The sequence below is a fragment of the Malania oleifera genome, chromosome 10 (genome assembly GCF_029873635.1).
Source record: "Malania oleifera isolate guangnan ecotype guangnan chromosome 10, ASM2987363v1, whole genome shotgun sequence".
Taxonomy (NCBI): domain Eukaryota; kingdom Viridiplantae; phylum Streptophyta; class Magnoliopsida; order Santalales; family Ximeniaceae; genus Malania; species Malania oleifera.
Genome location: NC_080426.1, coordinates 65,253,558 through 65,325,646, shown reverse-complemented (window position 1 = coordinate 65,325,646; position 72,089 = coordinate 65,253,558). Strand labels below are relative to the sequence as shown.

The window sequence follows — 72,089 nt, the reverse complement described above, 5'->3', positions numbered from 1 at the left end:
CTTTGATTAGCGTCTTTGAAACTCTGATTTGTTATTAAGATTTGACATAACTTGTTTCAAAGATATAGTTTGATTAGAACACTCTTGAGCATACTTGTTATCACATCTTGTTAAGAGTTGTTTGCACAAAGAAATCACTAAGCTTACATAACCTATACTATTGATGTACATGTGATTGATTACATTTAGTACATATCCGCTTTATTGAGAAGCATAATCACTGTATCGATTATATTATGAAAATACTGTTGTATTCCAAGTGTGGCCTGAGGGGGAAGTAATCCAACCCGATAAGGATTGTTTGTACAGGTTAGGGTCAGCCCTCTGAATTTGACTTAGGGTCTTCTCCGCCCCGCAAGGATAATTTGTAAAGGTTGAGGTTAGCCCTATGTTAATTTGACCTGGTTGTTTAGGTGTCGCTCCACCCATTAAGTGAGCTTATAGTGTGATCCTTGTGCGAGTGTCCCAAGGCGGGGACATAGGCAGGATTGACCAAACCCCGATATCATATTTGGTGTCAAGTTTATATTTCCTGTATTATATTCTGCTTTGTACTTGATTTAAATTTCCTACTGAATATACTGCATATCTAATTAGCACATAATTACTTTTTGGTTGACAAATATTGAAATTGTGGTGTATATTCTAAAAATTGTTTAATATATCATATATGCAATTTCATATACATTTAGACTACCCCTAGGTTGCATAATACTGCTATTGGATTAGTTGAACCTAGAAGGAAATTTTTTAATCTCCAATTCACCCCTCTCTTGGGATTGCACCAAAGCTAACAGATTCCATGATATCTTTTGTTGAGGAGATAAAAACAAGGTTTAAAAAGACAGATGCAAAACTAGATAACATTGAGACTCATTGTAACAACATGGAGTCACCATGAAGAATCTTGAAATGCAAATCAGGCAACTGGCCACAACCATAAATTCCTAACAAAGAGGAACTTTTCCTAGCAACACAGAGGTGAACCCAAAGGAACAATGCAAGGCCATCACACTCAGGAGTGGAAGGGAAATTGAGAAGTCACCAGCAAAGGAAACCATGTCCACACCTACAACTGAAAATAATGGCCAAAGCAAGAATAAAGGGGACGAAGAGGAGATTGTGGATCATACTCCAGGAGAGACTGACAAGCCATTTGAAATTTCATTTCCTAACAATCCTCCTATTCTCTCTACTCCACTTCCTTATCCTCAACGTTTTCAAAAGAAAAAATTAGATAAGCAATTTTCTAAGCTTTTGGATATTTTTAAGAAAATTCACATAAATATTCCTCTTGCAGATGTCTTGAAACAAATTTCAAACTATGTCAAATTCTTGAAGGACATCATTTCAAAGAAAAGAAGGTTGGAGGAGTTCGAAACAGTGAAGCTTACCGAGGAGTGCAGTGCTATTCTTCAACAGAAATTGCCTCAAACATTAAAAGATCCAAGGAGTTTCACTTTGTCTTGTACTATAGGAAATTCATTTTTTGATAAAGTTTTATATGATCTTGGTGCTAGCATTAATCTTATGTCAAACTCTGTTTGCAGGAAATTGGGACATGGAGAGATGAAACAAACAACCATTTCTTTGCAACTAGCAGACCGACCATCAAATATCCACATGGAATCATAGAAGACATATTGGTAAAGGTGGATAAATTTATTTTCCCTGCTGATTTTGTGGTGTTAGATATAGAGGAAGACCAAGAAGTTCCACTAATTCTTGGCCACTGGAAGGGCTTTAATTGATGTTCAAAAGGGTGAGTTAACATTGAGAGTGGACAAGGAAGAGGTTATGTTCAACATCTACCAAGACATGAGATTCCCAAAAGATCTAAGAACTTGCTTTCGGGTAGATGTCATTCAGCAATGTGTAGAAGAAGCCTTTCAAGAAGATGTACCAACTGATCACCTAGAATGATCCTTGCAGTAGATTACGACACAGCAACGTGTGGGGAGGCTAGAACCTATGGTAGTAAAGACGGATTTTATAATCTCTAGAGAAAAGATGCAGCAACCTATATCTCCACAGTTGAAGCAATTCCCTAAGCATCTTCGCTATGCGTTCTCAGGTGATTCGTGTAACGAGCTTCTTAATTTCCATATATATATTTTTTTTATAATACAATAAAACCAGTATAACACATCCAACAAATCATGATCAACCTGAACTAGTGGGTACCAGGGATATAACAGACATCCAAAACGGAAGCCTAAGCAGTAGGAAACATAAAATCATAATATCATAAATATAAAACCATCCATCTCAACACCAAAGTTACTACATCCATTGTATTTAGGTATACACATCCCTAAAAGAAAGTCCTAGGGACATTTCCCATAAAATCTATCTATCCCCACCAAAACTTACCCTTCAAAGAGGGCAGATCCATAGTACTATCTCAGTGAAATTTTATCCGCTCTCCTATTAGTGGCTCCAGAAATGTTCATGAAATTTGGGGGTGAAACACCTCTTAGTAAGGGAAATAAACTAATACTAGTGTGTGGCAACGTGAGTTTGTCCGTGCTATATATAAAAGCATATATATATATATATATATATATAAGCATATCAAGTAAATATGTCTGTATCATTTTTGGGAAAAACATGTATAAATATACCATGGCAGAACATACTGGATTTTCATAGCATAAATCATCTATATAGTAATAATACGAAGACAATCCTGGTAGGTTAGCTAGTTGTTGTCATGTATTACCCCTACATGACTAGGTTGTGTGGCCCGAAGGCGGGACCTGACAATGGTTGGTTGACCACTGCCAAGTCAAAAGTACACTCTGTAAGTCCGATGGGTCTGCCAAACCTGGTCCGTACACCAGGGGCGCTCACACTTTTTAAAACCACATCGACTATCCATCCTCAAGCTACTCCGTACAGCAGCGTTAACACAATATCGTGATGATCACGAACACATAGCAGCGGTACAGTGCAAGTGCTAGCCTAAACCAAGCCAACTAGGTTCGGATAACATATAGCATACAATGAAACTGTGATACATGGATATTTCATACCATTAATTACCAAATCAATATCATCATATCATTTTGCATATATAGGGATATCATGGAAATCATTGACCAATACGTCGGTATTTCATATTTTATCATAGCTCGGCCCATACGCCGGTAAATCATATCCATAGCTCGGCCCATACGCTGGAAAATCATATCCATAGCTTGGCCCGTATGCCTGAAAATCATAACCATAGCTCGGCCCGTACGCCGACAAATCATATCCATAGCTCGGCCCGTACGCCGGCAAAACATATCCATAGCTCAGCCTGTACGCCGGCAAAACATATAAAATTCTCGGCCCGTACGCCAGTTTTTCATTATAAAAATCCATATCTTTATCATATTCCCAGAAAACAGTATTTCATTATAAATTCTACTCATGCCACACGAAATAGGTTTCATACATATTTAAACATATCATCTTTTACAGCAATATTTCCCAAACATAAAGCATATATAAATATATTTATTTTCCTGAAATCAGATGTTGTAATAACATACATACATTTTAATAAAATAACTAACTTAATTTATCCCCTTACCTGATTCCTAAGAAACCCCTAAAATAAGCAGTCCCGCACCCGCAGGGTTCCCCGTTCAACACCCTGAAAACGAAATTTCCCATAACTAAACTTTAGTATTACTATGCGTACTATGCTTTCTACAACTGTCAAGAAGTCAAATATTAAGTAGAAAGCCTTACTCTGAATTTGGGATGGATTTCGAACTAGCCCCACCAACGATCTACTCCGGAAGATACGTAAAGAACCTCCCCAGGAGTGTCGTGGTGGCTTCAGATCGTCGAACTAGTGAGAATCCAGCCCGAGATCTTAGAGAGAAGGAAGGAGGGACGAAAATCTAGAGAGAGAAGGACTTTCTCGCATAATTTTTGCTAAAAAATCTGGTTTTAGAATACTTATACAGTGGCATTCGTCGACGAGCCACGTCATCTCGTCGACGAGGTCAAGAAGATAGTTAGTCGATGAACTCTCTCCTCGTCAAAAAAATTCAGAATTTCCCCAATCCTCTCTTGGTATTTTCTCGTCGAAGAACCACACCTTCATCGATGAGCCCAATATGCCACATCGTCGATGAATGCGCCCCCTTTTTAATTTCCTTTTCTCCCTTAATTTTATTATTTAAATATTATAAATTCTCTAAGTCACTACAATGCGTATGAAAATGTAAAAATCTACAAAGAGCAAATGAAGAAGTGGCATGACAAACTGATTCTTAGGCGTGAGTTTGCTCCAGGACAGCAGGTTCTACTCTTCAACTCATGATTAAAACTCTTCCTGGGCAAGTTAAGGTTAAGATGGATATGTCCTTATATAATTGAAAAAGTTTTCCCTTTTGGAGCAATAGACTTGAAGGACAAGACGAGGAATATATTCAGAGTTAATGATAAAATATTGAAGCACTACTATGGAGAACAAATGGAGAGGAACTATGCATTTATTCCTCTTAGAGATACTGGTTGATGAAGATTGAAAAGTCTGGCTGGAGACATTAAAACAAGCGCTTATGGGAGGTAACCCAAAGAGTTTTTTTTTTTTTGTTTATTTCTTTTATATTTATTACTTTATTTATTTATCTATTCACTTTTGAATAATTTAGATTTTTTATGCAGGTTTATTTGGCACTAGTATAGAGCTGAAAATTTAATTCTTCAACGAATTCACCAAGAAGCCAAGGAAGTTCCTTTCTCTTCTTCAATCTTTCTCATCTTTGAATAACATAAAAAAAAAAAAAAATGTATGAATATGGATGATTAGGCCATGATTGACACTGTCTTATACCCTTCATATACTTGCATATAACTTAGGAGTACACACTTAGGTCATTTATGTGTAGTTTCTTTCTATATGGCTAAACTAGGAATTGTAACTCCATGAAGGTTGATTGGTAGTTCATTTATGTTAATTTGGTTATATAAACTCTTGTATCTACTTGGTATCTCTTGAGGCTAAAACATTACACGTTCACATGACTTGTAGCACTTAGGGTTCCTTATGAGCACTAAGAAAGCACCCGTGGCGACTTTGACACCCTGTGAGGTAATGTTGAGCCATTTATCGTTCTTTTGAGTTTTTAACGTCAACTCAGAGTTCATGAAACTCAACTTTTCCTATTTTTTCTAGATATTCTTTGTACGCTAGTCTTGGTTTTTTAGTTGCTAGCCTAGAAGTGACACCTAGTGGGGAAATAGAAACCTAGGTCTTGTGGCCTACTTAAGATGTGAAGGCTGAGCCACCCCTAGAAATAGACTTATTTCATGGACTCTTGTTCAAGATTAATGCACATAGGTGGTATGAAAACAATGAAAGAAGTGTTATGATTGTCCTAACTGACCATGAAAAGAAAGAAATTGAAAAATGAGTAGAATAAAGAAAAAGAGAAATAGAAATACACCAGAATGAGGTGAAAGATTAATACCTACTCCACACAGCTACAACAAAATTCAGGGACACGGCACATGTTCTTCACATATGAAGACTCTACAATCGTCTAATACGTCATAGTATTCATGCATGGTTTGTGAACAAGTTGATCTAATGTGGTCTTGGTTGGATATGGTGAGTAGGTGAGAAGATGCTAGAGTGAAATACCCGACACCCGTAAATAGGCTGAATCCTTTTTAGACTAGTCCACTTCATACATTTAGCATTTTTTCCTTACAATATGTGGGATGTTTGATCATGACACTCCTCACATATAACGAGTGAACTCATCCTTTTTCAGTGTTTTTGAGGGTATACCAGTTAGGCCGAGTCAAAGCAATAGTTCTATAGGTGTCCATGGATATCCTGGGTGTAACGAGTCATACACATTACACACGCTTTGAGATTTCGCCTATTTATACTCAAATTTATATGGCTACATTAACTCTGAATTGTGCTTACTGGTTAATTTTATGTGAGTTTATTGTTCTTAATGGCTATATAATGATGATACTTGCATGAGTGACTTACTTTGGAGTTGCATGAATTGTGTATGAATGAACTTGTGTGTAATCTAGTGATATTCCTATATGTGAAAGGGTATTGTTGTGTTGCATGTGCATTCATTCACTAAAATTGGTATGACACCACCCTGGATTGCAGTCACGTTATTTGCTAGATAATAGCAAAACGTTAGTTAGGGGTGTGATTATGCGTCAAAGTTGCGTAATTAGGCATTTAAAATTCATGCATTAAATATCATAATTTTAATTAAATGTCCAATTACGTATAATATTTTGATCATTGAGTTCATTTGTTAATTTTAAGATAATTATCCTAATGCTATTGTGAATTTACGGATCTTCATGTTTTATTATTTTAGGATGCATTTTGGATCTTAAAGCTAAATTTAAAATGATAGTGAGTCGTGTACATGAACTGGGTACCATGCATGAAGTTGTGTACATCAAGCTGTAAGCCAAGCCACGTAGAAAATTTGGAGACTCGAGCAATGCATATGATAAGGAGACACCACATGCAACACACAAAGAAACCGTATTTGAAGAATGTTAAAGATGAATTTAACCATTCAAGGGAGTCGGACTTGTTGACTCTATGAGTCCAATCTGGTTTTGATAATGACAAATCACTTGGTATTTAATTTGTGCATTGAGATTGTAAACAGGAACAATATTTAGCATGCACGGAAGGCTAGAAAGTCATGGAAGTCATGAAGACTAAAGTATATACATCTAGGCAAATTCCATGGAACTAAAAGAGTTGAAGAATGAAGATGCAAGCGGCAAGTTCAAGATCATCATGAGAATGGATATTTTGAACTGAATGTATTTACATATTTTATATGATTTAATTTGAAGCTCAAAATATACCCTAGATTGACCTTAGGACTCATGCATCTCATGAACATCTTTAGGGGATATTTATGGACTTGGAGATTTTTTAAAACCCCAAAAAATATTTTATAAAAAAGCAAAGAAGGGGAGTAAAAATAGATTTTTGAAACTAAAAAGAAAAATCTAGAAAATATTCTGTTTAGAAGACCGAACTCCCTGACCAGAAGACTGAAGTGTCAACTTCAGAAGACTGAAGTGTACGCTCAGTCGTCTGAAGATTCAACTTCAGAAAACCGAAGTTTATGCTCAATCATCTGAAGAATTTCTTCAGAAGACCGAAGATTAAATTCAAATCGTCTGAAGAATTATTGGAGAAACACAGAAATAGGTAGAAGCACACTAAAAGACTAAACCCTAACTTCAGTCGTCTGAGCCCACAACTTCAGAATTCTGAACCCAAACTTCAGACGTCTGACCCTATGTCTAAGTTAATTTTTCGAAGCTCTAAGAAAATTCAGTCGTCTGAGCTCTTCACCTCAGTCGTCTGAACCTACAAGAAGATTAAAAATTTAATCTTTAATGAGATAACACGCGAGCTATTTCTACATCAAGTTGATCCAACGGCTAGAAATCATGCTAGCTTTGGTGCAATCCCAAAAGGGGGGTGAATTGGGTATTTAAAATTTATCACCTAGGTTAAATCAGATTAACAGTATTACTTAACCTAGGGTCTATCTATGCAAATGTAAACCCAATCATTCACAATATAACATACACGTGCAGTAAATAAATTGCGAAAATGTAAAGAACACGCATGATATGTTATCGGCGTTCGGCCAACTATGCCTACGTCCCCGCCTTGGCCACGCCAACACAAGGATTACCACTATAATGCTCACTTAATTGAGTGGAGTGGCATCCAATACAACCAAGTCAATTCAAGGGGCTGACCTCAACTGATACGCCTTAACAGGATGATGCACCTAACTTTCCTAACCGAGTCTAAGCCAATCTGAGACTATTCCACAAGGCTAGTCTCCCTCTGCAGGCCCGCGCCTAGAATACAATAGATTTCTCAATAAAATCAAATGGTATAGTGATTATGCTTTCATGTAAAGCAGATATGTACCCCAATACGCACAGTATAATCAATACACTACCAAGAGATAGGATTTGATAAGCTCAGTGTAGTTTGAGTGTCTACTCTCAAATAATTATATGAGCGATGTAATTAGTGCGTGAGAGTGCAAGTGATATGAACTTTGTATCACACAATATATTTAATCACAATGCACATGCAAAGATCACAAGCACACTTTAAATATCTCAACCAATATTTTTGTCAATATAAACCACAAGAGATATTCAAATGATGGTTTGTAAAAATATTTATTTGATCTTTGTGATAAAATGATAATCTCGACGAAAATGTATAGCAACAAAGATCTTCAGCACCCAAACAAATATCTCAAAATATTTCTCAAGGATAAACACAATAGATATTTGAAAAAAACGATTTGAAAAATATTTTTGCAACTAAAACACAATATGAACTCTTGAGTATTGCAATGAAAATGCAAAGCTCATAAGCTCTAAGAAATTTTTCTATGAAAGGCTTATTTACAAAGCCCTCTAGAAAAACTAGAAGCTTACTCTCTTAAAGAAATAAATTTCAATCAATACAAGCAAGAGAGAGTTTAAGCTTGGTGGGATGAACACAAGAGCACTCTTACTAAGTGGTATTTGCAATATGGACGAGTAAGAATCAGAGTATAAAGCTTGGATATGAAAAAATAGGCTTTTTGAGATTTAGAGGATATTTTCTAATTATTTTCTTAATCTCATACTAATTTTTGCAAATGAATGCCTATATATAGAGATAGGAAAAATTATACCCATTAGGACACGTAGGGTATTATTAATATTGTTTTAAACCAATTTAACCCTAATTAATCCCGTTTAAAAAGTTAACCGCGGCAAAAACTATGGGGCAACCCGAGAGCACCGGTCGACCAGGACAAGTTCAGTTGATCGAAGTTATTGAAGTTCGGTCGACCGGGCCAAAAATGAACTGTCGGGCCAGTCGACCGGACAAGTATGTCCAAGGCGATTTTTCTAAATTAGCACGGTTCGGTTGACTGAGACATTTTGAACTGAGAAGTTCGGTTGACCAAGTAGTTGGAGCATCTCCCGAGGACTCTCGATCAACCAGAGCATTGGAGTACATTTTGGGCTCGGTCGACCAAGTGGTCAAAAGTTGACTCCCTAGGGGGGTCGGTCGACCAGGTATAAATGAACTATATAAGTTCGGTCGACTGGGCTATGGTCAATCTTTTGACCCAGTCAGGGTTCGGTCGATCGAAAAGTAATGAACAGGGAAGTACAGTCGATCGAGCCATGGTCAAACTATTGACCCAACACCTATTCGGTCGACCAGGGGCATTTGTACTTGAGCAATACGGTTGACCAAACATGCAACTTAAGTGCATTTTGGTTCTTTTTAAGCATGCAAACACCTTAATCAAATGACCATTCATATATATGCATGTGTGAGTGTTATAGGGTAATTTCTAAGTCTTTTTGAAGATACCAAAAAAATTCGGTGTCGGTCGACCGAAAGGTGTTCCCTAAAGTTCATTTATGGTCTTGAGCTTATCCATCCTACCTTGCTAGTAAGGCATTAATTATTATTATTACAAACCATTTTACCTAATTACTATTATAGATCCGAATAAATGATTAATATAAATTACAACACAATCTTTAAGGTCTTTATCTTTCTTTAAGTCCATGTGCGTGCACCATATGATACTTCTTATTGGTCCTACACACAAACTCATTTATCATTAAATATCATAGTATTTGTCATAATCAAAACAGATATGACCATTAAGATCAACAATCTCCCCTTTTTTGATGATGACAAATACTTGCCTATTTCTCCCCCTTTTGGCAACAGCAAAAAGGGCCTAGATAAACAATTAAGCATATAGGCAAATAATCATCGATTACAGGAAATGTTTAGGAAAAGGTTTTTAGAAAATTCGGCAGCATAACGTTTGAAAATAGAACATTTCCCAAAAAATTTTGTATGCAAGTGACCTGATTGAGTAAAATATTTTCAAGATATCCACAAGTATGTACTCAAACAGTTCAGTATTCTCAAAACATGAAATAGAAGTTTAACTTTTAGTCATTTAAGAGATAGAATTACCATATATTGCAAAGTGAATGATAAAAATAACTTCAGCAATTTAGCACACAAACAACACAACTAGTCATTTAAATGATTTAAATGACATGAAAAACTGAGTTAGACCATACATATGCACAAGCCATTTCAATTGACACAAATCATAAGACCTGTGAAATATTTGAATCAAAGGACACACGACATATGATACCAAAAAGGAAGTTTGGGCATAAATACAATCTAACTAGTTTGCATGCAATTTTATGTGAAGGGTGAGTATATCTTCCAAATTTGGATTCGAAAGTGTGGAAAATTGTTTCCAAAGGAAACCATGTTCCTATGAAAGTAGTTGATAAGGTTAATGTACCCAAAACTAAAGATGAGTATACTGAAGAGGACTGGGAATCTGTGCAAATAAATGATACTACAATGAATCTGTTATTCAGTGTACTAGATGTAAATGAGTTTAATAGGGTAATGGCATGTAACTCTGCTAAAGAGATTTGGGAAAAATTAGAAGTTACATATGAGGGTACTAAGGAAGTGAAAGATAGTAAGATAGACATGCTCACTAATGAGTATGAAGCATTTAAAATGACTACTGATGAATCTTTTCAATCCATGTACACTAGATTCACACACATCACAAATTCTTTAAATGCTCTTGGTAAATCTTACCATACTTATGAGTTGATCAGGAAAATACTTAGAGGACTACCTTCAGTTTGGGAAGCTAAAGCTACTGCAATATCAGAAAGGAGAAATCTCAAGAAGATGTCAGTTGATGAACTAATTGGATCACTTATCACCTATGAGCTTGCAATAAATGAGAGGACGAATTAGCAAATTAAAGCAAAGAAAGTTACAGCACTTAAGGCATTATCTCACTGCTCCAGTGAGGGAAGTGATTCAGAATCGGATGATAACATGGCACTCATCATTAAGAAATTTGGAGAGTTCATAAGAAAGAACAAGAAATACACTAGAAAATTTAAGGGGTCAAAAGCAGAAAAAGGAGAGTCAAGCAGAAGGAAGCAAAAAGATGATCCTCCCATGTGTTATAACTATAGAGAATTTGGACACATCAAGCCGAATTATTCCTAGTTGAAGAAAGTGTTTAAGAAAAAGAATAAGAAGACTCTAAAAGTGGGCTGGGACACTCACAGTACCAGTAGCTCAGAATCTAAATCCAGTGATGACAAGATTGCAAATCTATGTCTGATGGCTCACGATGACCATGAAGTACAATCTTTTTGTTCTGCTTCATCTTACTATTCATGCAATTCCGAAAATGAAAATAGAATGCTTTCTTACGATGAATTGCATCAAGAATATGTGTATACCCTTAAAATGCTTGATAAAATAAAGAAGAAAAATTTTGGTTTGAAATTAAAATTGAAAGAATTTTCAAAGTTAGTTGAACGTCAAAATGAATCTCATGCATCTCTCATGAAAGACAAGGATTTGAAAATTGAGGAGTTAGAAAAGAATTTGAAAGATAAACCTAAGATTATTTGTAAATTTACTGAAGGTCAAAATAGTTTTGAAAAACTCCTATGAGCTCAAAGAAAATCTCTAGAGAAGGAAGGTCTTGGTTTTAATGGGAAGGAGAATCTAAAATAGAAACATCTCTACATGAGATATTTTCTAAGAGAGTCAAAATCGTATGTTCCAACTAAAGACTATCATAGAAATATTACATGTTTTAAATGTAAGAGGTTAGGTCACATAAAATTTGACTACCCCTTTCAAAAATAAAGACGTCAAACTTAAGAAAGTCTAGAAAGTCAAAGGAGAATCTAATACTAACCCCCATGGACCCAAAAAAATATGGGTACCAAAAGTAGTTATCTGATTATGTCCTGTAGATGTGCTTGAGATTGTCCTCCTCGAAGGACAAGTGGTATATGGATAGCGGATGCTTGCGACATATGACAGGAGATAAAGCTAAATTCGCATCTATCATATCCAAAGATGAAGGATTCGTTACATATGGGGATAACTCTAAAGGTAAAATCATTGGAGTTGGTAAAGTTGGTAAGGAACCGCCACTTGTCATTGATAATGTGTTGTTAGTTAATGGATTGAAACATAACTTATTGAGTATAAGTCAACTATGTGATAAATGTTATAAAGTCTCATTTGAACATGACAAATGCACTGTAGAGAACAAATCTAAAAACATAATATTGTTTACTGTTGATCGTCATGAAAATGTATACATCACTAGCCTTGATAACCTTGCTTCTCAACATGTTGCTTATTTCTTTGCTATAAATGAGATTAGTTGGATTTGGCATAGGAGACTATGACACGCAAACATGGACTTAATATCTAAACTTGTTAAGGAAGAATTAGTTAAGGGATTGCCTAAGACTAAATTCATGAAAGATAAAATCTATGATGCATGCCAACTAGGAAAACAAGCAAGAACGAGCTTTAAGAAGAAGAAAGTAATCTCTACTACTAGGCCACTTCAAATGCTACACTTAGCATAACAACCTGCTTAATTTCCATAGATTTTTTTATATTACAATAAAACCCATATAATAAATCCAGCAGATTATAATCCACCTAGACCTGTGGGTACTAGGGATATATCAGAAACACATAACGGAAGCCTAAGTAGCAGGAAACATACAATCATAATATCATAAATACAAAACCATCCATCACAATACCAGAGTTACTACATCCATTACATTTAAGTATATACATCCCAAAATAAAGACCTGGGGACATTTCCCACAAAATCCAACCGTCCCTGCCAAAACTTATCCTTCAGAGAGGGCAGATCAACAGTACTATATTAGCGGAACTTTACCTGCTCTCCTATTAGGGGCTCTTGAAATGTTTATGAAATTCGTGGTAAGACACCTCTCAGTAAGGGAAATAAATTAATACTAGTGTATGGCAACATGAGCATATCTGTGATATATATATAATCATGAACATAACCAGTAAAACTGTATATATATTTTTGGGAAAAACATGTATAATCACAACATGACAGAACATATTGTATTCTCATAGCATAACTCAACTTATATAATAATAATAATACAAAAACATTAATGGTAGGTTAGCTGGCTGTTGTCATGTATTACCCTTATATGACTAGGTTGTGTAGCCCAAAGGCGGGACCTGACAATGGTTGGCCAACCACTGCCAAGTCAAAAGTACAGTCTATGAGTCTAATGGATCTGCCAGACCTGGTCCATACACCAGGGGCACTCACACTTCCTAAAATCACATCGACCATCCAATCTCACACCACTCCATACAGCAGTGTTAACACAAATATCATGATAAATCATGAACACATAGCATCGGTACTGTGCAAGTGCTAGCCTAAACCAAACCGACTAGGTTCTGATAGCATATAACATATAATGAAACTGTGATACATGGATATTTCATACTGTTAATTGCCAAATCAATATCATCATGTCATTTTGCATATATACGTATATCATGAAAATCATCGGCCCGTACGCTGGTATTTCACATTTTACCATAACTTGGCCTGTACGCCGGTAAATCATACCCTTAGCTTAGCTCGTACGCTGGCAAATCATATCCATAACTCGGCTCGTACGCCAGCAAATCATATACATAGCACGGCTTGTACGCCGGTAAAACATATCCATAGCTCTGCCTGTACGCCGACAAACATATAAAACTCTCAGCCCGTACGCCGGTTTTTCATTATACAAAATCCATATCTTTTCCATATTCCTAGAAAACAGTATTTCATAATAATTTTCACTTATGCCACACAAAACAGGTTTTTTGTATATTTAACATACCATTATTTTCAGCAGTATTTCCTAAATATTAAACATATATAAATATATTTATTTTCTAGAAATTAGATGTTGTAATAACATACATACATTTTCATAAAATAACTAGCTTAGTTTATCCCCTTACCTGATTCCTGAAAAGCCCCTAAAAGAAATACTCCTGCACCTGTAGGGTTCCCCACTCAACACCCTGAAAACGACATTTTCCAAAACTAAAGTTCAGTATTTCTACACATACTATGCTTTCTACGACTGTCAAAAGTCCAATACTGAGTAGAAAGTCTTACTCGAAATCTGGGATGGTTTCCAACTCAACCCCACCGAAGATCCACTCCAACAGATTTGAAGAGAATTTTCTCAAGACCGTCATGGTAGCTTCGGATCATCGATCCAGCAAAGAATGAGCCCAAGAAGCTAGAGAGAAGTGAGGGGAATCGAAGGGAGGAGAGAGAGAGATTTTTGCGACCAAAATCCACCAAAAAATGATGTTTAGAACTACTTATACACTGTCCCTCCTCGACGATCCACGTCACCTCGTCGACAAGGTCATGAAGACAACTGGTCGACGAACTCTCTCCTCATTGACGAAATTCAGAATCACCTAAAACCTCTCTCGGTATTTTCTTGTCGACAAATCACACCCTTGTCGACGAGCCCAATATGCAACATCATCGACGAACGCTTGCTTTTGCCCTTTTTTAATTTCCTTTTCTCCCTTCCCTTTATTATTTAAATATTATAATTCCTCTAGGTCACACACTTAGATCTATTTGGTCCAAACCCAATTCAGAGTTTAGGAGGAAAATCATACGCATTCGTCATAGTTGATGATTATTCAAGATATACATGGGTACTATTTTTACGTCACAAAGATAAAGTGTAACAACCTGCTTAAATATATTCATATAATAAAACATAATTAATAACAAAGTCAACCCGAACCCATGGGTAGGGAGGACACCTGTCATACACAGCGGAACCTAGACAGCAGTAAATGTAAATCACACTCATTAACCATAAATTACATAATACTAGAGTCTACTACAACTCCAAAATACTGAGTTTATATACACTCTCCAAGACATCAAACTAAACCTAGGATCATACAACAAAAATCTCCTAATCCTAGATCAACACTTACCCTTCTAGCAGAGAAGCTCAACTCACTCAGCGGCGGCCCTAACCCGCCGGTCTCTCTCGGTTTCCTTAAAATCATTTAATGTTCGGGGGTGAGACACTTCTCAGTAGTAAGGGAAAATAAACTAAATACAGCTATGTGGCAAATATGAATACTTAATGATAATATAGATATACAGTACAATCTTTATACCAGAAAACATTCATCATTTAATAACTGCAAATCCATATACTTTCATATTTCTAATAACTCATACTAATCATAACTATCTGGTATAGATAATAATAATGAAAACATACCCAGGATGAATAGCTAGCTGATGTCATGTATTACCCCCCATGATGGGTTGTGCAGCCCGAAGGTGTAATCCGATAATGGCTGGCAGACCACTGCCGAGTAAAAAATTTCTGTAAGTATGATGGGCCCGCCACACCCTGGTCCAGACTACCAGGTGGATGTCTATAACTCTACACTAAAAGCCACATTGACTATCCATCCCCCACCCCCTCATGGGGTGGTTAGCACCAATATAAACATAGATATTTGATCTATAAGCCATAGTACCATGCTCCTGAAACTGAACTAAACTAATATCCGGGTTCTGATAACATATAATACATGATGTTGACCTTATAGGTCCCAGTTTTGATTATGACAAATATTCATTGTGTATAATGGGTGTTTGAGATTATGTGCAGAAACTTAACTTGTCAAGATCAAAATGCACGTAAAGCAAGTAAAGCTTGAAGACCAATTCATGTTCATAATTGTAATATATATTCAGTTGTATAATTGGTCTGTAATAGTAATTAGGGTCTTTGTTTTGTAATAAACACACACACATCACATGCATGATATAATACGTAAGCTCAAACCAAGTATAACCCAAATAACCTTAGGGTTTAGGTCGATCGACACCGGATTTTTTTGGTGTCTTCAAAAGGACCCAAAAATGACCCTAGGACACTCACCCTTGCACTCATAAATGTTAGGCACTTGATTAGGGTGTTTGTGATTCAAAACAAGACCGAAATGCACACTTTGTGCACTTTCGGTCGATCGACTTAGGAAGTTCATTCTACCCCGGTCGACCGAACCGGCCTGAGTCAACTAGTTAACCACAGCTCGGTCGACCAAACCACCTAGGAGTCAAACATTAGACTACCTGGTCGACTGGGCCAAAATTGCATACCAATTACCTGGTCGACCGAGGGTTCTTAGGAGAAATCCCAACAGTCTAGTCGATCGAATCACTTAGTTCAAAATGTCCTGGTTGATCGAACCTCAGTAAAATTGAAAAATCACCTCGGACATGCACTTTCGGTCAATCGAGTTCCAAGTTCAAAAATGTTCAAGTCGACTGAACCATATGAACTTCGATTGACCAAAAAGGTTTCTAGTTGACCGGACCTCTCGGGTTGCCCTGATTTTTTACCATAGTTAAAATATTTTAAACAGGGTTAAATTTGCTAAAATGTCATTAAACTTTCCAAATAATTCTCAGTAGGTCCCCAACGGTTATATTTCATGGGGTGTCTATAAATACCCCTTCATTTAGGATTATTAGCATAAGATTAGCATATTTGATTAGGGAAGATTCTCTGAAATTTCCAAAACCTATAATACTCATATCTAAGCCCCAACCACTCATACTTACCTTCTCTTATTGCCAAAAGTCATTTGTAAGTTGATTGAGTGATTGTCTTGAAAAGTTTGCTCTCCTTGGGTGTTTAATTGAAATGATTTTCTTGAAAGCCAAACCTAAGTGTTCTTAGGGGGCTTTGTTCATAAGTATATCCTAAGAAGACTTATCTAAGCTTCTGAATATTGCATTTGTGTTGCAATATCTTAGAAAGCTTGTATTTGTTTTTGGGTTGCAAAAATATTTTCAAAAACACACTCAAATATCTTGGGTGATTTATATTGACGTATTTGTGAGAAGATATTTGTGTTTGTGATATCAATCTTTGTTGAAATATTCATTGACCTACATATCATTTTCTGAAAACAAAGATTGAATATCTTTTGCAAACCAAGCATATACATTATCTGATATTTACATGCTTGAGACATCCTACTGATTGAAATATTTGAGACATGATATCTTTGTGTGAACTTATTGATTGAATATCATGAGATACAAAGATTGCTTGTTGATACTCTCACGCATTCATTACACTGATAGAAAATATATTTGAGAGCTGAAACATTAGACCACACTGAGCTTACATATTAAATCATATTGCGGTGTATGTGATTGCGCGTATATGGGTACACATCTACTTTACTTGAAAGCATAATCACTGTACCGTTTCATTTATTGAGCAAAAATGTTGTATTCCAGGCACGGGTCTGAAAAGGGAGACTAGCCCTGGAATAGTCCCGGATTGGCTTAGACCCAGTTAGGAAAGCTAGGTGCGCCATCCTATTAAGGCGTGTAGGTTGAGGTCAGCCCCTCTAATTGACCTGGTTAAAGTTGAGGTAAGCTCTATGGTAATTGACCTGGTTATAATCAGTGTCGCTCCACCCTTAAATAAGCTATTAGTGGAAACCTCGGGCTTGCAAGTTAGAGGAAGGGACGTAGACATAGTTGGTCGAACCCCGATAACATATCGTGTGTCTGTTTACATTTTCGCTCTTTATATTTACCGCACGTATATGTTATGGTATGAATGATGTGCATGATTTAAATTCCGCATATTTTATCGGCACGTTTGGAATTGTGTAGAAATACCTTAGGTTACCAAATCATATTGACTTCTGACTTAACCAAGGAGAAAAGTTTAAATTTCCAATTCACCCCCTATTGGGAATACACCAATTCTAACACATGATAATATAGCATTTAACATAAATGGATTGATAGCATTTTCTATAATTTCATAAATACGGCCTTATGCCAAACATTTCATAAATACGGCCTCGTGCCAAAATCATACGTAAAACACGACCTCACGCCGGCTATCAATCACAACCATGTGCTAAATATCTTATACATATCATTCTGAATAATAAATCAATTATCATGTATTTTCAACATCATTATGTACTCTATTATTTCATATTCCTAAAAACATGTTTTACTCATAAAATTGCCATATCATAATACGTTTCATGAAAAATAATATTCATGCCACACATAACTGAGTAAATTCGTACATTTCATTCTAAAATTACATTTCTTGTATCACAATAATATTTTCCCAAATATGCATTTTCTCAATAATATTCAAATATAATATATGATTCCCTAAAAATTAATTTACTGATAAATAATAATAATACGCATGGAAAATAACTACTTTAGTTTATTCCCTTTAAAAATAATATCCCCCTAAAAACCTACTCGTTTTGCACCCACAGGGTTCCTCGAGCAACACCCTGAAACCAACAACTCACAGAACTAAACTTCAATATTTTCACGTAAGTATCATTTCCTATAACTGTGGAAAGATCAAATTTGGCATAAAAAGTCTTACCTCAATCCATGGATGAATTTCAACTCGCTTCCACCAACGATCCGCTTTGGCAGATTTGGAGAGAACTTCCCCAGGAGCGTCGTGGTGGCCTCATATCATCGATCTAGAGAACGATGGAGCCGAAATCGAAGAGAGATGAGAGAGAAACTGAAGGGAGAGAGAAAGAGTGATTTTTCTTAATTTTCTACTTTTATATCCGAGTTTTGAGTTATTTATAGGGCTGGATTCATCGACGAGACACGCCACCTCGTCGACGAGTCTTGTAGAAAGTTCATTGACAAACCTGCACCTTCGTCGACGAATTTCAGATTTCCCCAAAATCCTCTATTGGTATCTTCTCGTCAACGAAACTTGTCTTCGTCGACGAGACCCTCTTGTACCCTCATCGACGAATCCCTCGTGTTCATTGACGAGGACTTGATAAATTTCCTTAGTTATTACTCACAAAGTGCAATGTCGTCGATGAAGTCTACTACTTCCTTTTGTTTCTATTTCCATTTCCCTCTCTCTTTATTATTTGAATACCATTATTCTTCGAGTCATTACATAAAGCGTGTGAACAATTCATAAATCTGTGTAAGAAAATTCAAAACGAAAAGGGTTATACTATTACTAAAATCCGAAGTGATAGGGGTAGAAAATTTAAAAATCAAAGCACGGAAGACTACTGAAATTCATTAGGAATAACTCATCATTTTTTGGCTCCTAGAACACCATAGCAAAATGGTGTAGTTGAAAGGAAGAATAGGTCTATACAAGAAATGGCTAGAACTATGCTTAACGAACATAAACTACCTAAGTACTTCTGGGCTGAGGCAGTAAATACGGTCTGCTATGTTCTAAATAGAGTTTTGATTAGACCATCCCTAAATAAGACTCCATATGAATTATGGAATGGCCATAGACCAAACATATCATATTTTCATGTCTTTGGCTGTAAATGTTTTGTGCTTAGAGACAATGAACATTTAGGAAAGTTTGATGTGAAATCATATGAAGGTATCTTCCTAGGGTATGCCTTAGATAGTAAAGCCTACAAAGTATATAACAAATGAATATAAATCGTTATAGAATCCGTTCGTGTAGTGTTTGATGAGTCAAATCCCTTCTCTAAAAGGACTGATGAAGATGAAATTGAGATAAATAAGGAATTTGAAAAATTATCCATTAAAGATGATTTAGGAAAGAAAAATGAAATTAAAGAACCATCCGCTAAAACTAATCAAATTGAAAATGAGGTTAATGAACTATCTAGAGAATGGAAGTACATAAAAAATCATCCCATTGATCAAATAATAGGTGAACCATTATATGGAGTAGCCACTCAATCCTCACTTAGGAAAATGATTAGTCATTTTGCCTTTCTATCTCAAGAAGAACCTAGGAATGTGAGTGAAGCAGTTAAGGATGAATCGTGGGTGATATCCATGCAAGAAGAGTTAAACCAGTTTAAGAGAAACAAAATATGGACATTAGTTCCTAGACTTGAGGATAAGACAATTATTGGAACAAAATGGATATATAAGAACAAGAAATATGAACATGGGATAGTTGTTAGAAATAAGGCTAGACTAGTCGCACAGGGATATAATCAGGAAGAAGGAATAGATTTTGAAGAAACCTTTGCACCTGTAGCTAGAATGGAAGCCATTCGAATGCTTTTGGCTTATGTTCTTTTAAGGATTTCAAGTTATATCAAATGGATGACAAAAGCGCATTTTTAAATGGCTACATAAGTGAAGAGGTATATATAGAACAACCCCCAGGCTTTGAAAACCATAAGAATCCAGATTATGTTTATAGACCGAAAAAAGCCTTGTACGGTTTAAAGCAAGCTCCTAAAGCTTGGTATGAGAGACTAAGCGGTTTTTCTACTGGACTATGGATTAATTAGAGGGAGGATAGACACAACACTTTTCATAAAGTCTAAGAAAGATGACTTGCTCCTAGTTCAAGTATATGTAGATGATATCATATTTGGAGCTACAAATAAAGACTGGTGCAATGAGTTTGCTACCACTATGCAAAATGAATTTGAGATGAGCATGATGGATGAACTATATTTCTTCCTAGGACTTCAGATCAAACAAGAGAAACATGGAATCTTTATAAATCAATCGAAGTACATTAGAGATCTGCTCAAAAAGTTTAATATGGAAGATGGAAAAATACTAGGAACACCTATGAGCTCTTCTTTGAAATTAGACAAAGATGAACAAGGTATACCGGTAGATGTCAAATTCTATCGTGGAATTAGCTTACTATATCTGACTGCCAGCAGACCTGACATAATGTTTAACGTATGTTTGTGCGCAAGAGTTCAAGTTGCACCAAAAGAGTCACATTTTCTAGTTGTCAAACGAATACTTAGATACCTGATAGGAACTGCGGAACTTGGGCTATGGTATCCTAAGTATACATATTTTGAGATTATCAGCTATTCAAATGTTGATTTTACTGGTAGCAAAGTGGATAGGAAGAGCACAAGTGGTACATGTCATTTCTTAGGACATTCGTTAGTCTCTTGGTTTTCCAAGAAGCATAATTCAATTGCTTTTTCCACAGCTGAGGCAGAATACGTAGCGGCAGGTAGTTGTTGTACTCAAACACTATACATGAAACAATAACTGATGGATTTTGGATTAAGTTATGACACAATTCCTATAAGATGCGACAATACGAGTGCAATAAACATCTCAAAGAATCCCATATTACATTCATGAACTAAACATATAGAAATAAGACATCATTTTCTTCGTGATCATGTGTAAAAAGGAGATGTGCCACTTGAGTTTGTATGCACGGATGAACAATGGCAGACATATTCACGAAACCACTTACGGAGGACAGGTTTATCCAAATTAGGCGTGAATTAGGCCTGATGCATAGTCGAGAGGTTGCCTAGAATTATATTAGATAACATAATTCAGGGGGAGCAACATTACTTAATATTCACAATTGGTTAAAAAAAAATTTTCAAATTCGGCTCCTTTGTTCCCATTTGGTATCACATTTGTTCACATTAAACTCATATCATGATAAGAGCATATTAACTTATACATGTTAATCCTCACATAATCATTGAACTTTAGTGACTGTGTTTGCTTATCCATGTATATGAAAATTGTAACACTGTGTATGTTTACGTTGCAATTTACATTCAACAACACAACTTTCTGCATTAGTAAGGGGGAGAAGTAAATGGAATTAACATAGGGAGACACATTTCACAGTACAATTTTTAAAAATCTGATGGTTAAATGAGTTTAAAACTTTAAGATTTAAGGAGGAGAAGAATATCAGGTTATGTTCACTCATGTATTATTATACACCTTTTTGTTGATGTCAAAAGGGAGAGAAGAATCAGGCTATAGCAAAAATGGGCAAAAATGGTTGGCAAAACTAATTGTGTATGAGCATGAACATATTTCATTTGTTGAATATTTATGCATTATTTGAGGGGGAGCCTTGTTAGGCGTAACCTATTCTATATTTTTGCTCGTGTATTTGTCATCATCAAGAAAGGGGAGATTGTTGACTCTATGAGTCTAATCCGATTTTGATAATGACAAATCACTTGGTATTTGATCTGTACATTGATATTGAGAACATAAACAATATTTAACATGCACGAAAGGATAGAAAGTCATGGAAGCCATGAAGACTAAAGTATATACATCATGGCAAAATCCATGGAACTAAAAGAGTAGAAGAATGAAGATGCAAGCAGCAAGTTCAAGATCGTCATGGGAATGGGTATTTAGAATTGAATGTATTTACATATTTCATATGATTTAATTTGAAGCTCAAAATATACCTTAGACTGACCTTGGGACTCATGCATCTTGTGAACATCTTTAGGGGATATTTATGGACTTAAAGATTTTTTAAAACTCCGGAAAATATTTTATAAAAGAGCAAAGAAAGGGAGCAAAAATATATTTTTGAAACTAAAAATAAAAATCCAAAAAATGTTTTATGCAGAAGACCAAACTCCCTGACCAGAAGACTGAAGTGTCAACTTCAGAAGACTGAAGTGTACGCTCAATCGTCTGAAGATTCATCTTCAAAAGACCGAAGTTTAAGCTCAGTCCTCTGAAGAATTTCTTCAGAAGACCGAAGATTAAGTTCAATCATCTGAAGAATTATTGGAGAAACACAGAAACAGGCAGAAGCACACTAGAAGACTGAACCCTGACTTTAGTCGTCTGAACCCGCAACTTCAGAAGTCTAAACCCAAACTTTAGACGTCTAACCCTATGTCCAGGTTAATTTTTCAAAACTCTAAAGAACTTCAGTCATCTGAGCTCTTCACCTCAGTCGTCTGAACTTACAGGAAGATTAAAAATTTAATCTTTAATGAGAGAACACGCGAGTTATTTCTACATCAAGTTGATCCAACGGTTAGAAATCATCCTAAGGGCAAGGTTACTTATATAATCAACATCTAAACCCTAGTGCCCCAAAGAGAAAGAACGTTTGGCATATGATTGAATATATTATAAGATTAGCACAACTTGGGAGAACACACTGCTGAAATTATTGCTTGGGATTTCAAAGCTTATACTTCAAATCCGAGCTAAGGCTATATTGATCTTCAAAAGGCATTCTAGCAATCGATGTGCATTCAACTTGGTATTGAAACTTGGTAAATCGATTTGCTTGTTAATATTCAATCTCAAAGAGCTTTCCATTTAAATCGATTTGCTTGTTAATATTTATTCTCAAAGAGCTTTTCATCTCAAAATCCATTATTGAATATTAGTTGAGAGATTGATCTTGAGTGTGCTTATATTAAATTTTTTTGACAAGATCACTACTTGAGAAAAGTTTTTCCATTGGTTAAACATTTTTTATTCAAGTATGTATTCAGTTAAAGACTTGATATTTTTGATATTACAAAACCACTTGATTAAATATCTATATATATATATATATATATATATTTGCATATTACAAAGATCATATTGTGTTTGGATATTTGGAAGAAAACTTATTGATCTAGATCTTTATAATATTCAAGACAGATTTTTTAATAAGACCACATTTGGTACTCGTGCATCTAGTAATTTGAACTAGAACCCTAATTTCTCCAAAGCATTTACTTATATCATTATTTTGGGAGACTTGATAAAAGGGAAATTGTGTAAAGCATATCATTCATATAACGATTACATCGTTACATACATACTGAGCTTCAAGTTTCATCATATGGATATGTGTTAGACTTTCAATTGTACTCATTAGCTTTGTTACAAGCACTATTGAGTTGTTTTGCAGAATTGAAATTCCATATTGTAATCACGGTTCGGGTTGTAGACCGGGTGAGGAGGAAGTTGTGCCTCTTGTAAGCAGCGGATGTAAGGGAAGCTCCGTCCTGGTTAAAGGAGCAGGGATTTAGTGAAATCCTTGAGTAGGTTGCTCAAGGTGAGGACGTAGGCCGGGTTGGCTAAACCTCATAAAAATTGTGTTTTCCTTCTCTCCTCCTTTACTCCTTTTATTTTCCATAACACATTTCATTATCTATCTTACATGTGTGTATGTTGAATAACCCCACACGCACTTGACAATTAATTGGGTAAAAAGAATTCATTGATATAATAATTTAAATCAGTCTCAAACCCCTGCTAGAAATTTGTTAAATATAGAAATAAGGATTAAGTGGTAAAAAATTTAAAGGTTTTTAAAAATACCCAATTCACCCCCCTTCTTGGGATTACACCTAAATTAATAGGGCTCCATGCTCGTGACGAGTTCTTCGGGTTGCTGGGCCTATGGATGTGCGCTGGACATCCATAACACAAAAAAAAAAAAAAAATTGGGGGGGGGGGGGGGGTGGCCGGGTTTGATTTGACCTGGCCATGTAAAATTGTGAGAAGAACCTGCAGGTGTATGTGCTTTAGAAGCTGGGCTCTGTGTGTGTGAGTTGTGAAACAAAATAATAAAGAAGGGGGTTGGGTTGTGATATGACCCAGCCATGCGAGGAGTTGAAGGTCACGCCTACGTGAGAGGTCAGCACTGGAAAGAGAAGGGCCGTATGAAGCAAATAAAAAAGAAAGGAAAGAAGAGCAGGAAAGAAAAAAAAAGTGTCTTTTAGGGTTTTTAACAAAAAGGTTTTCTTTTGGGAAAGGTGGGTAGTGCGCAGTAGGGAGACTGGGATTGAGAGTGATTTGATTTTTTATTTCTTCTTTTCTAGGAGGTTGCTGTGATGAGTTTGGAGAGGAGGTTGTGCGCACGAGAGTGGGGGATATATTTTTTGTTGTTGTTGTTTCTTCTGGAGGGCAGCAGCTGGAGCAGGGGGGTCCTTTTTTGGGAGTCTTTTGGGTGCTGCGTAGACACAACACCCGAACAACAAGGGTGGTTGGCGGTATGCTGAAAAATTAGTATCCTTTCGGGAACCGAAAAGCGGCGAACAACGGCGATGCTTGGGGTGTTCGTGGTGCGCGATGGTAGTGCTATGGGTGTTGTTTTGTCTTCTACTCTCCAAATAAAAGAAAGCATGATGAAATCGTTTATGTTTGATTTAATTTTTGGCATGAACTAATTTTTGTATTCTAGGATAATGATGTAAACCAGATTTAAACTATGCTTGCTCTTCGATGCTAATTTGAAGTAGTTTTCTTTTATGTTTGTCTGAGTTATTCTGCGCTTAATGTTTTTAATTAACTGATCATTAATTCAATGATGTTGGTCTTGTGATTTGCTACCAAAAAGGGGAATTATAGGATAGATCTTGGATAATTCAGCATAGGTGAATATAGAGATCGAAAGACTTTTATAAACTTACATAACATTAAAAATCAAGGGTCTTATTGCATTATTACATTATTAATTTGTATATTCTTAAGTTAAATAATAAATAAGAATAGGTTCTGATTGACTATCGAAAGAGACTTTTGGAAAAATTGGAGATTTGCTAACAAACAGAGAAAACAAAATCTAATTAGCTAGATGAGTAAGGCATAGTGAGAAACTAGGTGAAATTGGTTTCCTAGAAGTTTTCACCCTCATTAATTTGATACGTGGCAACTAGTTTTAATTTCCCTTGAATAGTTTATTTAAAGTAGCGTTATTTCAATTTCGCATTCTAAAATTATTAATCTTTCTAAATAAAATTAAGATTAGTATAATTTTGGTACTTGGTAAAATTAAGACACCAATCCCTAGGGGCGATACTCTTCACATCACTATATTATAAAACTACGATACTGTGCACTTGCAGTTTTGCACCGATTAGTAGCAAACAACTGGTCCTCCCCTACGCTAGCCTAATGCCTTTGATGGCATCTAGAATAAATAGGATGCTGTGAATGCCCCCTGATGGCCTCGATACCCCATCTTTTGTCGCTGGCCTGAGAAATTACCAGGCTGCTTCCATGAGCCCTAACTAGTGCTAGTCTGAAACCCCTGAGGCAAAAGCCTTTTGTTATGGTTTGCTGCTCTCTCCCCCTCCTAAATACTGGCCTCAACTGCCATGATCTTGTCCACCAGCTCAGAGAAACTCAGAGTCAACAACGCCACCACTTGAGCACGTATTCCCTGCCTTAAACCTCTCTTAAACATCCGAGCCTTCTTCGGCTCATTTGGGACCATGTACGGAGCAAAACGGGATAGCTCCACAAACCTGGCTACATACTGCTATACAGTTATGGGCCCCTAGGTCAGATGTAGGAACTTCTCTACTTTAGCCTCTCAGGTGGCAATATGGAAGTATCTGTTGAAGAAGACCTCCCTGAAATGACTCCATCTTTGCTGATCTCCACCACCTCTTCGCTTCCCCTACCAGTTTAAAAGTGGAAAACCACACCTTATGCTCCTCTATGCACTCCAACACACCCAGCAGCTCCTCTATATCCTGAACCTAATCTTCAGATGCAATTGGGTTCGCTCCTCCTGAAAATACCGGCGGATTCGTCCGGGTAAATTGATGAAAAGTGCAGCCCCTATCAGTCAGTAGCTGATCCTGCTTCCTGGAGTCCCTCCGAGTTTCCTTCCTAGCCTACCGTGCTATACTTCGCAGCACTGCTGAGGCATCAACATCGTCCTCACTGGAGGTATCCATATGATTATCCTGTCCAACCATCACATCCTTTCCCCTATGATCCATCTTGAAGATAGGATAGAAACAAGCTTAGAAACTCCTCATTTATCATAATGGAAGCAAGTATGAAATGAAGAAACTGCAAATATGTATGAATTCTTAGTTTAAAGATTCATTCTCGTAGTTCTATCATAAAACTGACAAGGCATCAATCTCCAAAATAACATTGACTCCACACACATACTCGATTGCCCTAACGTCCCAACCTAAATTTATGAACTCCAGTCTCTCAACCTTGAAACGAAACCATCGATGGATTTATCATGATTTTCCTGAATTCTTCATTGCAGGAAAAACACAAAAAACCATCAAAGGAACTCCTCTTCAAAGTTTCCAAACCAAAACCCAACCTAATCTATTCACTCTCATCCTTATCCTATCTCAACCTATACTCTGGTAATTATCAACCATCAAAGTCTATAGAACCTAGCAAACCTAAGCTCTGATACAAACTGTAACGCCCCAATCTGCCTCGTGGGGCCTGGGGTGCTACTTAAGTGACGTATGTGTTTTTGATACCATATTCAATATAAATGCAGCGAAAATAAGTTATAAATTCTCCAAACACAATACCAAAGTTCTAATTACTATTATACATAAATGTCTCTAAATATCCATATTACAACCCATAATACTATACAAAAAAAAAAAAAAAAAAAAACTCGGTCCATACACACTACATACAAAGACTTTACGACTAGCTCGACCTCTCTAGCCCTGCTAAAAACGATTCCTAGTGTTTCCTAAAAAGATAATTTGTATATTGGGGTAAGACACTTCTCAGTATGGAAGATTGAGTTAAAATCAGTGTGTGACCAACATGAATTTTGGTGTATACAGAAAATAACCAATTTTCCATTTAACCGAAAAGAGTATGTAAATATATATTCATTATACATCGTTAAAATAAAATGCCCTTTTCCCCACCCATAGTGTAAACCAGTTCAGTAAATATTTAATACCATTTACATAAATCAACAGATATTCATAAAAGACACTCCCTATGATTAACACCATTTACTTCCCCCATGGTACGGGTTGTGCGGCCCGAGGCTGGACTAAGCCTGGGTGATCAGCCCAAAACAAAGTCAAAATATCTCTCTGCAAGTCCATCTGCAGGCATCCACAACCAAGCTGCAGGCCCGATACCTTTACTTCATCCTCATGCAGACTATCGACTGAGACCACCTTACACTTCTATCCAAAACAGTGTGGGCGCACATGGTCTAATAATCAATCACTAGCAACGGTCCCCAGGATTCCTAAAGCATATCATGCAACTTAAGTAACTAAAAACTGTAGTTTAAATCATTTCGTTTTAAATTGCCATTAAATAAAAACCCAGCCCTTGACCGTCAAATAAACCCGGCTCACAGCCGTCAAATAAAACCTGGCCCTCGGCCATCATATAAAAGTCCACTCACAACCGTCATATCAAATCCCTGTATTATTCACAAGCAATTCCAGTATGTTTTACCAACAGTTCTAGTATATTTCACAATCATTCCCAAATTCGGTTACACAATAAACCATATAAATTTATTCACTTGCCACACAATTTCAATATTCAAATACGATCCAGGAGACAACCAAGAAAACATTGTATTTTTAGTTCGTAAGATAAATTAGATTTTCTACTGTTCATATTATTCAAAATACTGTACAATATATCCTAGGTTTGCAAAATCCCTGTTGAACGGTTGTTTTTCAAAATAATTTTTAAACTCATAAATAAATAAATATATAACAATTTAATCAGTTCATATTTAATAAAAATTATGGCTTAACTTAATCCTCTTACCTATTTACTGAGATATTTCCTATGAAGACCCTAAACCAAACCCATGGTGCCACGAAGCTCAAAAACCCTGAAACCACATTTTCCCAATTCCATCAGCTCAATCCCAAAATTATAATTTTCTTAATATTCCTAAGTTCACAAAATTCCCAATAACTATTTTAACATTTCCCAAGCCTATAAACTTCAAATAAATAATTAAATTCCCAAAAACAGTAAATTTTCTTAATTCCCTAAACCTTACCTAACTTTGGAGTTGTGCCTAGGAAACCCAAATTGAAAATCCACTCCGATTAAAATGACGACGATCCAAGCTAGGACCCCGTGGTGGTGTCTGATCGTTGATTTGGCTAACGATTTAAAGAAAAACTGAGGAAAGAAAAATAATTTATCTTACCTTAGGAGTGGTGCCTATGTCGCTCCTACAACAAATCCACTCAGGTAGAAATGTTGGTAGCGGAGAATGAAGCTAGTGGTATCTTTCGTTTTTCTATTGGTGCTCGTTTGACCGATGAGATCGAGGAGAGAGAGAGAAGACGGAGTAGAGAGGAGAGAGAGAGTGAACCGCCTGAGAGATGTAGAAAATTTTCAATTGAAATATGAAATCTCTCGAAGCTTAATGTTTTAGGAGTAAGTAATGTATATATATAATATATATATATATATATATATTATATTATATTATTAAATTAATAATAATAATTTATTTAATTTAATTTTTTTTGGAATTACTACATCCTCTTTGATTTTTACTTTGAAAACTATTAAAGTTAAGTTTGTGACTTTAGGTGAAATCTTATTTACTAATGTGTCCTAGTATGCATGCATTTACCGAACTCTTGTTTAGAAATCATGTAAGAAGCACACCTGCAAGAGTTACAAAATGTTCCTACTCACACAACCCTTATTACATATAATTTAACAATTAAGCTTCCATTGGTTGTGCTTGAATCCTTTCCGAGTGAGCGTCTATTTGATCTATCCTATTCAAACTTTTACTTGGTCCGATCTTTACCTTTGATTCAGTATTCCATGTATTCGTCATTAAAATGTGCAAAGATGAAATGTACAAGAAATAATACATAGAGGTTAATACATCAAAACATTTGAACACTGTTAGTCTACCCACCTAGGCTAACGAGGAGCGAGGGCGCTTTTCCTTGCTCTCATAGCCTAGCAAAGTTTGAAAAATTTTAAATTCAGAATGGGCGAGAAATTGAAAGGAAAAAAGCAATCGGCGGTGAAGGAACCACAACCGAGAAGAAGATGAAGGAAAGGATTTAGAGGTTGAAGAAGAAGAAGAAGAAATTTGAAAGGAAGATCAGCCAAACCGTGCATCCCCTTGACACGGTTTTCCTCCTCGAAAAGAACTGTGAACCCTCTTTCTTTCTATTCCTTCACCTTATTTTTTTCTCTTTTTCTTTTCTTTCTCTTTCGTGTATTTCTGTATAATATTACTATTAGAGTTACAGCCAACGCCAGCTTTATTCCCGTCGCCGAGTCTGCTGTTCAGGTTTTTTCATTCCCCTGTAATGCTCATTGCCTACTTCTGCTTCTGGACGGTGAAACAATATCATATTTTCCGTTCGCAACGAACGCTAATGTTCATCGTCCGCGCCCGAGTCCCACGCACTCCAAATCTTGCTGTCGCCGCGCGCCGCTTCTCTTCCTCTACGACCCCTCTCTCCTCTAAACTCAAGGAGCTCTACTCCTTCGAAGCCCCACCCTCTGTTTCCAACAACCCTAGCCATAACCCCGAAATCCCAGCACAAACCGTCAAGAAGAAGAAGCAGAAGCCTTTGTACCGTCCGCCGTCTTCGCTTGATCGGACAGGCCAGAAGCCGCTACACTCCGACCTGCCGTTCGATTTCCGGTACAGCTACACAGATAGCAGCCCGGCCGTGCGACCAATTGGGCTGCGCGAGCCCAAGTACTCGCCTTTCGGGCCCGGCTGGCTTGACCGGCCGTGGACGGGAGTATGCGCTCCGGCCGTGGACCCCACTTTGAGATCCGTGGCTGGGGCAGAGGATCCCAAGTTGGAGGAGAAGAGGAGGAAGATGAGGGAGAGGGTTCTTGGGGAGCCGCTTACGGCCGCCGAGAGGAAAAGTCTGGTGGAAAAGTGTCAGAGGCACAGGACTAAGAGACAGATTAATCTGGGTAAATAGTTTTTCCTTGGTGTACCTCTGATGTTTCTGGTGATGTCGGTGTCCGCTTTCAATGTGACTGTATGATTATCAACTTGGCTTTGAATTTTTGATTATAATAAGCTGCCTTTGGGTCTTTGGGATTTTTTTGCTTGTCAGTCTTGGTATGTATGCTTGTTTGTTAGATGTTTTTTTAGCAAACTGCCTATTTGGTTTTAATGAGTTTATTTGCTTGTCAATTTGACTACAAATTTCTATTTTGTTGCTTGGTGATATTAAAAACTGGAAATGGAGTGATAAAATGCTTATAAATGTGGAAATGGAGTTCTATGATTGTGGCTTTTTTTTATTCTTTTATTTATTTACCTTTTTATATCTGGTATGATAGAATGAAGATTTTTTAGTATATTTTACATCTTGATTTTGTTGAGAAACATGAGAAGGTGGCTTTAGGCTTTATTTGGCTGATTGGCTCTTGAAATGTTGTCAAATAGAAGTTAAAATTCTGAACCCTTAGGAACCTTATCCTCAAAACATAAAACCTAAATTTTTCAGTTGGTTTGGTTAGGCACCCAAGAAAGGGGGGGGGGGGGGGCGGGGGTGAATTGAGTAGTTTTCAGAACTTAAATCTGATTCAAATATTGTTGTTTATTTGTAATAATGAAAATTAGCTTGAACTCATGCAAGGCAAATAATCAAGATTAAATGATAGTTTAGCATAGTTTCACGAGGTGCATACTACACACCTTGCATGGTTTTAAATAACGGCTGTTACGTAGCGTAACGGCTGATACGTAATGGAAATCGAAGGCTTCAAAACTGATACGGGCCGATAATGTAGTTCGGAAAAAATTCACAGCCATAACGGCTATTACGGAGACGTAACGGCCGTTACCCCAACGTTACACTTCGTAACGGTCCGTTATGGATCGTTACATGGCCGATAGCTTGCAAATTCCCTAAAGGCTTTCTGCTGCAGGCTGCAACGCTGCTTTCCCCCTGTCCCCACCACCCATTTGCCATTCAATCTAAGTCTAACATTCAAAGAATAACTGGAAAGTAAAAAACTTACCTTGAAATTTTGTTGGCCGAAGTAATAAGAAGGCTTCACTTCTTCAAAGCCTGAGAATGAGTAGATCTACTCATCTTTGCAGCCTTCTAGGACTTAGGAATTGTAGACTTGCAGATGCTGCTGCTTGGCGAGTCATCGGTGACAGGTCTGTAGCAGCTCCGCCGCCTCTGTGAGTCGCCGATAGCCCGTCGGAAGCTTCCTTCGCCAGTCGTTGCACTCGCCACCAGCAAGCCCTTCAATTTCGGCTTTGGAGCTTGGAGTCATCGCTCATCGGCCGTTCGTGCTTCCCAGCCTTCGCTCCTTCGAGGCTTCATGGCTCCTCCGAGTCCCCTCCCCTCTCTCGGTCTCACTCAGACTCCCCAGCGTATGATACACTCAACACTTAACACCCACAACACTAAGTCTTATCATTATGTTTTTTTTTTAAAATTATATTTTATTGTAAATTATGTTTGTTAAATTGAATTAAAAAAAGAGTAATTTAATAGAGTAAAAAATTAGAAATCAATAATAATTATGTAAAATAAAATTTTCTTAATTTATAAATATTTTAATTGTCTTATATTTTTTGAAAGGTAATTATGAAAATCTAGTTTCATCACATATTTCCTGTTTATTAATATTTTTTAAGTTTTAAAACATCATTTTGACCTTAAATTTAAAATTAGGTAAAATAAATCTTTACGTGATCTATTTTTTGTTTTTAGTTATCAAATAAAGTAAAAATTGATAACTTAATAAAAAAAAATTTAACCTAATAGTTAATACATTAATAATTTTGATTTTTACTAATTAATATTGGAATTTGTAGAAAAATTTTATTTTAATCCATATACTGAGAAAATGCTTAAAAAGTTAAATAGTTAATTTGTACTGTATAGATCTCTATTAGTGATGCTGTGATGTATATGAAAGAAGAGCTAAAGTCTTTTTTTCCTTTAAAATTACAATGTTAATTTCTTATCGTTATAAATGAAAATAAAATCAAGTTATAAAAAATAATGAAAATATCTTTTTTAAAGATAAAGGAATATATTTTTTTGTAGTAAAATCTCTAATATTTTATAATTTTGTTTATTTAAATATAAAAATAATAAAAATTACTTATTATTTTAAATCAAATATTATATTTTATTTATACGTAATAAGTATTTAAAATTAGAAGGACTATTTAGTACTTATTATTTAATATTTACTAAATTACTAATTATATTATTCCTGTCATTTTTGTAGAATGGTTGTAACTTTGTATTTTCTCTATGTTTTGTGTAGAGATCATTAAATTAAGTCTATCAATACGTCACGTGATAGAGGAAATGAGAACTTACCTAGTGAGGATATTGGATGACATTTTGGTACTGCGGTGGACGGTAATAGACATGTTATTATGTGTAAGTTATGTGGGAAGATAATTAAAGGGGGCATTACACGCTTGAAACAACACTTGGCACATAAAAAGGGTCAAGTAGCTGGATGCTCAAATGTGCCCACACAAGTAAGAGAACAAATGATGAAACATCTACAACAGTATGCTGAGAAGAAAAGAGATAACAAAAAAGGTAAGAAGAAGCAGAAGCTTAAATTAGAGGAGATTTTGAGAATTTGAGCGATGAAGAAGACTTGAAAAAAGAAAGTATGAGATTTGCTTGACAAGAAAGCATACGATCACAGTAACAATGGGAAGTGAGACAAAGATTTCGAATAAGAACAACTGGAGGGGGTAATATTTATGAAGAGGGAGGTGGCTCTGGCAGTGGTGCTACCAGTGGCTTCAATAGAGCAGGAGCTCGATCTTATAGTGGTCGAGAAGTTGGAGGTAGTGGACGACAATGGATCAATCCTGATGCCCTTGAAGTTAGACTAAAGGCAATGGATCTTATTTTAGAAAGAAGCAAGAGTGCGAAACAACAAAAAATCAACACTAAGTTACTGAAAGGTTTAAGAAGTAAATTAGGTAAAGCAGTTGAAAAATTCCTAATTTATAATTGGATTCCAGCGAATGTAGCTGACTCTCCATTTATGCAGCCTATGCTTGATATTGCTATAGAGGTTGGAACGAGGGTGAAGGGTCCATCACCTTATGAGATATCTGAAATTTATTTGGAGTAAGAGTATCAAGAAATGAAAATTATATAGCTTTTTTTATTGGAATTTGGAAGGAGAGAGGTGTAACCCTTATGTGTGATGGTTGGTCAGGACCAATTAGAAAACATATTATAATTTTTTTAGTTTATTGAGATAGAGACACCGTGTTTCATAAATCAGTTGATGCCTCTGATGTGCTAAGCAGAATAGTTGAATATTATTTCAGGTAATTTTCTAATTTTAATTGTATATGCAAATAGTATTATGAACTTGCATGTTTTAAATTAAATAGTAGTAATTATTGAATCTATAATTTTATTTCAGATTGATGGACGAGGTGATTGAAGAAATTGGAGAGGAGAATGTTGTCTAAGCAGTGACTGATAATGAAGTTGCAATGAAGGTAGGAGGAAAATTATTAATGCAGAAGAAACCCAATCTCTATTGGACAACATGTGCAGCTCATTGCATAGACTTTATTCTTGAAAATATTGGTAAGAAAAATAACGTGAAGAAGGTTTTAGAAGATGTATGAACAATAACCTCATTTATTTACAATCACACATGGACAGTGAATTTTATGAAGAAATTCACAAATAATAGAGTCACTTCGCCCTGCCATCACTCAATTTGCCACAAATTTCATTACTTTGGAGATTATTGTCGGGCATAAACAAGCATTAAAGGAAATGTTTACATTTGATGCTTGGAAAAATTCAAGGTTTGGGATGGCAAAATTAGGCCTAGCATATGATTCAAAGAAAATTATCTTAGGCAAAAAGTTTTGGCAAAAGACCTCTGATATAATTAAAGTGCAAGAACCTTTAGTGAAAGTTCTTAAATTGGTTGATGGTGATGAAAAACCAACCATAGGTTTCATATACGAGACAATTGATAGGGTGAAGTTGGCCATTAAAAAAGATTGCCGGTTTTACAAGGATTATTGGAAAATTATTGACAATTGGTGGAGTTTTCAGTTGCACCAAGATTTGCATGCTGCTGGCAAGTGTAAATCAAATACAATTTCTTATTATTTTAACTTTTAAATTATGCATAGTTGCATTACAAAAATATTGATTAATACGTTTCTAAATTTAATTGTAGGATATTTTTTGAATCCACAATTTCTTTATAGTGCCCCACCCTCCTGAAGTTGTTAGAGAAGTCATGGATAGGCTTAGAAAAGTGATAACCAAGTTGGTACCCGATATAGATACTCAAATTTGGTCTATTAATCAAGTAAGTATTGGTTCCATTAAATTGAATAATGAATTGTTCTAGTATTCTGTAATACTTTCAAGAATAATTATTAATACATATAATTAATTAATTATATTTCACAATCATCCTTTTTTAGTTGTTGCTATATCGAGATAGGTAGGAGACTTTTGGAATCCTGTTGGCTCAAAGGGCAATGAAACAAACAAATCCTGGTAAATATAGGCTATATAGCTAAATAATGGATGAATGACAATTTTCTCTCTTTATGTTCAAATTTGACTTTTGAAATATACGCTATATTGACATAAAACTCTTTTTAATTATTCATACAGCTGAATGGTGGATTCATTATGGCTTGTGTGCTCCTGAGTTCCAAAGAATAGCAATTAGAGTTCTTAGCCAGACCACATTAGCTTCGAATTGTGAGCATAATTGGAGCACCTTTAGCCTTATCCATATGAAAATAAGAAATAAATTAAAGTACATGAGACTACAAAAACTTTTTTTCGTACATTACAACATGAGGTTAAAGTTAAGACATACAATGAGAAGAAGCCAACAAGAAATTGAAGAAGGTTTCAATCCTATCAATTTGGACTACATTTTCGAAAAAGATGATCCTTTAAGTCAATGGTTAGAGGAGAGAGAGACACCACTACTCGACGATCAGGACAATTCAAATTGGTTAAATGAAGAAGTTGGTGGTACTACAGAAGGAGGTGATCAACCACCAATAAACGCGCATGATGATTCAAGTTCAAGCCCTGAACGTACACAAAGTGACGACAATCTTGGTTTGAGCCCCACCAAGTGATGATGATGGTAATAGTGGTGCTGGAGCTAGGGTTGGGGGGGTGGTAGTGGTGGTGGTGGAGGCGGCGGTGTAAAATATAATTATGGATATGACACAGAGACATCATTTGTAAGGGATATACATCCTTCTGATCCTTATAGACTACATGGCATACCCCCAGGAGAAGGAGTGCTCGTGGTGACCCTAGTGATTTTGTTGAAGATTCATATGGTGTGGTTCGTAGTTTTGGCGACTTTGGTTTAGATGGTTCATCATCATAATCATATGGATCTTATCTAGCGCATGGTTTTAAATCACGGTAGCGGGTAGCGTAACGTAACGGTAACGGGTGTAACGGGAAGCAGGAGTAGCGGATGTTACATAACGGGAAGCGGGTGTAACGGCCGTGAATTTTTTTGGAGCACGCACAACCTTGTGCATATTAGCGTACTTGCATGTTTTAAGCTTTTAGCCAACCTTAGAAAGGGTTTTAGTGTATTTTGGACCCTTTAGTTCGAGTAACTAAGTTATTTGGTAAGGGCAACAAGTTTACACATCATTGATAGAAAATTACATGTGTGCGAGTATTTGTACTTCTCATTGTTCTTATCTGTGATAAATTCTTATGTGTGCTAAATGAATTAATAAAATAAAATACATTATACACTCCATTAATCTATTAGACACATAAGACATACGAATAATATAAATATAAAATAGCTAGAAAAGAAAGAAGGTTGAAGTTGAAAAATAAAGAACATAAATATCACATTACTAATATTACTAAAAAAAAAATTTCCCTAACAAGTTAATATTTTGAAATTGTTAATTAATGCATCTATTGTGAGTATTTAAAGAAATTGTAAATTTTGTATCATTGTCATCCTCATTATAATCTTTTCCCCCTCTTGCCACTTGGTAAGAATGATATATGAAAGAGAGAGAGAAAAAGTGATAAGAAAAAGTAAAAAATAAAATATTTTTTTGGTGTAACAGCCCTGTAGCGGTTACGTAACGGCCGTAGCGGCCTTTACGTAACGGTTGCGGTCCGTAACGGTCGCTACGGCCGTGATTTTTCTTCCCACCGATTTCGCGGTGTGTAATGGTATCGGTAACCTAAAAAACCTTTACGTAATGGCGTTACGTAACGGTCGCGGCCTTTATTTAAAACCATGATCTAGCGTATCCACATTATGCATATCGTGACTCACATTTTTATCCTAGTGGATCAGGAATCTCAGGATCTAGTGAGTCTTTTTCTACACACTACCCAGAGCCAGCCCTAGCTCAACTTATGGACATTATTCAGGATATGGTCAAAGAGGAGATTATGCACCCCCTATATCAGTTGGATTTTCACCACCAGTACATTTTCAAGAGCAACAACGAAATGACGCAAACTTAGGTTTATTCAACTATGTATTTCCACAAGAATGGGGAGATAATTTCCAATCCCAATCTCAAGATACAGATGCAAATTATTAAGACGTCATTCTTTTTGGTGGTGACATGTTATGTTATAAATTCGTAATATTGTATTAATGTATTTTCAACTATTTATTGATATTTGATATTAATCACTTTTTAAATTCATGTATGTGTAATGTGTATATTGAGTATTGAGTCTATTGATTCATTTTTAGTAACTTTATGACTTTAATCAATTGATTCTTACATTTCTACATCTTTTTACTCATTAAAGTAATGTAAATTATAAAAAAATATGTTTTTTTTTTTTTTTTTTATAAACAGTGCACTAAAATTAATATAAAAATCATAATGCCTATTAAAAAGCATTTGTAGGTTGAATGAAAGCCTTCAACATTCATTAAAAATCATGTATTAATGGATTTCATGATTATTTTTCGATTTTGGCATGGTTGTGCATGCGTGAAAAAAATTCATAACCGTTACGCCCGCTTCCCGTTACGTAATACCTGCGTCTCTTGCAACCCGCGACCGTTACGCGACGTTACCCGCGACCGTGATTTCGAACCATGACACCTTGTAAAGGGGCCATACAACAACACTAACTAGAACACTCTTGTTTAACTAGTTAACCTAAGATTATTGTGATTTACATTTACCACAAGAACACATTCAATGTTGAATGTAAAGTACGTGGAAGCAGTAAGCAATTCATGAAAACAAATGCCAAGCAAGGGGTAGTATTGAAATAATGCAATTTATTGACACCTCCTCCGTAAGCAATGTGTGTTTAGCAAAGGAAGCAAGTAGGCTAAACACGTTTACAAGAGCTAGTGAGTTTTACAAGATTGAATGGTTCTCACCTCCCCTTAAAGAGTTTTGTATGCTATTTTAGCTCTAACACTAGGAAACATCAAATTGTCTGAGGAGTCATATTCCCCTTTTTTCACTAAGTCTTATACTTTCTCAAAGCATAAAAGTTATACTACCATTTATATGATGGTAACCCATCCTGTGCACACAAGTGAGCGGTCACAAGCAAGCTTAATGTCCCGAACAAGTTAGGCTCAAGACATTTTTCCCCCACTTATGCGGTCGACGTCCATGAAGATTTTGATGTTAGGTACTCTTCAACTTTGTCCACGAACAATTGCAAGTCTTCCACTAAAATTTAGCTGATTTCTTTGTCTCCAAAGCCTTTCCACTTTACTAGGAACTTGTGCCACTTCTATCTTGATGATGTGAACTCTCTTTGTAAGGATGATTTCAACTTCTCTTTGTCAAGTTGCGCTACCTATAATGGTGCTCTAGTTGTTTGACTTTGGCTTTCATCTTTAGTGTCAACATTGAATTGCTTGAGGCAGCTGACGTGAAACACATAATGCACTTTCTTCCAAACTGGAGAATCAAATCAATTGTGTAAAAGGCCTTCCCAACTTTACCCACGATGGGGATTGTTCCTTTATATTTGCAACGTATTCTCTTATCTTGACCTTGTAGTGACGTGTATTGTTCAAGATGGAGCTTAGTAAGCATCAAATCACCCACATTAAAGTGTAATAGTCTTCCCTCCTAATTGGCCCACTTCTTCATCTGCTTGGAAGCTTTCTCCAGGTAGGCTTGAGCAATTTTTGCATTCTGTCTCCATTTTGTGGTGAAGATCTATGCTTTTGGACTCTTTCCTCTGTACGACTTGTCCTCTATGTGAGGTAACAACAACTGCTGCTAGAACTGCAAACAAACCAAGTTGCTCATGAGCGGCTCGAGAGGTTGGTTCGATAAGAGTTTTTTTATTATCTTAATTAGTGATTCCCAAGCCCAATTTTTAGGCTTGTTTGCTAAACGAGTTGAGCATGAGTGTAGACGAGTTCGGTTTGTTTTGGCTCGTGAACAGCTCCACTGGGCTCAATAATGGGGCTCAATTCCAGTTTTGACCCCATTAAAATTTTTAGTTACTGCTCATTTATTTAAATTCTTAATTTAGCCATTGCTTCATTCACAAAATTTAAGTACTTATTTTTATTTATTTATTTATAGTTCCCCTTAAATATTGAATTTTTACACTACCAATTTTCAGCTCTTATTAGAATTAATTATTAATTAAAATTACAAATGTGTGAAGTAGCAGAAGGGGGGGAAGGGTGAGATTTTATAGAGATGGGGAGGCTCTCCCTCTTAGAATTTTCGATTTGGTATAACATGCTCAAGGTAGGTTGCAGATGGCACCTTGCAGGCCAGTCTCCACTTTCCATCCCATTCTAGTCCCACATCGAAAACTCTTTGAACTTTCAACATTTCTACTTATAGAGATTCTCTCAGTCCTTCCCCCATCCCATAGTTGAGATGCACATGCTCCCGGTCCCAAATGGAAGAGTCCTTCGCTTTTTGAATTAAAATTATAATTGTTTAGTATGTGGTATAACTAAGCCAAGCCTGAGTTGAGCTTGAGCTAGTAATTTAGGCTCCGAGCTAAGCTTGTGCCCAGCTTTCTATTCCAAGCTGAGCTTGAACATGCTTAAGCTTGGCTTGACTCAACTTGGCTCGTTTGCAGCCCTAGTTGCTGGCCTGTAACAAGTTCAAAATGACTTTTGTTGGTACTGAGCTCTTTTGGATGTTGAAACAGAACTGAGTCACATTGAGTAGCTGCACCCAATTCTTTTGATATGGGGTGATGAAATGGTGCAAGTCCTCTAGCAGCTTGTTGAGTGTCTCCATCTGCCCACTTGAAGAGATGTCAAGCTGTAACTCAAGGATATTGAAAATTTTTGCTCAAAAGTTGTGGTGAATCTTGAGTCTCAGTCACTGAAAATGTCTTGGGAAACTTGCCAATACTTTACAATATGTTTTAAAAATAGTTGTGCTGTCTCCTCGACCGAACAATACTTTGGTGCAGGTAAGAAAGTACTGTGCTTTGGAAACTTGTCTATAACCAAAATTATAGACGTTGCATCTGTCACTCTGGGCTGGGTGGTGATGAAGTCAAGTGAGACGCTTTCCCATAGTTTGTTTGGTACTTGAAGGGGCTCCAGCAGCCCTGCAGTTTTCTTCTGCTCCACCTTGTCTTGCTGGCAAGCGAGACAAGTTTGGGTATACTCATCTTCGTCATCATGCATGTGTGGCCAGTTATACCTTTGCTTAATGAGTTTATTTGTTTGTCAATTTGGCTATGAAGTTTTCTACTTTATGGCTTGGTAATATAAAAATCGGAAGTGGAGTGATCAAATGCTTATAAATGTGGAAATGGAGTTGTATGCTTTTGCAATGTTTTCAATAAGTTGAGCATTTTGATTTTTCTGTGAATCTTTTGATTTTGGTATATCTGGTCTGTATTGTGAATTTTTTGAGTATATAATGTATTTTGTTGTGATAATTAGTTTAATTTAATTAGTTACCTTTTATTGCGTCGTGATTTTGTGGAGAAACATGATTAAGTGACTTTAGGCTTTATTTGCCTGTCTAGCTCCTAACATGTTGCCCAACAGAAGTTAAAATTGTGAACCCTTAGGGGCCTTATCCTTGCACGAAAAAGGAACCCGAGTTTTTCTATATTTATGACCTTAGGAAAATAGACTAGTCTAGTTGGTTGAGCCTAGTATGCCTTATGGATTATATTTCGGTGAACTTTATGGATTAGTTGAATTGGATTTGTTAAATTTATGAGAAAAGAAGTGTCACTTTGTGACTCAAAATGGTGTTCCATTCTCCTTGCCGGCATTCAATAATGGAGTCGTCATGTGGTAATGGTGTCAAATCAAGATTATTTGTGATCGGTTGGTCATGGGTTTGAGTCCAAGGAAACAGCCTCTCTGCATAAAAGCAGGGTAAGGCTGCGTGCACTGTGACGACCCTCCCCCTACCCTCACAAAGCGGAGAGCCTTGTGGCCTAGGGACGCATTTTGGATTTACTGCAGTTTGGAAAATTTTCTTTAAATCTTTTGTGGATGGACATCTTTGGCTTTTTGATTGGAGGAAATAGCATCATTTGATGCATATGTGAAATTTAGACTAATCAAGATTTCTTACACTCAAAAGATCTTATTTCCATGGCTCAAATCTAAATATGTATATTGATTATTGAAGAAAATAGTTGAGCCTGTAATCTTTTTGGCTCCACTAGGCTAAGGAAAAGCAGATCCCTAAAATCATATTGCAAATTATTACGGCGTATTGTGGTTTTAAATAATCATTGTTTGGTAATGGATTTTTGAGGTCTCGATCCTGTTTCATCTTGCATTAGCAGGGAAAAAATTGACTGAATCGGCCATTATGGAGGCATAACTGGCCGTAATGGCCATTACATTTCTGTTACAGACTGTTACATCAGTAATACTGCCGACAGCTTATCTCCTCCAAAACTTCTCATTTTTCATAATTATTTCTCAGTATTATGTGTTTTTTCCTCCCTCATGAGTTGTTCGACCTAGATGTACAGATTTGAAGCTTTCGAAACAACAGTAAACCCATGGCAGCTTGTGTGTAAGCTGTGAGTCTGAATTTATTTTCATTTTTTGCTGGAATTTGAGATTGTTAGGGGCTATTTATGCTCAATTTGAGTTAGAAATTGAGTGCCAAGGAGGAAGCACTTCAATTTTACATAAAAAACAATAATTTTGGAAGGATTTCAAAGATTGGTGCTCGCACTCGGATAGTCAGGCGCTCTTTGATAGGGTTTTTATTTTATGTTGCTTTGGTCTATGCATTAAGCTTAAAGTTCAATTGATCTTGTGATCTACAATATATATATTTTTATTATGTTATTAACAATTAATCTTTAATTTAAAAATTAGATTTTGTTTTATGTTTTATAGATAATTAATAGTATATACTATTTGATTATTCATATTTAGTAATTAAAATAAAAAAGGTTATTTATTCAATTTAGTTGTCAACTTGTTTATTTATTTATTAGAAATTAACTTAACTTTTGTTTATTACTGTGTTAGTTTCTTAAATAACTTAATTGTTAGTACTTAGTTATTGAACATTGAAAATTAAATTTGATAAGAACAAAAAGTAATGTGCATTATGTAACTATTAAAATTCATTTTTTAACTAAAATAATACAATTCATTTATTATTTATTATTTATTTTTAACTGTTTACTAAATACTTAAATAGTTAAACTGTTTAAGACTAAGTAGTTAGTATAATATATTTAGTAGTTAGTAGTCCCTAACCTTTTTGTCGTGTGAGAAGAAATGACATGAAGAACTGCATAGTGAGGACATTGGTTGGCGTTTTGCCACTCTTATGGAGCGTATTAGAATGTCATGGTGTGTAAATTGTGTGAAAAACAATTAAAGGTGGTATTATGCAGTTGAAACAACACTTGGCACATGAAAAAGGTCAAATTTCTGGGTGTGCAACTGTGTCATCAATGGCGGATCTAGAAATTGCAGTGAGGAGGGGCCAAAGTATATGCATAAAAAATATATTGGGATTTTTTAATATGTTTTTCTATTTCCGTTAATTTTTAACTAAATTATCTATTCTATTAACAGTCAAGAATTTTTTAAAAACAGTTTTATTAGCTAGAATCATGAGTAAATGAATCCCAATAACAATAAAAAAACTATATATCACCATGAGTGCTTTTTAATACTCTAGGTGCTGATAAAAATCAAGCTTAAATATTGTTTCCCAAAACTTCCCTTTTGAAATCTTCATGATAAAATTAACATATTTTTATGATGAATATTTTTTCAGTTTTATTTCTCTACCCTATGTGTGGAGAGGTCTTGGATTTGGATAAGATGTATAATATATATATATATATATATATAAATATAATTGTATTGAAATTTGTCCAAATCCATCCAAATCTAATTCTAAGGTCCAAAATTCATGCTCCCAAATGCAATATATAAGATTTTTCTTTTAAGAATTACCGTTATATCTGCATGTGTACCTGTTCTATATATTGGTATTAGTGCTTTTTAACTTTTAGCCCATTCAAATTTCAATTTAGATTTTTATACCATTAGATAAGAAATTTTACATTTTGTATTTGCGTTTAGCTTGATTTTAATACTTTTAACATGTTCCCACTAAAATTTATCTTTTTTATTTATACAAGACAAAGATAAATGTAGTTGTCAATTTTTTAAACTATGGTATAAGAAATTTAGATGCATGCCATTTACACTTTAAAGTAAAATCAAAAAATATATTTTTGGTATAAAAATAAAACAAAACAATGGTAGTTATATTTTTATTATCTATATGATTTAATGTTTCATGTGATGTAAGTATTTTTTTTTTTTTCAGAGGTATGATGGAAGCAATATGTATATATATATATATTTTAAAAATTGGATGTAGTTTGTGGTTGCTAAGTTAATGAATTGGGTTTTTTGGCATATAATGGGAGTGGATTTCCCATAGAGAATGTGTCATTCTTACCGTCCAGTAGCAGGAGGGCAAACATGCATGTAGTAACTGTTGGTAAGTTAAAAGGGCAAAAGGTGTGAAAAAAACAAAATTATAGGGAGCTTTGGGTGGGGGGGAGGGGGGAGCTACCCCCCCTCCCCTTGCATCTGTCCGTGTGACATCATAGGTGGGGAATAGATGATGAAGCATCTACAACAATATGCTCAGAAGAACAGAGATAAGCCGAAAAAAAGAAGAAGAGAAGAATTGAATGCTCAAAATAGGGGAGATTGGGGTTGCGTCACATGGGACGTGTTGGGGGTTTGGATTGGGTGGCCTTATAAGGTGGGTTTGATTGAGTTATTCAGTTTGGGCCATACTATTCTAATTGGTAAGCCTGTTAGTTCATTTGGGCCTTGACTAAATGGGCCAAAATATGAAAATACGATCATCCTTAGCCTGCCGCTTACTACGGACAGAAAATCACAGAAAAACCTGGAATGAAATAAAAGAATTGGCAAAAATGAGTGGTTTTAGGGCAGATAAGCTGCTGGCAACATTGACATAACGATCTTCAATGGCCCATTATGGTCATAAAGTAAACACAACAGCCATTATGGCTTGTTATGCCTCTGTAATGGCTGATTTGGAAATTGTTTTTTCCCACTGCTAATGTAGTCCTAAACAGGATTAGAACATTGACATTAGTTTTGTAATGGTTGTCATGCTACATAATAGCCATTATGTAAAACCATGGTTACTTGATGCAAATATGTACATGGACAGTTCAAAGACACATCTGACCTTTTACTCTTTACATCACCCACTTCAGCGCACCCAATCCTGCTTCTGCTTCTGTTTCTGCGTTGTCTATGTATGGTGCAGACAGTAAAACTGGTAGATTCCTTTGTTCTTACATCTATTGTATTCATGGTAGTTTTAGTGATTTAACTGTGAGAAACCCACTATTTGAGGAACTCTTTGTTGCTGCATGGTATTTTTTTGGTGGAATAAGAGCCATAGTTTATGCCATGGTGAATTTGCAGTCAGCCATCGTATTTAAAGTCATTCAATTGGAGCTTAAATTGTTGATTGTGTTGATCAAATTTTTTTGGGTGGAAGATTGTTCTGAGAATTGCTTGGGTGAAATTGCGTTAGATTTCTGGATGGAAATCGTCCTGATTTTTTGCAAACAATGAACCCTAGTCTCTTTCACTGATTTTTTCCTTATCACATGCTGTTGATGTGTTATTTTGTAGGGAGAGATGGTTTAACTCACAACATGCTGAATGATATTCATAATCACTGGAAACATGCTGAAGCAGTTAGGATAAAGTGTCTAGGTCTCCCCACTGTTGACATGAAAAATGTTTGCACTCAGCTTGAGGTATCTTTTTCCTTCTGATCTAGCTACAGTTCTTGACCGTGTTTCCTTCTGAAGTTATGGAAAAAGATGCGAAGCATTGAGTCATTTTGCTTTGAAAGGAAGCATTTGTGCTTCATCTTTCTTAATGTGTGTATTGTTTGTCTTCTTATGAGATTCCCATTATGATCTGGCGTACCTTACATCAGCAATTTTTTGTTTTCAACACATCTTGTTTTACTTTGTTGTTATTTTTTTTAGCAGTTATAAATTTAGATATTGTATATTAAGTATATAACTGACTCCAATATTCACACTTGTGCCTTAGCAGAATTTTTTTGATAAGCATATTGTTTTTTTTTTTCCAGGATAAAACAAGTGGCAAAATTATACATAGGCATGGTGGTCTGCTTGTATTGTATAGAGGCAGGAATTATAATCCCAAGAACAGGCCTGTGATTCCGCTAATGCTGTGGAAGCCCCATGAACCTATATTCCCAAGGCTGATTAAAACAACAATAGTGGGCCTCAGCATTGATGAAACAAAGGAGATGAGAAAGAAAGGGCTAGTCGTTCCTGCTTTAACCAAGCTTGGTAATCTTATCTATTGTTCTGTCGTTTTCTATTGCCTTTACTTTGTGCGTTCTCTAACTTCTTAGTTGCAACTGCAGCCAAAAATGGTTATTATGGTAGTCTCGTACCTATGGTTCGAGATGCTTTTCTTACAGAAGAGCTGGTCCGAATAGATTGCCAGGGTCTTGAACGGAGTGACTACAAGAAAATAGGCTGCAAACTTAGGGTAAAATGCTTAAATCTCCCAAAAGTTTCTTATATCCATTATTATATACCATGTATTGGATCATCTGATTGGTAACATATGTTGAAATGAAGAGGAAAGAAAGGCTTTGTTTCATTTGTCTACAAAAAGAAGTCACGAATCTGTGTGCTTGCTCTTTGACGGGTCTGAATTTTTCATGCAGGTTTTTTCCTTTCTTTTTTCTTTTTTATTTTTTCTTTTTCTTTTTCTTTTTTTGAATAGAAATGCAGGTTTTTGATTTACATTTTCAAGAGAAGTTAGTTTTAAAAAAAAAAAAATTGTTTATTGCATTTTTTTTCCTTAGAAAATGCTCTGTTTGTATTTATGTATAAACTAGTAAAGTTTCACGTGATTGCATGTGAATAATATTGAGTAAAATATTTAACAATTCTTAATAAAGTTTAGATATATTTTTAGAACAAATTAATAATATATTGCCATAATTCAGTTTAGAAATAAAGTATGAATATTCAAAGTTATTTGTAAAAAATTATCTATAATTTTTAAGCTGTAAAACATAGACATGAAACAGTATCATGAAATTTTTCATTCTTTTTATTTCATAATTTTTTTTTTCAATATATGACTCTTCTAATGAAAATTTTAATAAGTTTGATGCAATTTCTAAATTGTGGCTTGTTACCTAAAAATCTTATAATCGATGATGTTTTTTGTTTACTTAATGATCAATTAATGAGTTTTTTAAATTTCAAATAAAAATTTAAAATTTATTATTTGGAAGATAATTCTAGGCCTATAATTTTGTTCTAAAATTTATCTTTTAGATGGTATATTCTTATTTATCCAAGTGATGTTAGACACTTCACAATAATTTAAGACGTCAGAGAAATTTACGTATTTCATTTTTTATATACCTTTCATTCAGCATCTACAATACCATTATGTTTATTTTTTAATCAAATGAATTTCTTGGATTCAAATCTTGACCTATTTAAAATAAAGTTTAAATGTAAATTTATCTAATTTTTATTGAGTTTAGCTTTTTTAGAAATGCTTTGTTTGAATTTAAAAAAATAATAATATATCTATTAAAAAACTAAAAAAATAAGGATATATTTTTTTTCAAGCATAATGTTTTACACACTTCAATATATAGTATGGATATAGATAATATCTTTGTATTATTTTATTACTATTTGTACTTCTTGTACAACAAATGTGAAAGGATGGGGACTTAGGCTTTTAGTTGCTCCCTCTTTAGTGAAAAGGCAAGTAGTGGGTTGAGTGCTTGAGCTCTTTTCTGATGCAAATTCAACATGACTTGGCCCCAATCTTCTGATAGTGCAGCTTTCTTCTCTTTATACATAAAAGCACGTGGTAGATATGTGATAATAATTGATTATATCCAGCTGATAGTTTAATTTGTACATCATTATTCAGGCCCAGCAGGTCATCTTTTGTTCATCTAGGTTAAAATGCTTATTTTTGACATCTATAGCTCATTCTGTCAAGCGTCGTAGATTTTTAGGGTTTTTAAGAAACAAGAACTTCAAATAGCTTCAGGCTTTAAGCTATTTCTTGTTTCAGATCAAGTGGTCCTTTCCTTTTCCAGCAGTATTTATTGGCTTTTGAGTTCCCACTGACCAGGGGCTGGGAGAGCCAAAAGAAGATATTTCTGAATCATGTGCTTTTCTTTGCTGGTACTGTAATTTATTGCAAATTATAATATAGTTTTTCTAAGTTATGCAATTGGATCTTTTACTCAATGGTCAATGCAATTTTGGAGAATGGTAAAATTTTTGCCCTTATATTTTCATATGCATTATGTTATAAGATTCTGCTTCCTTGTTTACTTCCCCTTAAATTGTGCTGAATAGTTCTCATAATCCTGCTTCCTATTTATTATTATTTGAGCATTCCTGGCTCAGATCATGCATTATGAAATTGCTGCTGCTTTCCTAGAGCTTGAAATTTTTATTATTGGATGAGATAAAACCCCAAGCTAGACAGCGACACATAAATCATCAATTGAGCGAGAGACCTATGATTGAGGTTAGGTCTTCCATTTTACCCAATTATTCAAGAGCAGCAATTGCAGATTGCGGTGGTGGGCTCCTGTACTTGGATGAGGAGAATCTATTTGAAAATTTAGTTCTCGCGAAGATTAGGCATAAGGGAGAGTTCCCCAAAACTGTCTTTCTCTTAGATGAGTGATTTTAGGTAAAAAGCAGTACTCATCAATGATGGGGATCAACATGCACCTCGAGTATCTTTTGTGGATATTGGGACATGTGGATGACTTTCCGAAGTCCACCATTGATGTGAATTTTATTTGCGGCAATTGAAACTTCTCTTAGAAGCTAGCTTGGAAAGAGGATGACAGCTTGCAAGTCAAAGAGTCTTGGTTTTTCAAGAAGCATGACAACTTGCAAATCAAAGAGTCTTGGGTTTTCAAGAAACATTTATTTCATTTTAAGTTCCTAGACTCCACTATCATAATTATTCTAGTTCCTAGGCACCTGTTTCCTATGACAAACTATTTCCTAGGAACCTCATTACCTATGTTTTAAATGTTTTATTTTACTTTTGTATTTTCTTTAATCTTTTAAGAAGCCATGTGCAAGTCATGTGCATGTAAGGCTATAAATATGCCATCACTTGTATTGTAATAGGTATCTTGCATTATCAATTGAAAAAAAGAAGCTTTTGCTTGAACTTGTGAATCTTTTTCCTCTCCTTGTGAGTGAGTAGTGTGAGGCTACGTTCCGTCTCCCTAGAGATTGCGTGGTGAGAGACCACGACAACATCAACGTCATCATCAACACTACACACCCACTCCTCTTTCATAGCTCACAGCCACAACCACCTCAAGTTTCATTCTTGTTTCAAGATTCCTAAGGATCAACAAGCTTGTTCGTCGTGCGGTCGAGTACTCGTGTGTCTTGGTGTTTGACATTCCAAACCTTTTGGTAAGCTTGTTTCAATTCCTTGTTTGTGACTATCTAAAACAGCCCCTAAAAGTACCTTGTAAGCCTTGACACTCTACCCGAAGCCTTGATTGAAAAACCTTGTTCATTCTCTTTAAAATCTTCCTAGATTTTCAACATGAACATGCTTGCAAATACCATGCTAAGGGATATTTGATTTGCACGTTAGGACTTGTGATCTAAAACTTCTAATATATCCTCTTTTAAAGTGAATTTGATTACTTGAATGAAATGATCAACTAAGGGCTTTGAACCAAATCATATATGTTTTCAAAATCTCAACAACTTGTGATCTTTAGAATATGTTTGTGATGTTCATGCTTGGTTAATTCATTCTTCTCATTGATTGTGATATTGTGTGTTTGCTACAAAGAGGGTCAACCGTAGGGCTAGGGCTACTTAGAACCGTCCTACATCAATCAAGGTCTAAAGGCCTGCCTCAAATGAGGTGAATGTAAGTGCTGAAATGGTATCAAAAAATGTTAAAGCATTCCAGGCAGATGTCTCTTGGCTGATCTAAGTCTGAAAAGTTTGTTGCTTGAAAATGTCCTTCCAGCTGAGAAAGTAGAATAATTTCTGGTGATCTCCATAAAAGGGAGGCACGTGACTAGTTCTCAAGTACAAGCGCAGATAGAATTGACAATGCGACCATCAATGAAAGGTCAAATCAGTGCCAAGAGGATAAGGAAGGAACAGAAGATCCTATTTCGATTTCAAATGCTGTGCTGGCCCAGATAAGAAGTAAAAGTTAAGATGAATGGAACAATTAGCTTTTGGCCTAACCATTTACCTGGAGCACGTTACATCTTGGTTCGTGGTACAGGTATGGAATGGGGTACACTAGTTAAGAGTTATGCAGTTCTTGGGGGATATACTTAGTCGGTATGCCATTTCAGATCATGATATGCATGAACCACTTATTTGGTCGATTTTTTGGTGTACTATGTGGGATTGCAGTACATTTGAATTATTTACTTAGGATGGAGTCTAGAATTTAGAAAAAAACAAATTGCATCATAGATAATCAAAGTTATAAGAATAACTATAGCGCTTCACTTTATATTTTCATAAAAAATCACTCTGTTGCTTCAACAGTCTGAAAAGTAATTGAAAAGGACGTTGTACATCCAAAATTAAAATTTCTTTTTTAGTACCAATATAGTAAAATATAAAAAAAATATTATTAAACTAAAATTTACATTTTTTTTTTTTTTTGAAAATTTCATTTTTTAAAACAAAATTTCAATGAGAGAAATTTAATTACATTACTATTATTCTTACTCTCTATTATCAATAGAATCAATTCTAACAAACAACTCACGCTCATATTCCAGAAATATTACCCAATTAAATTATATAAATTAAAAATGAAAAAACAATTAATTAGTAATTATTTCTTTTTAATGTAATAAATACACAAAAAATTAAAATTCATAATTACTGTTTGTACTCAAATGGAACTCTTGGTCACTCAAAACAGCTCTCTTTCTCTCTTCCCACCCCCCCCTGCTTGTTTGAACTCGCCACCATTGCTGAAGCAGGAGTCCTCCTGTCTCTGTTGTCAGCTTTGCAGCAGCGGGGAACCCTCTTCTCTCTCTAGTCTGCTTTGCATCAGCAGGAAGCCCGTCTCTCTCTCTCCTTGCTGGCTTTGTAGCCCCAAGAAGTTCTCTTCTCTCTTTCTTAGTGATAGGCTTCACAGTAGCAGTAAATATTTATGCATGATTTTGAAATTTTTGAATATTTTGTATGGTTTTTTATTTTAAAATGGTTAACAAATATGGGCTCCACATTTTGGGAATTTGGATCCTGAATCCCAACGAATTGGGATGCTATAGGCTGTCATGGGCCGAACACTCATCCTTGTGAAGGGACATGTGGCACTAGCTATGGCACTCTTGCTTAACTAATCAACGAAAAGTATATTGCGGTTTATCACAAGAACACATTCACAACCATCAAATGCAAAATAAGCGGAAACAAAAAACAATCATGTAGGAAAATGAGAATCACAAGTAAATTGTAAAGCAACACAGTTCACAACTAACACCTTCGTGGGCAACGTGTGTTTAGCGAGGGATGCAAGTAGGCTAAATACATTTACAAATGCTAGTGAATTTTACATTGACTGATGAACATTCACCCTCCCCTAAAGAGCTTTCAATGCTATTCTAACTGACTGAGGAGTCATATTCCATTTTACACAGAATTGACACACTCAGTGAATAGAACCTATATTGCTATTTACTTAATGGTTATTCCATGCACAAAATACAAGCGATGAAGGCAAGCATAATGCCTTGAACAAGCTTGGTTGGTGACATTGTCCCGATTATATGTGCGATCCGAATCACGGCTCCCTAAGGAAGGGGGCTTGCGACCTACTACCTCCTATTTGGTTTGCGGAATTAGTCATGGAATGTAATCAAATCACAAGAATGGAATCGCATTCCTGCGTTTGATTTTCGGAATTCAGAATGGAGTCATACTTCGGCCAGAAAACGATTCCTGCAAATGAGGGAATCACGATTCCAGTCTAGTTAGGTTGGAATCAATCTTTATTCCATGTAATCAGACTCATTTTATAATTTTTAGAGGTTATTTGTCCTTTAGTATTATTATTACTATTGAGTGTGTTAGTATGTTAGTGAGAGTTAGTGAGGGTATTATTGTCATTAGAATGTATTTAATTTGTATTATAAGAGGGAGAGACCTATCTTCAATTAAGGTCTTTCATTTTAATAAAAAATCTTAACATGGTATCAGAGTGTGATCCAACCTAAACCCTATTCCCCTTAGCTGTCGCCAGAAAACACCATTCCTGTGGCCGTCCTTCCCAAATCCACCTCCATCCCATATTATTTCACAAACCAACCATACACCCATAAATAGACCCCCTTGACGACTCACCCCACAAAATCCCATCGCTGGAGGACCCATCACGCACCCCCACGCATTGGAGCGTGAGTGAAGTTCCGGCCACTTTTTTCTTTTTCCTTTCCTTTGCCATGCTTTGATTCCTTCTCTAGACTATATTATCAATTTGTTAGGCCAGTTTTTTGCTACAAAATTCAATCTTTTTTGACAATACACTTGCAACATTTAGTTAATTTCATTTCAAGGTTTGTGAAGGCTTCTTTGTGAGTTTTTTGGAGCCGTGGCAATGTTCATATGTTCAGTTGCGAGGTTGTCGTAGTGCTGTGTTTTTCGATGAGATGTTCACCTCATCTGTGGTTGTGTCGGTGTTTCACATGGTTTGTGAAACATAGTTTGTGATTGCCCCGATTAGTTTTGATTGTTGTTCTTCTTCTTCTCCCCCCCTTTTTTTTTTGGGTGTTGCTGATTTGTGAGTGCTGAGATGGAATCTATGAATCCCAAAAATTTATTTCCTACATTGCTGCCACAATAAACGACTCGAAAGTTGGATGGAAAGAACTATGTTCAATGGTCCAAGGCTGTTTGCACTTATTTATCAGGATTAGGGAAATTTGACCACTCTTTTCAATCTAATCCTTCAGATGAGAAGTGAAAAGACGTGTGGGTTCAAGAAGATGCCTTGATTGTTTTTTTGAGAGGACAGCCTTTGCGACATAGGCTGATTCTAGTTCTCTGCCAAACAACTACAAAAGTTATCGAGGTGGTTCAAGTAGTTGTAGTGGTAGAGACAGACAAGGTAGAGGTACTCCTTGCAAGTGCACTCATTGTGGACGGGACGGAGTAAGCAAACTATTGAGCAATGTTGGGATCTTCAGGACATACCTTCACGTGTTGCCAATGCAACCACCATTGGGCAGCCAATCTAGCCACCACCGACTCCTCACCTTTGGGGTCAAGTGGGGGGCATTGTATTGTATCCATGTCAGAGGAAAAGTATTTCAAGTTCCAATAGTATCAAGCATCACAACAAGCTTCACTTCCCATTGCATCTCTTGCCCAAACAGGTAATCACATAGTATGTTTGTCATCCAGTACTTCTTGTCCTAGTCCTTGGGTCATAGAATTTGTTGCCCCTAATCATATACCAGGTATACCTAGCTTTTTGTCCACTCTTCAATATCCTGCAAATTTACCTTGTATTACTCTTGCTGATGGATCAACTACTGCAGTCAAGGGAATTGGGACTTTAAAGCCCACTCTTCTATTTCTCTTCCTTCGGTTTTATATATTTCCAAATTTCCTTTCAATCTTATGTCCGTTAGAAAAATTACTAGATTAATGAATTTGTTTAGTGACATTCTTCCCTGATTTTGTGGTTATTCAGGATTTCAAGATGAGGAAGACGGTTAGCGGAGGGCGTGAAGCTGGTGGACTCTATCACTTTGAGCCACTATATCCTTCAACCGCTTGCATTGCACCTACCACACCTTTCCAAATTCATTGTCGCCTGAGTCATCCTTCATTGGAAAAGTTAAAATGTCTTGTTCCTAGTTTGAGTTCTGTGTCTAGTCTCGATTGTGAGCCTTGTCAGTTGGGAAAACACTATCGTGTTTCTTTCGCTTCCTAAGTCAATAAACGGGCTGCAAGCCCTTTTATGTTAGTTCATTTAGATGTCTGAGATTCTAGTAGGGTTGCGTTCAAGTTGGGTTTTTGATACTTTGTAACCTTTGTAGATGATTATTCAAGAATGACTTGGTTATATTTAATAAAAGATCATTCTGAGTTATTTCATGTATTTTGTGCCTTTTTTTTTGAAATGAAGACTCAATTTGGTTTGCCAATTCAAATACTTCAAAGTGGTAACGCTAAAGAGTTTTAGTGCACAATTCACTGCTTATAATGATGACTCTGTTTGGTATTGTTCATCAATCATCCTATGCCCACACTCCTAAAAAAAATGGGGTTGCATAGCGAAAAAATAGACATCTTCTTGAAATCACTTGCACCTTACTTTATCAGCAACATGTACCTATAGTGTTTTGGAGTGATGCTGTACTTACTGCTTGTTATCCGATCAACAGAATGCCATCCTCTGCTCCTAGTGGTAAAATTCCCTAGTCCATTTTCTTTCCTAATTCACCTTTATTTCCTTTTCGTCCTCATATATTTGGGCGTGTCCTTTGTTCATCAACTAACTCTTGGGGTGGATAAGTTGGATCCTTGTGCTATAAAATGTCTTTCTGGGCTACTCATATACTCAAAAGGGATATAGTTGTTATAGTCCTATGCTACATCGCTTCTTTGTTTCTATCAATGTTACCTTCTTTGAGTCTACGCCTTACTACACCCAATCATTGAGCGCTTCTGAACTCAATGAGTCTCTTCCTTGCCCAACCATTCATTTGAGTTTCCATGTAGTTCAAGTCCTTCTCATTGTCTTGATCATGCTAATTTGTAGGTGTATTCATGACAGCGACTCTAAGGAAGAGAGTCCCCTCTAGCTTCTACTACCACGCCTTTGTTTTCCTTGCCTAATGATCATACTTCTTATGATGTTTATCCGCCTATCTCTGTTTGGAAAGGTAAACACATGTACTCAACATCCTATTTCCAACTATGTTTCTTATGACTCCCTATCACCTTCCTATTATTGTTTTGTTATTGCTGTATCATCTATTACCCTTCCTAAATCTGTTTCGAAAGCCTTACATTTTGTGTGAAGGGATGCTATGGTTGAAGAGATGTACACTTTACATGACAATGGAACTTAGGACTTGGTACCTCTTTCTCCTGACAAGTTTGTGATTGGTTGTCACTAGGTTTACACTGTGAAAGTCAACCCTGATGGTTCTGTGGCTCGTCTGAAGGTCCGTCTTGTTGCTAAGGGAGACACTCAGTTGTATGGTTTGGATTATTTTGATACTTATTCTTTACCAAAATTATATTAGTTCGTCTATTCATCTCCTTGGCTACTACTTATCACTGGCCTCTGCATCAGTTAGAAGTGAAAAATGCCTTCTTGCATGGTGAGCTTGAGGAGGAGGTTTATATGGAGCAACCACTTGGGTTTGTTGCTCAGGCAAAGTCAGGCTTAGTGTGTTGGCTCAAGAAGACTTTATATGGTTTTAAACAGTCTCCCAGAGCATGGGTTGGTTGTTTCAGTGCTGTAGTACTTGAGTTTGTATTCGACTATGTGCTGTGGATCATTCCATGTTTCATCGTCATACTTCGTCTAGTAGGATCCTTCTTGTTGTTTTTGTGGATGATATTGTTATTACAGGTGATGATGATAAAGGTATTTAGAGTCTCAAACTTTTTCTATAGACTAAGTTTCATACCAAAAATTTGGGACTGTTGAAATACTTCTTGGGTATAGAAGTATCTAGATCTCGTATCGGAACTGTTTTGTTATAAAGGAAGTATGTTCTTGAACTATTGGATGAAACTGGTTTATTAGGATCTAAATCGGTTGATACACCCATGGATCCTAATAGCAAGTTAATGCTGGATATAGGTGATTTGCTACCTAATCCTGGACAATACTGGAGACTTGTTGGAAAGTTGAATTATTTCACAGTCACTTGGCCGGATATATCTTTTGCAGTCAGCGTTGTGAGTCAATTTCTAGATTCTCCAAACACAAGCCATTGGGACATAGTAATTCGCGCTTCTTGAGATATCTCAAAGGTGCACCTGAGAGAAGCCTTTTATATAGTGATTAGGGTCACACTTATATCCATGGATATACAGATGCAGATTGGGCTAGATCGTCTTCCGATTGGGTATCCACCACCGGGTACTGTATCTTGGTTGGTGGTAATTTGGTTTCTTCGAAGAGCAAGAAACAAACTGTGGTGGCAAGGTCAAGTGTTGAATCTAAATATAGAGCTATGACTCACACTGCTAGTGAACTTGTTTGGTTGAAGAACATGTTGGAAGAATTGGGTTTTTTTGCATTCTCAGCCTATAAAGTTGATGTGTGACAATTCATATTGCCTCCAACCCGATTTTCATAAGCGGATGAAGCACATTATAGTTGATTGCCACTTTGTTTGGGAGAAACTTATGCAAAATCTCATTACAACTAATTCGTTTACCAAAGCTTTTTTTGGGGGGGGGGGGGGGGTGCTAGTGTTAAATTCATTTGTAATAAGTTAGGAGTATATGACATTTATGCTCCAGCTTGAGGGGGAGTGTCAGAGGTTATTTTTGTGCTTAAGCATTATTATGATTTAGTGTGTTAGTAGTTGAGAAAATATTGTGCTCTAGGGGTAGATTTTTGCTGAGAATTTCAAAGGGTAGGGAAGCCTCAGGTTGGTGGAGTTTTTGCAGATTGTTGAAAGGGGACAAAGAATGCTTGAAAAGGAACCATCAAAAATTCCTGGCCATGTTGTGTAGACAGTGGGGTTCAACTAATATAGAGAGCAGAGAAATGGAATGGCTAATGTGAAGATTGTAAATCTTGGAGCTAAGAATGATCGGAAAAAAGGATTACTCCAACAAATCTTGTTGGACAAATGAGAAAGGTAAGACCATGGTTTTAAATAACAGACGCGACCGTACCGTTACGTAACAGTTTTTTGGGTTACCGATACCGTTACACACCGCGAAATAGGTGGGAAGAAAAATCACGGCCGTAGCAGCCATTACAGACCGCGACCGTTACGTAAAGGCCACTACGGCCGTTACGTAACCGCTATAGGACCGTTACACCAAAAAAATTATTTTACTTTTACTTTTTCTTCTCACTTTTTCCCCCTCTTTCATAAATCATACTGAATATACCATGTGGTGAGAGGGGGAAAAGATTATAATGAGAATGACATTGATACAAAATTTACTATTTCTTTAAATACTCACAATAGATGCATTAATTAACAATTTGAAAATACTAACTTGTTAGGAAAATATTTTATTTTGATAATATTTGTAATGTGATATTTATGTTCTACAGTTTTCAACTTCAACCTTCTTTCTTTTCTAGATATTTTATATTTGTATTATTTGTACGTCTTATGTGTCTAATAGATTATGGAGTGTATAATGTATTTTGTTCTTTTAATTAATTTAGCACACATAAGAATTTATCACAGATAAGAACAATGAGAAGTATAAATACACACACGTAATTTTTCTATTAGTGGTGGTTTAAAACAAATGTAAGCTTGTCTCCCTTACCAAATAACTTACTTAGTCGAACTAAAGAATTTAAAATACACTAAAACTCTTTGTAAAAAGGGCTAAAAGCTTAAAACATACAAGTACACTAATATGCACAAGGTTGTGCGTGCTTCAAAAAAATTCTAGGCCATTACACCCGCTTCCCGTTATGTAACATCCACTACTCCCGCTTCCCGTTACACCCGTTACCGTTACTACTTGCAACTGCGATTTAAAACCATGGGTAAGACTCTGTTTTTGGAAAGAGAAAAATTAAGGGAGAAAGGTTAAAGCTCTGCACCTAAAATGACTGGTTTGATTAGAAGGCCAAAAATTGTGAAAGTGAATGAACAGATTTATGTCACTCGTTTTGGGCCAAGAGGTCTTGTATTGAAGCCTGTTTTCCTGGCAGGCCCAAAAAAGTCTAAGTGGGCTAGACTAGTAGGCCTAGGCTGGGTGGAGAAGGAAAAGTCTAGTTCGAGTAAGAATCCAGGGGGTAAAAATGATTCTAACTTGCTGAAGGCACAAGTGATTGACAAGTTGGAACATTGTAGTCATTCGCCAATCAAGGGGGTTTCTCTGATATGATCGCATGAAAAAGTAAAACTTGCTGTTAACCTCTCATTTCAAGGAAAGAGGATAGTAGCAAATAATCCAGAATCTTCAGATATCGAAGAAGCGGTTAGAAAGAACGAGATACTTCAAAAAATTGTGAAAAATGCAACTCAACTTTGTGAGGCCAAACAGAGGTGCATTTTGTAGGACTTCAATATTGAATTGGAAGACTGGTTAGGGGGTAATAATTGTTTGCTTTTGGAACAGATTTGAGAATTTAGGATTTGAGGCACAGTGAACTGTTGTCCTAAAATCAAATTCGTAGCCACTTCGGAAAATTTGGTACTCAGCTTCCAGTCTCCAGGATTTGACAGCCTATAGCTTCTGGTAAGTTGCAGACTGTACCAGCTGCCTCTGGACTGATCCAATCTCAACTAGAGTAAATACATTAAACAAGAAAATCATTGATTTCTTTATAGAGTCTCAATAATGGTACCCAAAACATGTTTTTATTCGCCCAAAGGCCCCAAAAGGTTTATGTTTGGTCCAAAGTCTTCTAAAACTGGTGCAAAATGGCTCCCAGCCTCCCATCAATGAACATATTCAGCAGAATCTGAACTTTGATTTCCCTGGAGTTAGATGCCTCAGTCCTCTACTCATTGAAATTCAGCAACCCTGCACCTGAATTTTTCTCCTGATCGTCAACCAGAGAGCCCTCGATCTGGTGACTGGTGTTTGATCAGCAGCAGCTAGCAGTCTTGCTGTTTGATCAACAGTTCTTTACCGTTCAACAACCAAAGTTTCTGGAGTTCGAAAAAAACTCAAGTCCTCAGTCCTCTTCCTTTTTTTTCTTTTTTTTATTGTTTAAACTTTTTATTGTATTTTTAACTTCTTATACTTACTAAGTTACTAATCAAGTTTTTAGTCTTAAGACTTGCCGTAAAGTTCCACATATATAATTTTGTACTTACGATTCTCGATCCGATTCTACGATTTGATCCTGCAGACCCCTCCAATCATCCCTCTTAGAATTGCGATTCTGACAACCTTGCTATGAAGTTGAACCCCCTCATGGCTTGCATATATCACCAATCTTTTATGTGGCTGATTTTTACCCATTCCATGGTGATATAAAAAAGTGTCAAGTGCAAGAGCTTGTCCAAAGTCCCTTCTAGCAACACAGAAAAAATTTGATGTCATACACGTGCAAGAGGTTCACTAGGGCCAGAGTTTATTTCAAATTTTTTATAAAATGGGCTGGTAGGCCTGATTATGAGAATTCATGGATTTACGAGGAGGAATTCATGAATATTGACCCTGACACGTGCCATGCAGCAAAGATGACAACTTGCACGGAGGCGAGTCCTTTCTAGGAAGGGGAGAATGATGCAATTCAGCAGTACATATTTAATTTTCTGTTTGTGTCAAGTGTTGTTCTTTATGGTTGCTAGGGCGGTTTTTTGGATTTCTGAATTTCAAGTGCTTTGGGAGGGGGGGGGGGTGTTCATCTTGTAATATTTCAGGTGTATTCTTGTGATTGTAATTATTTTTGGTGGGGCTTTAGAACATGTGTAGTTTTTAGAAGGGGAGTATGTACAAAATAGGAGTTGGCTTCTCTTGGCAGCTTTAGGCCTAGTACAAATAGGATTCTTTAGTCACTTTGCTGGGGGTATTTTGACATTTTATCTTTGAAAAAATTTCTCTCCAGAGCTCAGCTCAAGACCAGCTAGGGTTTGAAGATTTGGAGGCTAAGGTTTTGAGGAGTCGACCTTGTGGTGCTTACCAGTCCCTCCATCACAGCTAAAGGTGTGAGATGCTAGCAGAAATCCACTGTCACTATTCTGAAACAGTGCCAAAACAGGTACTGATTTGAGAATTAAGTTGCTCTGATTCCCAGAATTTGTCTTATTCATCGAACTAAAATTCACAGTACTTGTCTTTTCATTATTTTATGGATTTATTAGTAGCTTGAATCTAAGAAGCTTGCTTAAATACTGTGCTGAACTCTCAGTCTTTATTTCTGAATTTTCCTTATATTCCTATGCTCCGATTTGCATCATCCACCATCCTGATAGCAGCAGAGATATTAAAAAGGAAAAAACTGAAAAGAGATTGGAAGAGCTTTATTGGAAACGAACATCCAAAGAGCAATGGATTAAGGAACAGGATAAGAACTTGAGGTTTTCTCATAAAATAGCTTCAGGTAGAAGACGATCTACTCTCATTCCAAATGTCAGTGTCGGTGGAACATTTGTTGGAGAGCAGGAAATAAGATATCTATTTCAATTTACTTCAAAAATTGTTTGAAAGCCTGAAACCAAGAGACCAGTTGATGAGAACCTCCCTTTCAAAGTATTCTCCTCAACTGGCACCTTTGTAAGAGAAGCTATTTGAGATGGAGGAGATTCGTCAGGCACTGCTGAATTTAAATGGTGAAAAATCCCCAGGGCCTCATGGAATGATGACACTGGCGGTATTTCAGAGTTGCTGGGAGTCCCTCAAATCAGATTTGTTTGAATGCTTTCAAGGAATTAGAAGAAAAAAGGTAACATGCATCATAGTATTTATTCAAGCTTTGTATCTTTGATCCCTAAGAGGAATGCAGCAGAAGGTAGAAGATTACCAGCCAATCAGCCTGATTGGCTCAATGTACAAAATACTGGCAAAGCTCTATATTCATTTTCTTCAAGAGAGTTCAACAGGATTTCTTTTTCTGATTTCTTGACGTGACTTAGTGTCTTTGCTGATTTGTATTGTGGCTTTTCATCTTTTTCCCTCCTTTGTTTAGCATGCTTCCTGTATGCATCCGTGCATGCTCCCATTTTCTGTTTTATTACATTCTTTACATCTTTTAAAAATGTCTATTTTCTCAGGGGATATTTCTGTTTTCAGATATATTAAAATATAATGTTATATTTTACATAAATGCATTGGTATAGTTAATATGAAAAAATAATATGAGTCTTAAGTACTACCAAATATTATTAAATATAATATAATATTATATTTACTATTAATTATAAGAAGAGGTGACGGCAGTTGTTAGAACTGTACTTTTTGTATCGAGAAAGGTATAAATCGATTCAAATTGCATGGGAGAATTACAGAGGCAGTGAATTGAAGTGAATCATATGTGAATCGGTGAATTGAATTGAATTGTATGAATCGTAGGACTCAGATGCAATCCTCTAAAAGATTTTTAAACTTTTTTCCTTTTTCATGGCAGCCTTCTATTTGCAATTTACATGAGATTTGTCCTCCAAGAAAGAAGAAAGAGTTCTGTTGGCCCTCTCATTTTGCACCTTAGATAAGATTAGAAGAGAACCAGAGTTAGAGAAGGAAACCAGTCTTTAGAAGAAAACCAAAGTCGACTAGGCGGGTGAACTTTTGGTTGGCATGTTGCCCTCCCTGCTCTTCTAGATTCAAAATTTTTATTTTCGATAGTTTTTATATTTTAGTAAGTTTTGTTTATATTTTTTGCTAAACGCCATAAAATTCAAATTTTTATTATTGTTTATTGATTCATTACCTTAAAAACTATAAATTTAAATTTTTATTAAATTTTTCTTGATTCCTCGACATATTTTTTTAAAGAAAGCATGCACATGAATTGTTTTTTGTTAAACATGTAAACTTACACCATAAACATGAAGTTCATTTTTTAAGAATTTTTCACAGGTCCTTATCTTACTTTTTAGCGTATCTTGAACTCTTAGACTTAATGCTTTAGTTTCGAATCACACAGAACGTGTAATAGTTTCATAGAAACTGGCTTAACTTGATACTTGATAGAGGTGGAATGGTTATGTCCACTTCCTCATGTATCATAATATGCATGAGTTAAATAGATCATGGTAGGATCTACACCTACAAAACTTGCTTCAAAGGCAAGTGCCATTCCAATTATCAACATGGATTATCCATATTTATTGACATTTCAGTGTATTTTACTATTTTAGTTGCGCATAAATGCAAGTAATTTGGAATTGATTTTTCAAATTTTTTATTGAATCTTATGATTCAATTCGATTCTCGATTCATGAAATTGAGATTTCGATTCACGATTCAAATCTCAATTTGACAGCTGTGAATGGCAGTGTTCAATGTCGTTTTGGCTCATAGTATGCCAAGAGTGTTATTTCCCTAGTTTCTACTTTTAGATGAATATTTAAAACGAAACAAAAAATTCACTTAGTGGTAATTTAATAAATATATATTCTGCTCATAACTACCCATGACTACCAATCTATATTCAACTATACATGACTACTGAAAGCCACGAAGCATGAGCAATGTGCATGCCCATGGCTTGTTGTATTTTATATATATATATATATATATATATGAAGGCAAACTTTGAAAATTAGATTAATTCTAAATCTTGTCCATAAATGTCAACCACAATTCCGATTTTGATCCTTGTTGAACCAAAAATGATGGGAGAATCTCTGATTTCTTTTCCATTTCAGTGCATTTCAATTTTGTTTCTTACTGGAGTGCGTTTCAATTTCGATTCTGATTCTGATTCTTGTGGCAAGCCCAACCCTACCCTATGTTCCTGAGTAATAACACTAGCTTTGCTTGCAACAGCACGAACTCCTATTGTCACTGTTGAAAAAAACAACTTAGTTGCTGCATTGTGCATCCAAATATCTTGTGATGCTAAGCAGTAGCATCAAAATATCTTCTGTTGCTTAGCAGGAGCTTAAAATCTGGCTGGGGAAAACCACCAGGGCCTTTAGTAGGCAGTGGTTTGAATTTAGGTCTTACCAGTGGGCCAAAGAACAACGAAACAAAAAAAGAAAAAATCTGGTTGAAGATGTGATCCTGTCCTTTAGTTCACTGTTCTCATTACCTTATTGACCTAGTCAGGTGTAGCTCATGAGGCTTTGAAAGAGTGTCTCTGAACCCTCTGGCTTCTGTGCTAATTTGTAACTATTCTCATTGTTGATACAGGACTTGGTGCCTTGCATCCTTGTGACATTTGAAAAGGAGCAGATTGTGGTATGGAGAGGCAAGGACTATAGGCCTGTGGATGGCGGGCAGTTCCTTACTGCTTGGGAATTATTTGATGATCAAAGCAGCGGTGGGCTATGGTGCTGAAGAATGGGAGGATTCACGCGATTGCAGCAGTGGCGATGGATGGTCCCCTAATTGCTCTAAGCACTATTTGGGAAGAAAAAGCAACGAGTTTATGTTTATTTTATTAATTGAAATAATTACCTGATCTAATTGTTTGTTAAAAGTATATTAGTACCTGACGTTGTAAAGTCTTTTCCCATGAGTGGATTATCGATTTTTTTAATGAATCCTAACTATTCTTCATTCCATAATGGAATAGAGATGAATGTGTAGAGAGTCCCCTAGATGCTGGAAACACCATTTGGGAGCTTGTTTATTGTCATTGGGTGCTTGCATTTGGGAGGCGAATAAAGCAAGAGAAGTTCCCAGAATCACCACAGAACATTATTGAGATGCATCCTCTGGTTTTCTATATTTTTCAAAAATTTTGTGGGATTTTTTTTCCTATTTATTATTATTTTTTAAAGCATACTGAAATGCTCATGAATGTCAATTGAATTTTTCTGTGAAGTTATTTGACAGATCCTATAAATGGGATTTGAAGGTAAGAAATGTCAGAGATTTACTACAACTACATAAGGCTCTCTCTGTTAAAATGTCAACCAACGAATAAGAATTGGCTTTGGCACGACACCACATTAGTTGCCGTTACTTCAGTTGGGAGTCATTGTCTTGCCATGCAGAAACACGGTGAGCAGGTGGGCAGTGTGTTGACGAAATGAACTAATGATTTATTGATGCGGGCGGATAACTCAACCCTCCCAAATTGGGTGGATTCTTGCTCAGTTTAATTTATTTTTTTATTTTTATTATTTTTTAATAACCTAAACTGTCCTAGGGAAGTTCTATGGTGGGTTTTAAAAAAAGAGGGTGTATGTTGTAAGTATACCGATGTCATTAAGGATATGTACGATGGAGTAATGACTAGTGTAATGACTGTAGATGGAGAAACTAGAGAATTTCCAATTACCATAGGTGTACATCAAGGATCTGCTTTGAGTCCTTATCTTTTTGCTTTAGTGATGGACCAATTGACTAAGAGTATTCAAAATGAGGTTCTATGGTGTATGTTGTTTGCAGATGATATTGTATTAATTGACGAAACTAGGGATGAAGTAGAGGCTGAGTTAGAATTATGGAGAGAAGCTTTGGAATCTATAGGCTTTAAGATAAGTAGAAATAAAACAGAATATATGAAATGTAATTTTAGTAATGATAGGAGGAATATTGGAGACAAAGTTAAACTTGATGATGAAGAAATAAATAGTACTTGTAGATTTCGATACCTTGGATCTATTATGCAAGCTGAAGGAGAAATTGAAGATGATGTAATGCATAGAGTTAAAGCAGGTTGGGTAAAATGGAGAAGTTCTTCAAGTGTTCTATGTGATCGTAGAATACTCTTAAAATTGAAAGGGAAGTTTTATAGGACAGCTATAAGACCAGCTATGCTATATGGATCAGAATGTTGGGCGACGAAAAAACATAATATCCAAAAAGTAAAAGTTACCGAGATGAGGATGCTTAGATGGATGAGTGGTATAACATTGAAAGATAAATTAAGGAATGAACATATTCGTGGTAAGTTAGGTGTAGCTTGTATAAAAGATAAGATAAGGGAAGGATGACTCAGATGGTAGGGACACTTGCAACGTAGGCCTTATAGTGCACCTGTGAGGAAGAGTGACTTAGTTACTGTGGGGGGCAGTAGAAGGGGTAGGGGTAGACCTAAAATAACTTGGGAGGAGATAGTGAGTAAGGATTTAATATCTTTGAATCTATTCAAAGAAATGGTCCATGATCGCATAAATTGGAGGAAAAGGATTCATATAGCCGACCCCACTTAGTGGGACTAAGGCTTAGTTTTGTTGTTGTTGTTGTCCTTGGAGAAGCAACCTCGGGTTTTGTTTCTATCAACGGAAATGTCTGAATTCTTCGAAATAGTACTATTATTATTATTATTATTATTATTATTATTATTATTATTAATGAAACATTATTCAGTCAAACTCATTTGTTTTGTATTCATTATCAATCATGTGGGTATCAAATATTTCATGCCATTGTTGGGAGCTTGTTTTGAGCGATAAAATGACTTATTTAGGGGTTGTTTGGTATCACTATCAAAATATTAGAGGAAGGAAAACCAAAAATCAGAAATAGAAACTAAAAATTAGAAACTAACATATTTAGTTAACATTTACAAAACTAATACAAGTTAAGAACTTAAAAAATAAAATGCTCATTTTCATATTTAAATCAAATAATATTATAAAATTATAATTAAATAATAAAATAAAAAATAATACACATTTAAAAAAATTATTATAATAAAAGTAACATTTATTATAATTAGTTTACTTAATTGTTCTACTTTCAAAATTTACTTTAGGATAAAAATTTTATTGGACATGAAAATTGAAAAATAGTAAGAAGTATGTTTTAATTGACTTTATTATTATTTTTTGAAATTTATGTATATTTTCTTTTAATTATATTTAAATTCATATGATTATTTACTTTTGATTTTAATTTAAAAAATATATAAAATGAATAATTTAATAAAAAAACTATTTTTAGATATTAAAATTTTTGGCAACAGGTTTCCAAAATAACTGAAAAGTATAAAATCTGATTTTCAATTTTTCAGCAAACAGTTGAAAACCCGTAATAGAAGCTGAAAATTAACAATATAAACAAATACGTTTTTTTTTTTAAATCTGTTTCTTCACTGTGTAGAAATAGAAATAGAAAACAGAAAATGACAATGATACCAAATAGGCCCTTAACTTACATGCTTTATTTTATTGTCCATGCTCTATAAAGCCTTCGGGTTGGTCCATATAAATTTCTTCATCTAGGTTCCCATGTAAAAAAATATTTTTTTTACATCCATTTGATGAATTTATAAATTATAAATTGCATCAATAGCAATTAATAGTCATGGATAAACTCCTAGAAACCAAAGAAAATGTATCAACGACATCAAGGTCTTCTTTTTGTTTTAAGCCTTTGGTTACAAGATGCGCTTTATACCTGTCTATCGACCCATCGTTTGAGTTTCTTTTTAAGGAATCATTTGCATCCTATGGTTTTACAACTTGGTAGTAAATTTACCAATTTCCATGTTTTATTGGAAATCAAAATTGTCTCATCATTTACAACCTCTTTAGGTAATGTTAATGCATCTTGTAAGGTAATTTGACTTTTCTCTAAAACGTAAATAAAACAATTAGGACCAATTTTTTTTTTTTTTTAAATCTAGCTCTTTTACTCCTTCTAGGTTCCATCTTAAAATCATTTTTATTCTTTAAACTAGGAGTAGATGAGCTTGGTTCTAAAGTAAGATTACCACTAAAGTTTTGCCCCCCCCCCCCCACTATTTTTTAGTTTTAAAAGGAAATTTCTCATCATAAAAAATTGCATCATCTGATTAAAAAATAACATTATTCTCAATATCTACAAATCTATTGGCTAAACTATTAATAACATATCCAACAAAAATATAAGTAGAAGCTCTAACAACTAATTTAGGTCTTTTTAGAGTCTGTGAACTTGACAAAGGCTAAACAACCCAAATCTAAGGTAACCCAAATTAGGTTTATGACTTCTCCAAAGTTTAAAAGGTGTAACTTTCGTATTTTTGTGTGGCACTATATTTAAAGCATGACAAGCAATTAAAACTGCTTCTCCCCAAAGATTAAGAGGTGCACCTGATTCTATTAGCATAACAGTAGTCACATTTATTAAAATTCTTTTATTTCTCTTAACTATGCCATTAGAAGCAAGTGAATAAGGTGGAGTAATTTATGGACTATTCCAAAGGAGTGTGCAAATGAGTTGAATTCTAAAGATTCATACTCACGACTTCTATCATTTCTAATTCTATTATTTTTTCTATTGAATTGATTTTAAACTTCGAGGAGAAAAGTTTTAAACTTTTCAAAAGCATCACTTTTGTTTTTCAATAAATAAAAAATGCATATATTTTGAGAAATCATCAATAAAAGTGATACAATATCTATTTTCTCAAAGAGTTAAAGTTCCTTCAAATTCACACAAATCTATGTGAATAAAATCTAACAATTTGATGTTCTCTTAACACTTTTATGAGCCCCCCCTTTGTTTTTTTTTTAGCTCTACTACATGATTCACATTTTTCAAAATCCTTTCCAACATTTGGAATTAATCCCAAATTACTCATGATTCCTACATATCTACTATTAACATGACATAAACAAGTATGTCAAAAAGTTTAAGGAAAAAAAGCAAGCAAACAAAATTTGAGGATGCTTTATTGCCATTTCAATACTTAATTTAAACATCCCATCACAAACATAACCTTCACCCACAAATATCCCATTTTTAGTAATTACGTATTGGTTATATTTCATGGTTGTTCAAACCTAATCTAATTAAGAAAAAAAACTCGACACAAATTTTTTTTTAATGGAAAGAGTATAATACACTTCTTTTAATACTAATACCCTTCCAGATGTAAACCTCAATTCAAGTATAAGAATCACCAAGCGTAATGGTTTTAGGTTCCTTAAAAGGAGTGTACACCTTAAGCCCAGTTTTATCATAGCAAACATGTCTATTAGCATCTGAGCCTACCAGATTCCTTCAATACCATGGACCATATTTATGCCTATAATCATTACCACAAATAGACAACTACATTGGCTTGAGGATTATGTAAACGTTTTCAAAGTTTGTAAATTGGGAAATACACTCACTTTTTCCACAAATGAAGCAAACATTATTGCTTTGTTTGTTTTGAATATAAGGAGGGGTCCTTGGTTCCAATTCTTTTGATTAAGGTTGCCCGTATTAACTTTGCGAGGTTTACCATTACTTTTCATATTTTTCGTCTTAGGCTTTAATTTTTGGTTTTTAGGAAAATGACTATTAGGTAAAGTATTAAGTTCAGAAGTTAAATTTACCTTTGTGGTATTACCGTTATTGGTATTACCATTGCTTTCCTACATATGCACATCTTGTCTTCTTGCCTCTTCCTACGTAGATCTAAGTTATTAAAGTCTTGAGATACATATCCTTTTGCTTATGGTGCATGCTCTTTTGGAATTTTTTCCAAGACGAGGGTAACTAGTGAATAATTCTAATCAATATAAGATTGTCTTTGATCTTAATGCCTTTGGATGTGACTTCCACCACTATCCTTTTGAAATCTTGTGCTTGCTCTACAACTAATTTTATGTTCACCATTTGATAGCAGAAAAATATTCTAGCTGCATATTTCTTTGCCCTTACCTCCTTGATATCATATGTATTTTGCAAAGTCTTCCAAATTTTCTTTGCAAAGGAATGAGTAGTATCATAATAATCATAAAAATGATCATAAAAACAATTTAAAATAAAAAATCGACATTTGTACTCATCTTTTCCATATTGTTCCAATTTTTCATGTTGTTCGACAAACTTGTATTCATTTATGTTGTTGGTATTGATTTTTTTTGGATGCTTCTCAGTGAGAACATAGACAACCTTGAGGAAACAAAGGTAGAAGAGCACCTTGCCTTTCCATCTCTTAAAGTAGGCTCCTTAAAACTGAAGGGGCTTGTTAATATCTTCAACATTTTCATGGGACTTTTTAACTCTAGGCTCCATATTTTGAATCTCCTTAAAATTTGTGAATTACGGTCTTATCCCAAGAGGGGGAGGGGGTGAATTGGGTATTTTAAAAAAAATAGGCCCTTTAAGTTCTAATTTTGAAAACTATCAATTACAAATTTGCATTCTACTTAATACCTAGCTTAATGTTTCACAGTTAATCAATTTAATGTGTGTCCTTATCAGACATACAATTTTACCCAATTACAAACAAACTTATCAAATGTTTAACTCATACGCAATAAACAGATAATTTAAATGCAAGAAAAAATTAAATGAGTTAAGGGAAGAGAGAAGAAAAATACGATCTTTATGAGGTTCAGCCTACCCCAGCCTGCGTCTTCGCCTTGAGCAACCCACTAAAGGATTCCACTAAAAAATCGCTTCTTTAACTGGGACGGAACTTCCCTTACAAGCTGCTGCTTACAAGAGGCGTAACTTCCTCCTCAATCCCGATTCATAGCTCGAACCGTGCATACAAAATAAAGATTACCAATTATGCAACAACTCAAAATGCTTCTAACCAAGCTAGTGAGTACAAGATAAATCTTAGTACATAATCATATGATAAATGCTTGAAACTTAGTATGTATGTAATAATATGACTTTTACAAGAAGAATGATATGCTTCACAAATCTACCTTTTTATCAATATCTCCCAAAAAATAATTTTTATAAATAAATGCTTTAGAGAACTCAGGGTTTGATTTCAGATCATTTTATGCAAGAATACCAAAATAAGATCCTTAAAAAAATATTGAATATTAAGCATAACTAAGTTTTTGCTATCAAATAACTCATAAGATTCAATTTTTGAATAAAAAAATGACTTTGAATATTTCAAAGATTTAAACAATATTTTTCAAATACTTTTTGCACTAATAAGATAGATCTCTTTGGATAAAAATATAACTTTGAATATCACAAGGATTCAAACTTTAGAATACTATTCCCAAAATATTTTTTCAAATAAATAACTATGGAAAAATAAGTTTCTTCCTCCCAAAAATATTTTTTCAATAAATGAATAATAGAAAAGATGACCGACTAATAAAAAATTGAAAACTCAATAAAATATTTTTCCAAACCTCAAGATCAAGCCAGATTTAGGAGAAGTTGTGCGTGTATTTGTTTGGATCTTGAATATGCAAATGCCCAGACAAATGTGACTTCTTTGGAGTGCAGGCAATGATTCTTAGTAATTCATTCAAAGCTTCTCAAAGGTATGCCAAAGATTGATGCAATAAGCTTAATGTTCCTAAGAGATAGGCAAAAAGTGGTGCTCTAGGGTTTAGAGATTGGTTTTATAAGTGTTCTCGGCCCTACATTAAATCCTGGCCATTGGATCATTTAAAAATAAGAGTTTTTGTCTGTGTTCACATTGAAAGGTGAATCAGCACCCTGACCTTCGTCAACGAATGGGTAAGTTCGTTGACGAGTGTATAACACTCGTTCGTCAATGAGACCATGAGTTTGTCGACGAGAGTACTGTCAGAACTTTTTGGGATCTCGGTATTTGTTCTTCAATGAGACAACACTGTTCATCGCCGAGTGGCCTTGATGGGTTCGTCAACGAGGCCATTGGGTTCGTCGACGAGGCCTCTAAAATTTGCCTCAAAAAGTTTCTTTTAACTTAGAATTAATGTAAATTTATTTTTGATGAAATGCATGAGTCCTAAGGTCTGCCTAGGGTATATTTGAGCTTTGAGTTATATCATATGACATATATGAATACATTCAATTCTAAATACCCATTCCATTGAAGATCTTGAACTTGAAGCTTGCTTCATCATCCTTTCATCCCTTTAGTTCCATGGATTGCACCAAGTGATATGTACTTTAAGTTCCTTGCAGCTTCCATACAAGTTCACCATTCGTGCATTCTAAATCATGATCATGAAACTCAATTCCATAGGTCAAATACCAAGTGATTTGTCATTATCAAAACAAAATTGGACTTATAGAGTCAACAATCTCCCCCTTTTTGATGATGATAAACACACAAGCAAAAATGAAGAATAAGTTACACCTAGCAAGGCTCCCTCTCAAATAATGCACAATTTAGAATTCAGCAATATGAAATACACACAATAAAGATCATATACAACAAAGAATAGGCAATATTTTTGCTAGTATATATGTCTATACTGTACTCCCCCTCAAATAATGCACAATTTAGAATTCAACAATATGAAATGCACACAATAAAGATCTTATACAACATAGAATATGTAATATTTTTGCTAGTATGTATGTCTATACTGTACTCCCTTAAAATCACTAACTTCTCCCAAAAAACCATTTTATCATTTTTCCTTACTAATTTCTCCCCCTTTTGGCATCAACAAAAAGATATATAAAAAATGTTCTGACATAAATATATCTCATCTTTGCAATCAAAAATATATTTTCCTTTGTTACATAATTTACTTCTCCCCCTTTCTAATGTATATCTTTGCATCAACATTTGTCATGTATCAATAAAAAATTTAACATGTAATAACCTTGCTTTAAATTCAATACCAAATGTAAGGAAATTTTTTCCAAATGTGAAATATTTAACCAAATATTAATATTAATGTAAGTTGCTCCCCCTTAATTATGTAGTCTAATGTAATTCTAAGCAACTTCTTGACCATGCATCAGACCTAGTTCACGTCTAATTTGGATAAACCTATCTTCCGTAAGTAGTTTCGTGAATATGTCTACCCATTGTTCATCTGTGCATACAAATTCAAGTGTCACATCTCCTTTTTGCACATGATCCTGAAGAAAATGGTGTCTAATTTCTATGTGTTTAGTTCGTGAATGTGACATAGGATTCTTTGAGATGTTTATTACACCAACATCTTATTGGAACTGTGTCATAGTGTAATCCAAAATCCATAAGTTGTTGTTTCATGTACAACGTTTGAGCACAACAACTTCCTGCCACTATATATTCTGCCTCGGTTGTTGAAAGAACAACTAAATTTTGCTTCTTTGAAAACCAAGATACTAACAAATGTCATAGGAAATGACATGTTCTGCTCGTACTTTTTCTATCCACTTTACTATCAGCAAAATCAGCATCCAAATAGCTAATAATCTCAAAGGAGGTATACTTAGGATACCATAATCCAAGCTCAATGGTTCTAATTAGGTATCTAAGAATTCTTTTGACAGCTAATATATGGGATTCTTTAGGTGCAGTCTGAAATCTTGCACATAAACATATGCTAAGCATTATGTTAGGCCTATTGGAAGTCAAATATAGTAAGCTGCCAATCATCCCTCGATAGAGCTGAATGTCTACTAGTATACCTTGTTCGTTTTTGTCTAATTTCAGGGAAGAGCTCATATGTGTTCCTAGTATTTTTCTATCTTCCATATTAAACCTTTTAATTAAGTCTCTAATGTACTTCGATTGGTTTATAAAAATTCCCTATTTTTTTTGTTTGATCTGAAGTCTTAGAAAGAAATTTAGTTCACCCATCATGCTCATCTCGAATTCGTTTTGCATACAACTTGCAAACTCATTGCACAACTCTTCATTTGTTACTCCAAATATGATATCATCTACGTATATACTTGTACTAGGAGAAAATTTTCATTTTTAGCTTTTATGAAGAGTGTTGTATCAATATTTTCTCTAATAAATCCATTTTTCAGTAGGAAACCACTTCGCCTTTTCATACCAAGCTTTAGGAGCTTGCTTTAGACCATACAAGGCTTTAGTTAATTTATAAACGTGATTTGGATGCTTATGGTTTTCAAAGCCTAGGGGTTGTTCTACATATACTTCTTCAATTATGTAGCCATTTAAAAATGCACTTTTGACATCCATTTGATACAGTTTGAAATCTTTAAAAGCAGCATAAGCTAGCAACATTCAAATGACTTCCATTCTAGCTATAGGCGTGAAGGTTTCCTCAAAATCTATTCCTTCCTCTTGGTTATATCCCTGAGTTACTAGTCTTACCTTATTTCTAACGACTATTCCATGTTCATTTTTCTTGTTCTTATATATCCATTTTGTTCCAATAATTGTCTTATCCTTAGGTCTAGGAACTAATGTTCGAACTTTATTTCTCTCAAACTGGTTTAATTCTTCTTGTATAGATATTACCCATGACTCATCCTCAATTGCTTCACTCACATTCTTAGGTTCTTCTTGTGATAAGAAAGAAAAATGACTAATCGTATTTCTAATTGA

At 35.4% G+C, this 72,089-nt stretch overlaps 1 protein-coding gene across 2 annotated transcripts; it reads left to right on the top strand.

The window, feature by feature from the left end:
• The first annotated feature begins 29,457 nt into the window (after positions 1–29,457).
• Positions 29,458–62,631, top strand: LOC131166779 (CRS2-associated factor 1, mitochondrial). 2 transcript variants are annotated; one of them, XM_058125348.1, is made up of 5 exons: positions 29,458–30,506; positions 44,721–44,848; positions 45,193–45,418; positions 45,496–45,623; positions 62,135–62,631. In XM_058125348.1, exons 1-5 carry the CDS (start codon positions 29,882–29,884, stop codon positions 62,279–62,281), a joined length of 1,254 nt encoding a protein of 417 aa, XP_057981331.1. In that variant the 5' UTR covers positions 29,458–29,881; the 3' UTR covers positions 62,282–62,631. The 2 variants fall into 2 exon arrangements, with proteins under 2 accessions (XP_057981331.1, XP_057981332.1); XM_058125349.1 differs by lacking the exon at positions 62,135–62,631 and adding an exon at positions 58,887–59,011 and having other exon boundaries at positions 29,511–30,506.
• Positions 62,632–72,089: the final 9,458 nt, after the last annotated feature.

Excerpts from the sequence above, each read along its gene's own strand:
- LOC131166779 (XM_058125348.1), top strand. The coding sequence starts at position 29,882 with ATGCTCATTGCCTACTTCTGCTTCTGGACGGTGAAACAATATCATATT. Across the intron at positions 30,507-44,720 it reads TAAGAGACAGATTAATCTGG|GGAGAGATGGTTTAACTCAC; the intron begins GTAAATAGTTTT and ends GTTATTTTGTAG. Across the intron at positions 45,624-62,134 it reads AAATAGGCTGCAAACTTAGG|GACTTGGTGCCTTGCATCCT; the intron begins GTAAAATGCTTA and ends TTGTTGATACAG.